The following is a 72,089-nucleotide window of genomic DNA, read 5'->3' as shown; positions in this document are numbered from 1 at the left end:
TATATATATATATATATATATATATATATATATGTCATTAGTAATCTATTCCGTTAATGAAATAATTATAATTCAGTTTCCATCAGTGCATATCTGTAAACTGGTAAATAATTCTCCAGCAATAATTTTGAAAAACCACTACATAAACAAAATTGTTTGTGTGACCTCTAACAGGTGTGTAAATATAGAGTTGTTCAGGACTTCCAATGCGTGAGCAACCGACATATAACTGACCATGAGAAAAGCAAGGTCTGAAGATTAAGTTCAACAACTTTTAGTCTTTGTCCTTGAGCTTTATTTAGAGCCATGACAAAACTAATTTTTCATTGGGAATTGTAAACGCTTGAAGTAATATGGTATGTCATGAGGAATCAAAGGAATCGGAGGAATTAATAATTTTACCCTTAAAATTTCCAGTTATTATAATGGCTTCCAGGAGATTAGTTTTCAAAGATAAACCAGTGACATTGCACAATTTACGTGAACCAATATTTCTTAATAATATAACTGGGATCCCTTCCTTTAATATCAGGTTATGATGTGGCATTCCAGGCGGCTTTAGTGAATTTAGAATAGTATCGATGCTGGGGCGGGGATGAACGAAAAAATTATAAATAAAATTTCATTTTTGAGGAACATCAAATTTTATTTAATTTCGTTTAAAATATAATGTGAAAGAAAATGTATGTTTATATTTGAATGATTGCTTTCGTGTCAACCTTACATATGTTGAAATAGTCTCGTAGCGGCGTTTTGATTAAAATAAGTGGCAGACGACAATTTGACTATTTTGGCGGATTTTCATCTTTAATCATTTAATCAGCTATATTCTTATAAATTATTTTGAAATTCATTAATGTCCACGTATATTCTCTTTTTCTGCAATGGCCATCAGTTTTAACATAAAAATTATAGTTTAATTTTCAAAATCTACTTATTTCCGGAAAATTAAAATATTTAATATATATATAATAATCGTGTTCTGCATGCCAGAAAACCAGTGAATATCGCCATTTAAAAGGAAAATCTTAATGTGGAAACCAAGGAAACCAATTTACCGCTAAAAAATATAAAAAAGTTCAGTAGTTATGTATTTTATGCCGTGCTGAAATAATGTTATTGTTTCGAAAACAATTCTTACCATGGGGAGTTGAGACTTTTTTTGTAAGTAGTCTCTGCATCTACCTAACAATTTAATAAAAACAAAGATATTGTCAAATTTCAATTTCACCTGAAAAATGTTTTTTTAAATAATGCAATACCAAATATACATAAGCACTAAACTTCTAGTTTATTTGATAAAAATTAAAAATAAAACATATAAAAAAAAGTTCTATTTATATTGTTTAAAATAAAAATAAAAATTATATTGGTTAAAATAAAAAGAAACAGATTTATAAATAAATAAAAAAGTGTTTATTTATTTAGTTTTTAAGGTGTTTTCATATTGATTATTTCTTTAAGAAGTTCTGCTTACTTAAAACTCAACTCCTGGAAAACCGATATAATTGTCATATATTGTAACACTTTATAGTAACATAACGGTGATTAGGGAGTTTGGTTCATTTTATTTGACAGAGGATTATAGAATATTTTGCCACCTAAACGCCCGTCTTGGCAAAATTTTTGGTACTTGTGCAGTGTGCGAACTATGCTGAAATTATGACGTTATTATTTAGAACGCCATTCATAACATGGAAATGGGGTTGTTAATTACTTTGCACTTTCATTAGCAGTTTAATGAGAAAAGATATACTATTTCAAGAAGAAAGAAGCTATGCAAATTAAGGATATCATTTGGAGAAAAGAAACTTCTGTCAAGGAAACAGCTGTATTAATTTAAAGAGAAAGTAATGTCGATTGGCACTTGTATCGATGCGTGGGCAGGGATGAACGAAACTTTATAAATAAAATGTCATTTTTAGAGCAACATCAAAGTTTATTTAATTTCGTTTCAAAAATAATGAGAAAGAAAACGTCTGTTTATATTTGAATGATTGCTTTCGTGTCAACCGTACATATGTTGAAATATTCTCGTAGCGGCGTTTTTATTAAAATAAGTGGCAGACGACAATCTGACTATTTTGGCGGATTTTCATCAATCGAGGATTCGAACGTGAATACATGTGCTGTTTTTGTTTTTGTTATGAAAACCATATTCATGAAAATTATTATTTTACTGTAAACGAAGTAAGTGTCGAAGAGAACCAAGTGCATGTATTTTTATGATAAATGGAAAATATATCATGTTATTTAAAATATTTTAAATAACATATTATAATATTAAATTTAAAAAACAGATATTTATTAAAAACTTTTCTATGACTATGTTTTTTCGGGGGTTTGAATAAGCGTGTAAGTTTTTTGATAAATAAATGAATAACTAAATAAATAAATGAGAAATAAACAAATAAATCGGAAAAAACAAAAAGCGAAAACTAGGGAGAAAATGTACGCGTTTTGTAAAACGAAAACAGAGGAAATAAAGGGCATAAATAAACAGTAGAATATTAACGTTACAATGCCATTCTTGCTTTTGCAGACAACTTCCAAACGAAAGAAAGCGAAAGGAAAAAAAACGAAACGAAAAATGGCATAACTAAGCAGTAGAAAATGAAGGCGATAATGGCAATCCTGTTTTTTGTGTCAACTTCCAAACGAACTAAAGTTAAAGAAAAAGGAAAGAAAGCGAAAAGCGGGGAAAAAACAAAAAACAAAAAACAAAAATGACATAAATAAACCAATGGTGCGTTTCAGCCATTAGGATATGAACGTTATAATGCCAATTTTTTTTAGTCCACGACAAAACGAAAAAAGCTAAAAGAAGAAAATTGGCATAAATAACCCTTCGCATGGGGTAAGTATAATGGTTCGTTTCACCCAGCAGAAAACATAGAACGTACAGCAACGTTGTAATAACATTCCAGTTCTTTTTAAGCCACCGGTGTTTCTTTGTACTGTTCCTTGTGAACGATCAACCAGCGGTTTAAATGGGGAGCCGTGGTAGGATTAATTTAGTAGAGAGAAAAGGTTTGACAATCGCCATTGGTTCTAACCGATTTTCGCAGTGAACTCTCACCAGAAAAATATATAGGAGTGTACACTTATCGATGAAGTTTAGAAATAATAGGCCTATAGAACACCTCAGATAATGTACTCCAGTTTGTGCTTACTACATTTGAATGAAATGTATTTACTTTAATCCTATTAAGGTTAAAAGCACACGGGAAAAATGAGTTCATTTTATTTATATAGAGAAGAGAAAATAGAATAATATAGAATAGAAGATAGAATATACAGAATAGATAGAACATTTAGATAGAAGAAGAAGATGGAAGAAAAAGAAGAAAAAGAAGAGAAGATACCATTTCAAATATTAAAAAAAAACAGGGGTCACTAAAATATTTGGGAAAGGTTTTTATCACTCAATTTTTCAGTAAGATGAGTATAATCGCTAGAATAAAGTATATGAGATATTTTTTTAGAAATAAACCTGTATTTTGTGTTGGCACAATGTTATGTGTAAAAAACGCTCAACAGAAAACTAAAAATTCGGAAAAATATGTGTATATATATATATATATATATATATATATATATATATATATATATATATATATATGTTTCGTAAATACCATGTAACGTCTTAAAAAAAAAAAGAAAAATGCATGGATTCGAAACGTAAGAATTTTGGGGACTCTTGCATAATTTTACCCGGATTTTCGGGAATCCCTTCAAGCATGGGTCGGGTGAGACAGCAATCATCGGTTTCAGCCGACCGTTTTTCAAATGTTGAAACACTAAATTTACTTTTTTATGTTATGTGTTTAGTATTGTTTCGGTGAAAATAAGGAGGGTTTCTGATTATTAATTTATTTGTATTCATTGCCTGGGCGCGTAATAAAAAAGAAAAATACGATAAAAATGTAAATTAATTTTTAAATCCTATCTGAAATGTAACACGGTACGTACACTGTAAAAACACCGAATATTTCTTTGTAATTAATAATTGGTTATCTAATTGGTCATATAATAAACATATATAGATTTTTTTTTGTATTAGAAAATTCAAAACTGCGAGTGAAATTTCATTATTTTTATTAATACAATCAAAATATGTTGCGTTCTAGCCTAATGCTGTTTTAAGTGCGCGCATGCGAAAAAATGTCGTCGAGTGGGTAATGTATTTTACACGTAAAGTTGCCGATGTCTGTACGCGTTATACAGGTATGTAAACAAAGATATTACTCGCCATAAAGCTTCCTTCATGAATATTATTTCCTGACAATTTCAGTGTTATATGACCAGTACTTTCAGAGCTTACCTGTTTGATATTTACACACACACACGTCTGCTGTTTTATTTATATAGATGACAGCGTCTCGATCATATGTCTCGGAATGATTCTACATAATATCTTCTGCTGAATCAACTCCGATAAAAGAATTCAGTAAATGCTGGCAAGAACACCAATCTATTGCACGTGCAATTTTAAGTAAACCCGGAAGCAGTCAATTAGATCTACCAGCAAAAGAGTCAATATAGTCAACAATTGCAAGAGTCAGAAAAGCAAGCATCGAAACCCAGGCAATGTAGCTTGCAATGACAAAATACCTGTTGAAATTTAAAAGGCTTGCAAGCAACGCACATTTAAAGCTGTTCATGATTTACTACAAAGTATTTGGGAAGGGGGGGGGGAATATGCCAGCCGACTTTCGAGATCCCTTGATCATTTACTTGCATAACAATTAGTGTAGGAATTCCTGCTAGGGAAACTACATACAGGTATGCCACTTCTTTAAATCGCCGGCAAAATATTCGCCAGACTCATTCTCAATCGACTCGTTACAGTTTCTGAAAAAAACACACACAGTACGGTGTTAGACCAGATAAAAGCACCATAGATATGACGTTGTCCATGAGACAACTTCCAGCGAAATGTCATGAACAAAGCATGCTTCTGTACTATAATAAACTAATTGATTACGAAGTTATATATGTAGTTATAATTTTAACATTAATTTATTAATTGTATTCAATTATTATCCCTTTTAATGTAAATATAAAATAAATAAAACATGTGTCAACTAAAAACTCTCTACTACCCTCAATCACTCTTTCTCCCTCTTTATATATATATATATATATATATATATATATATATATATATATATATATAGTAGCTGTACCCTGCCACGCATTGCTGTGGCTCAATTTGGTGTAAAAGAGAAAATGCATGTTTAATATTGTTAGTACATCAATGCACTCAAAAAATGTAAAAAAAAAAAAAAAAATGGAAAAAAAACGGTACTCTTGCAGAATTTGAGCAGGATCAATCAGGCTTGGGCTCGACGGCAGTCAATGGAATAAGCCGAACGTTGCTAAAATGTTCGAATGGTTAATCGTTTTTTTTGTGTTTTTTGTAATCAAAATCGTATTTTTCAATTAATATTTTCGTGAGGGGGGCACTATACACAGATTCGAAAAGTTGTGCAAAAACAAATAAATATACGCAAATAAATGTAAACGAAGGTAAGATAAGTTACATTTCTACATAACTGGATATTTTTTTTTGTTTTCATTTAATGCAAAAGGTTTAATCAGCTCGGAAAACACACAGTGTTTATCAATGTATTTGAAAAAGACAAATGGCCGTGGACTCTATTGAATATGTTAAGTTTGGGAAAATAAGTAAAACAACTAAAAAAGAACTATGCATATCAGTGTAAGAAACCCACCAAACATGTAGCCGTGACATAGGCTGAGATATTTGGTGGATTTTGAGAGCATAGTTTATTAGTTTTAACCTATTTTCCAAAACAACGTAATCAACAGTGTCCGCCACTATTTTTTATTTTTCAAATACACTGATAAACACTGGGTTTCGACTATAATAAACGTACATTAAATACAACGGGTGTTTATTACTGAACACAACCGAAAAAGGTGTCGAAAAATAAATATATAACAAATACTATCTGAGGCAAGATAAGTTACTTTTCTACCTAACTGGATTAGCTAGTTTGGTAGAAAAGTAACTTATTTTTCCTTTGATAATATTTGTTATACATTTGTTTTTTGGCAACTTTTTCGAATCTATGTGTACAGTAATACAAACAAAAAACACACACAAAAAATATCCAGTTAGGTAGAAAAGTAACTTTCCTACCTTTGAGGTCCACCTAAACAATTTGTTTTAAAATTACTACTTTTAAACGTTTTCGACGATGCTGAATAGGAAAATCTTATTTACAGTTTGCAGAGGAAAGTAGTTTTCGAGATATAAAGACCTGTGGTATGCATTATAATTCACTGGCGGCTATGAATAAACACCCACACTCTCCTAATAAGAACGGATTTCAGAATAAATAAAGCCTACCCACCCATGTTAAAAATTGTGGAGGTGGACCTACAGTAAAAATTACCATTATTTAAATAAATTGTTAGTTTAAAGCACAACGCTATTGTGTACAACGGTTATAATAAAGGAAAAAACATTCATAGTTTCTAATATAAATCAACTCCGAAAAAAAAAGCGTACTTTAAAGTTTGTTAGAATACGGTCTATCGAAAAACACAAAAACAAACTTTTTTTACTCATGCTTTATTTCTTAAATATAACAATTCCTGTTTTACGCTTTTAACGAACGTAAATCTCACGGTGTCTGTATTTTTTTTTGTATTTTGTTACATTAGGTCCCCCTCCACGATTTGTTTTGAAATTACTACTCCTAAAGGTATTAGACGATGCTGAATAATAAATACATATTTACAATTTGCAGAGGCAAGTAGTTTTCGAGATATAAAGACCTGTGCTATGCACTATAATTCACTGGCGGATATGAATAAACACCCCAACCTCCCTATAGTAAGAACGGCTTTTGGAATGTAATACCGACAATTTCCCCATGTTAAGCACAACTTTAGGAATAAACACTAACAATATTCCCATGTTAAGAATGGCTTTCAGAATAAACACCCCGCACCTCCCGGTTTTTCGAATAAATACCTCCATCCTCCCCATGTTAAGAACGGCTTGCAGAATAAACAACGCCTACCCACCCATGTTGAAAATTGCGGAGGTTGCGCTAAAGTTTAAATTTATTTATTTTTAAAATAAATTGTTAGTTTAAAGCACAAGCTACCACGGTTTAAATAAAGGAAAATCATTCATGGTTTTTTATATAAAATCAATTCGGGGAAAAAGCGTACTTTCTAGTTTGTTAGAATAAGGAGTCTGTATTACTGTAAACATAGGTTCAAAAAAGTTGTCAGAAAACAAATATATAACAAATAAATGTTATCAAAGGCAAGATAAGTTTATTTTCAACCTAACTGGATTGTTTGTGTGTTTTTATTTAATGTAAAATGTTTATTCAGCTCGACAAACATCCAGTGTTTACAGATGCGTTGGAACATTCAAAATGGAGCCGAACTCCCGGCTAAACACGGTAAGTTTGTGAAAATGAGTTAAAAATAAAAAAAACTATACAATATACTCTGAAAAACACACTGAATATATGTCAGCGTATGTCACGGTAATATATATTGCACTAATTTCCAACAGTATTCTGTATATATATTTTTTATTTTTACCTCATTTTCGCAAACGTTCTGTGTTCAGGAGAGAGTTCGGTGCCATTTTTAATATTCCAACATATCAGTAAACACTTATGTTTGTCGAACTGAATAAACCTGTTAAATTAAATAAAAACACTCAAAATTATCCAGTTGGGTAGAAAAGTAACTCATCTTGACTTTGATAGCATTTAGTTGCTATATATTTGTTTTTGACAACGTTTTCAAATCTATGTGTACAGTAAAACAAACCCAAAATAAGTTTTATAAAAATAAAATACTCATGTTTTATTTCTTAAATGTAACAACAATCGTTAGTTTAATGCACAACGTTTATGTGCACCACTGTTTTAATAAAAGAAAAAGCATTCATAAAACATCTCCGAAAAAAGTGTACTTAGAAGTTTGTTAAAATAAGTTGTATCTGTGAAATAGATAATGAAATATTGTAATTCGGAAGTCATCAACACGTGGACCGCTCATTTCTACCGTAAATAAAATGGCGAAAGAATTTCCGCATTACGAAAAATATTTTTATTTTATTTAATATTCATTTCTGTGGCACTATTTTGACGATTTAAAGAATATGTTAAAGTAAAAATCGTATTAAATATCAATTTCTGTGTAACTATTTTAACCCCGACGAATATGTTTTTAATAGGGTAATATTTACTTTTTAATATTTCAAAACACATTTAGATGATAAAGATTCGCTGTTATCAAATTTCACAGAAAACGGGATAGTAAATTTCTAGTTATCGATTTTGAATAAACCAGACGTTCCATATATATATATATATATATATATATATATATATATATATATATATATATATATATATATATATATATATATATATATATATATATATATATACTAGCTGTACCCTGCTACGCGTTGCTGTGGCTTAATTTCGTGTAATGGGAAATTCTAATGAAAAGAGAAAATGCGTGTTTCTTATATTCTTAGTACAGCAATCCACTCCAAAAAGAAAAAAACAGTCGAAAATGAAAAAAAAAAATGGTACTCTTGCAGAATTGGATCCGGATCCTCGAGAGTTACCATCAATCATGGCTTGGGCTCGACCAACATTCAGTGGATTAAGCCGAAAGTTGCTTAACCATTGAAACGCTAAATAGTTTTCTTTTTATTGTATTAAAAAATGTGAGCTTTTAATTAATATTTTGGTAAAGTGGGGGTTACTATACACAGATTCGAAAAAGTTGTCCAAAAACGAATAGATGAAAGCAAACGTAAGGTAAATTATGTTTCCGTCTAACTGGATAATTTTTTCGTGTTTTTATTTAATGTAAAATGTATAATCGGCTAAAAAAAATCAGTGTTTATCTATGTATTCGAAAAAAAGACGAATGGTAACGAACTCTGTTGAATACGTTAAGTTTGGGAAAATCAGTAAAAAGCTATACTAAACAGTGTCAGACACCTACTGATTATATTTTATTGTGACATAGACGGATATATTCGGTGGGTTTCTGATAGTATTTTGTATAGTTTTTTAGTTTTACATCATTTTCTCAAACTTAACATCATCAAGAGTGTCCGTCACCGTTTGTATTTTTCAAATACACTGATAAACACTGTTTTTCGAGCCGACTAAACGTTATAGTAAATAAAACGGGGTTGTATTACTAAACACAGAAACGAAACAGTTGTTGAAAAATAAATATAACAAATAAATGTTATCAAAGCAAGATAAGTTACATTTCTACCTAACTGGAGGAAGTTTTTGTGTTTTTATTTAGTGTAAAATTTTTAATCGGGTCGAAAACATGTAGTGTTTATCTATATATTTGAAAAATACAAATGGCGACAGACTGTTGAACACGTTAAGTTTGGGAAAATGAGTTAAAACTAAAAAAAAACTATGCAAAATACTGTCAGGAATTCACTTAATATATGTTACCGTTACATAGACAGACACTATTCGGTGGTTTTTACAGTGTTTTGTATAGTTTTTTTAGTGTGAACTCATTTGCCCAAAGCTAATGTGTTTAACACAGTCTGTCGCCATTTGTAATATTCAATTATAGTAGTAAACGCTTTTGAGCCGAATAAACATTTTTCACTTAAAAAAAAAAAAAAATATCCATTTTGGTAACAAAGTAATATATCTTGTCTTTGATAATATTTGTTATACATTTATTTTTTGACAACTTTTTCGAATCTATATGTACAGTAGTACAAACCTAATAAAAACACTAAAAGTAATCCAATTAGGGAGAAAAGTACCCTATCTTGCCTTTGAAAATATTTACTCATTATATATTTGTTTTTGTTGACAATTTTTTCAATTATTTGTGCAAGTACAAACCCAAAGGTGTATTTTTCTGTCTAATTTTATTTTAAGTACCGCGCTTAAATTTCAATTTCACGATGTCTTTTTTAGGGGGAGGGCATTTTTTTTACATACGGTCCACCTCCACAATTTTCCACTATGCTGAATAAGAAAATGTCATTTAAAATTTGCATAGGCAATTAGTTTTCGAGATATAAAGACTTGTACTATGCAGTATAATTCACTGATTGCCATAAATAAACACACCAAACCTCCCCATATTAAGAACGGCTTTCGGAATAAACAACACCCATGCCTAACGACGTGTTTTAACCTTTTACCTGTCTTTCGTCTTTTAAAAACAGCTTTTGGAATAAATACCACCATTTTCCCCATGTTAACAACGGCTTTCAGAATAAACACAACCAACCTACGCATGTTAAAAATTGTGGATGTGGACCTAATGTGAAAATTTACATTTTGTTATTTAATAAATTGCTAGTTAAAAGCACAGAATAGTGACTAAACACGATCCCTTCCCCTTTGTAAGAATAGCAACACAAAATAATTATTTTCTTTGTAGAAACTTTTCAGTATTTCACCTAACAATTTATGGTGCTAATGAACTTACTGATCCGCGCTATTTTTTAAATCGTATTTCCAAGTGTACTTAAAGTTTTATGATATGTTTTTTTATTCAATTGTAAGGTTAAAGTACAGAATAGATACAAAACACCCTCCCCTCCCCATGTTAAGGATGACTTTTTAAATAACGTTATTATTTCAGCACGGACCACTCTCTACATGAGTACCTAATATTTTTATTCAGCCATTCTTACCATAGAGAGGGGATGGTGTTTTGTAACTATTCTGTGCTTTTTTAACTTACAATTTATTATTAAAACAAGATATTGTGATATTATAAAAAAAATAAAAAGATATTGTGAAAGTTGAATTTAACTTGAAAAAAATAAACAATGTAAACGGCGCGTTCAACATTGTAGCCGGACCTTATTTGGCAATAACGTCACGTTAGTCGATTAATGGGTGCTAATGCACTTACTGGTCCACGTTATTTTTTAAAATCGTATTTCCAAGTTTAATTAAAGTTTTATGTTTTTTTGGTATTTGTTTAGAGTAGGTCCACCTCCACAATGTTCTTTATAATGACGACTTTTAAAAGTTTCCGACTATGCTGAATACAAAAAACGCATTGAAATTTTGCAGAAATAAGTAGTTTTCGAGAGATAAATATTTTTTTTATGCATTTTATTCTTTTGTGACCATCTTTGTTACGCGCCTAGATTGTTTATGACGCGCGCAAGCGTGTAAAAAGATGGCTGCCAGAGAAACCAATGCATTATACAAATTTTGAATATCTCGATAACTACTTATTTCTGCAAAATTTCAATGCGATTTCCGTATTCAGCATAGTCGAAAACCTACAAAAGTCGTCTTTTAAAAGAAAATTGTGGAGGTGGACCTAATCTAAACATATTCCGTTTTTTTTATTCAATTGTAAGGTTAAAGTACAGAATAGGAACAAAACACCCTCTTTTTCCCATGTTAAGAATGGCTTTTAAAAAAATAACGTTATTATTTCAGCACGGATCAATAAGTGCACGAGTATCCAATTTCTTTAAAAGTATTCATATTTTCTTATATAAAAACATCTTCTGTAAAAAAAAAAGAAAAAACGTGCACTTTCAATTTTTATTAAACAAAGTTTTCTTAAAAAAAACAAAAAATACGGTAAAAAAGCAAAGAACAAAGAGTAATCGGTATTAATGCAGATAGTGATCCGTGATGAAATAATAACGTTATTTTTTAAAAAGCCATTCAAAACATGGGGAGGAGGTTTTGTACCTATTCTGTATTGTAACCTTACAATTGAATAAAAAACATAGCATACAATTTTAATTAAACGTGGAAATACGATTTAAAAAATAGCGCGGATCACTCTCTGCATTAGCACCGAAAGTACAGAATAGTTAGAAAACATCCTCCCTCCCCATGTTAAGAATGGCTTTCTAAATAATGTTAATGCTCCAGTACTGTTCACTGTCTGCTTAAGTTTATTTATTTTTATTAAATTGTTAGGTGAAAGTCCAGAATAGTTACAAAACACCCCTATTCCCCTGTTAAGAATGGCTTTCTAAATAATAACGTCATTATTTCAGCAGGATAGCTTCTTTGCATTAGTACCATGTTTTGTTTTTAAATTGTTAGGTGAAAGGGCAGACTAGTTACACAATACCATCCCCATGTTAAGAATGTTTTTTTCTAAATAACATTATTTCAGTACGGTATTTTCTATATTATTAGATTAGATATTATTTATACTATCTATTTTTGTTTATTTAACAGTTAGATGAAAGTATAGAATATAAACTCCCTCCCCATGTTAAGAATAGCTTTCTAAATAACGGTAGTTCTATCTTTTGTTTATTAAATTGATAGGTGAAACTATAACATAGTTACAGAACACTATCCCTTTCCCATGTTAAGAATGGCTTTCTTAATAGTATTTTTTCAAAACGGTACCTTCTCTGTATAAGTACCATCTTTTGTTTATTAAATTGTTAGGTGAAAGTATAGAATAGTTACAAAACACCCTCCCCATGTTAAGAATGGCTTTCTAAATAACGTTATTATTTTAGCACGGTACTTTCTCTGCATAAGTACCATGTTGTGTTTATTAAATTGTTACGTGGCAGTACGGTACTCATGCAGGGAGTCATCCGTGCTGAAATACAAACGTTATTATTTAAAAAAAAAACATTCTTAACATGGGGAGGGGATGATGTTTTGTACTTAATCTGTATTTTAACCTTAAAATTGAATTAAAAAAAAACACATAATAAAACTTTAATTAAACCTGGAAATACGATTTAAAAAATAGCGCGGGCCAGTAGACGACACTCTGCATTGGCACCAAATATTATTTAAGCAAGTTAGCAATCCGTAAAATTTATTCGAAAAAAGCTGTACTTTTACCAATAATAATAATAATAATAAAAAAGTTCATATTTCTTATATCGAAAAAAAAAAAAATAAAACAAAAACAAAACGACTTCGACTCAAAAAGCAAGCGACAAACTTTGTTTTTGCCTGATATAATAATGAAAAAAAGTTTAAATAAAAAAATTGGAAGATAAACAAATGAATTATGTTTTTTTTTTTTTACTTATCGAGTAAACAGAAAATGAAATCGTCAATTCGTGGTTGTGAAATTAATCGAACCGGAAGTTAAGTTCTATCAACAAAACAGGTTCGCAGTAATGGCTTATGAAAATATATTTATTTTATTTAATATTTTAATAATTGGCGATGTAAATTTATTTTAATGACATAAAAATATCCTTCGACTCTAAAGATTGGTTGTCTGAAAATTTAAAATAAATTGGTAATTTAGAAATATTGTTGTATAAATTCGAACGAACCAAGAATTACATATATATATATATATATATATATATATATATATATATATATATATATAGAGAGAGAGAGAGAGAGAGAGAGAGAGAGAGAGATAAGAACAAATTGAAAATAAAAATTGTTAAAAAAACCCTTTGAAAAACAGTTAAAAACACATTTAATTTTAACAAGAAAACACTAAGTGGATAGCTCTTAATCCTCGCCCTTTCGAAGAAGTACTTTCTTTCGCATTAGATGGTAGGAGTTAGCAAAATGCGGGATCGGATTTTTCTTGCAAATGTATTAAATGGAACTACAAGTAGGTCATAGATCTTATTGATAACAAAAAATGAAGCAGAGGGGATAGGGTAGATAAAAAGTGATTTCACGTGAATGGATAGTCTGGTGAAGGGTAAAATATCCAATGACGATGAAATCCAGTAGATATATCATTGCTGATGCAATTCTCTATCTATATAAGAGCCAGGTACGTCCAAGGATAGAGTAATGTTGCCACATTTTGGCAGGATCTCCTTAGAAGGGCTTATCCTGCATTGATAGAGTTCAGAATAGACTTCGTAGCCTCGTAGGGGATGCCCTTTCTCTTCCCTGAAACCTCTTTCTCACAGAAGATATGTTGCGAGTTTGTCTCTGCTTTATCTTTATTTATCCGGCGTGTGCCTGACTGAGCTTCAATCTCTGGTCCCCTCCCCTCAGCCAACTTTCCCAAGAAACATCCATCTAGCAGAAAACAATATCACTAATTTCACACACTCTTTTTCTGTGTCTAAACCTAAACGTCGATTCCATGAGCAAACCTTCTTTCCGAGAACTGCACGCTTATTGAATTGTCTTCCGTTTTCCTGCTTTCCAGCTGACTACAATATATAATTTTGTATTACATTTTCACCCCAAACAAGGCACATTGCCAATTTAGTGTAGGGGGCTACTATCAGGGGCAACAACTACTGACGTACTATGTAAGGATTTGGGCAGCAAGATATTGGTTCACCTTGCACTTGAACTTCTGCACGTCAGTACAGTTGGGGAATCAGTGACCTGGAATGGAATTCCAAAGTCTAGCGGTTCCGGGGAAGAAACTACTGGAGTAGAAAAATATTTTACATCTAGGGATCTCTACAGTGTGGGAGTGGGATTTTGCAGCCTGTCGAGTCTGTCGAAAGTGTTCACGTCGTGGGGGCAAAAGTGCTTGCAGTTCATCAGAGCATTCACCATTAAAATACTTGTAGAACAGGCAAAGGGATGCAACGTTTCGTGTATGGGACAGAGCCTGAAGCTTTAGGGCCTATCAGATGTGCGACTCTCTTTTGAACCTTGTCAAGGAGCGAAGAGACTAGTAGCCGATCCACCAGACCAAATATGACATAAATACTTCATACATGGGACAATGGTTGCCTTATAGAGGTACAGGATACTTTCGGGCGTTAGTAGTTTTCTAGCACGGTAGAGAAAGCCCACCTTCCTTGCAGCGGCCCAGGCAATGCCCTCGATGTAATTGTTCCAACTCATGTTTCCTGTGAAAGTTAGGCTAAGGAGCTTGAAAGATAAAGAGTTGTTGGTCATTGCAATAGGTTATCGAGAAGTTTTTTTGTAGTTATTGAATGAAACTAGTTTAGTCTTAGCGGCGTTGAACATACCATCCATTTTTGTCCTCATTCCACTACTGATTAGAGGTCATCCTCTTATGTTTCTGCCATTTCTTTAGATGTATGTTCATTTGTTTTGATGGCGTGCCTTTTATAGAGTATTATATCATCAGCATATATACCCATCTCAGAGGAAATTTTGTCGGGGAGGTCAGTTATGAATATTAGGAACAGTAGAGGTCCAAGGATAGACACCTTGGGCACTCTCAAATTTATATCATATTGTTCAGATGTACGACCGTCGAGGACAACCTTGATTTTTCTCTTATCTAAGGAGGATTTAATTATGTTTAGTATTCTACCAATGATACCGTATGATCTAATCTTCCTGAGGAGACCCTCATGCCATATCCTGTCAAAAGCCTTAGATATATCTAGAGCTACCGCTCTGCCCTCCCCCGATTTGTCCAGTGAATGGTATATACGTTCAGAGATTACAGTTGGGATGTCTGCTGTGGAATGGGGGTGTCTAAATCCATATTGTTTGTCAGTCAGAAGTGTAGCATTTCTAACGTATTGGTTAATTAAGGTCTAAAATATTTTGGCAAAAAGTGGGAGTAGGCTAATGGGGCTGTAATTTAATGGGTCAGTTCTTTCGCCAGAATTCTTGAATACTGGTACCACAAAAGCAGGTTTCCAACAGCCGGAAAATCCAGATTCATTAAGGCATTTGTTGTAGAGTTTGGAGAGAGCTGGAGCTACTTCGGGGGAGCATTTTTTAATAGCACAGCTGGGATGAAATCGGGTCCACATGCATTTGAAGTGTCAAGGTTTTTTATAATAGCATGCACCTGAGCAGGGGGGGATATTAAGATCCTATATCCGTATAGGAAATTCAGGTAGGGGGTGGTTGGAACGGTCCAGTGTGGAGTTTGAGGCAAACCGACTGGCAAGCATGTTAGCCTTTTCGGTTGCTGAGCAAACAACCTCGTGATTATTGGTTAGTGGGTGAATTGTTGATTGCCCATTATTTACGACACTGTTGTTGATTTTCCAGAAGTAACGCGTTTCTAGTTTTTGTGCTTCGATGCGTTTTTAGTGGTTTCCGTAAATTCTCTCTTAGCTGTCTTCCGTAAATTCTCTGTTAGTTGTCTTCAAGTAGAACGTAAAAATTTTTTGATGAGCCGTTTCAGATCAGTTAATAAATTAACTATTATGCCCAATTTCTACTGTACACTCTTTTACACTTATCTTCGAGTGGGTTCTTAGCATTGATAAATGATGATACCTATGTTAAAACAATATGTATAATCAATTATATTCTAAATATTATATATATATATATATATATATATATATATATATATATATAATTTTAATAACCACTTCTACGAGGCCTTACGATGCTGTTGGACCGTAAACATGGTCCAACATCTGAAACATATGTAGCCAAACAGATAAAACAGTAATAAAAATTAAAACACATATTTGCTCTGCAATAGTATTGAACATTCTTTCCAAGTGTTTACTAATTTCTAGTTTTGCCTTATATATATATATATATATATATATATATACATATATATATACATATATATATATGTCAACACTATATACATATATATATATATACATCTTTCTCTCTCTCTCTCTCTCTCTGTATATATATATATATATATATATATATATATATATATATATATATATATATATATATATATAGGGTGCGTCACGGGAAGCGGATGTTTTGTAAACGCGACTTTCCTTTCTTGAGTAAGAGATAGAAAGTGAGGAAGGTAGACTTTAAGCCAGCGTAAGATGTCGATTTATTTATTGTTATTGTTTATTTTATGGTGAAGTTAAAGTTTGTTTCAGTAAGTTATGATTTTAAAAGCATCCGTGTTCTGTGACTCACCATCTATATATATAAAAGCGAAAATGTGTGTATGTATGTATGTATCAATGTATGTATGTTTGTATGTGGGTTTGTGTGTCCGCTACAAACTTTCGACAGACACAACGAAAATTCACAAACTCGGTATCATATTAAAACCCCTACTTCGCCCGAAATATATCGAAAAATTGGCCAAAAACATTAATTTTTCCATCCCCAAAACGACAATTTTCGATAAGGGAGGGGGGTCAATAAAAACAGTCCACTTGTGACGACGACCGGTTCTACGAACCCGTCAGATGACGTCATGACCTGATTTACTTTAAATAGTTCAAGAACTGACTAAACTTCATGTACTTCGTGTTAGATCAGTTGGTTAGTGCCTTGGTTCATTATCTAAACGTTTTGGGTTCGAATCGTGGTGTGGGATGGCTTTTTTTTCGATTTTTTTTAATTTTAATATCGAACCAGTGTTATTTAAGCCATTTTTTACGTAATATTCGTTTTTCTTTTTTTTTTTTTTTTTTACTTCGTTTATCCACCTTCGACCACACACCCAAAAACACCCGGGCACCCACCGATTTTTTCAAACTTTTAATATCGAAAAAGGCATATTTTAACCATTTTTCACGTGTTCGTTTTTCTGTTAATGTTTTGTGTTTTGTTTCGATGTTTTGATTACCCCCCTCCGCTTAACTTTTAACGTTCGATTTTATGTTTTCTTTTTTACTTCGCTTATAAAAAACAAACCTGGTCATTGACCTCATTTGCTTAATAGCTATTACGTCGTCGTCGTCGTCGTAATCGTCGTCGTCGTCGTAACGCTCTACGACTTCCGTGCGTGCACCTGCCAATTTGGTTCTTACTTAAATAAATTCAAACATCTTTCAGTAACTCATTCTGGCTGGCCGAACGGTTCATGTTTTTTTTCACATTTTTTTTTTCAAACTTCGCCTCAGGGCTTCGTGTTCGATCCTACCCCCCGGTTTATTTTGTAGTTAACAGCACACACACCTCCAAACACCCGGGCAAGGCTGGTACCCCCGCTAGTGTATAATAAATCAAACACCATCTATTGTCCACTATATAGAAGTGATGACAGAACTATTTGTCAGTAACGAGGCAATCCGTTAAGAGAAAAATGCTTAACGATAGTAAATATATATTTTAGATAGAAGGCATTGTAATGGTTTGTAGCTGAGTGTAATCTGATCATATTATTTTTTCGTAATTTTTTATGCATAGCAGATATTAGTAACTCCAAAGAAATGGTGCCTGTATGAGTGTACCTTATTGCAGCGGGCTTGAATAAAAGCGTGATAAGTCTTGCTGGATAGTGTGTAAGATATTAGTATGTGTATTTTTTTCAGTAAATCTTGATTATTTTTTTGTGTTAGTGTGATGACACAGATTTGCAATGTTTAAACAGTTTTCTTTATTTATGGGTTCCTCTAGAAATTGGTACGTATGAATCCATCTTCCGCGATGTTAAGATTGAAACGGAACGGTGAAAGTTAGAGAGAAGCGTAAGGATTATACTCTAACTATTATTGATCTTTGATAAAAGTGTTAAAAATGTAAGTAACCTAATTTCTAAAGAACGTAATGATAAGGAAATCGTCTGTATGCGTTGTAGATATCGATATAAGAGTAGAAGGTTATATGAGCTCGCTATTCAATTCATCTATGTAGGTAATAACTATAACAAGAAATCTGAAGCCAATAACTAGACTTGTAATTGTACGCGTGTGTCTCTTTAAAGATAACATAAGTAGGGCCCACGATTATATTTAAAAGTTGGGTAAAGTCTGCAAATTTTATTCGAGAATTGATACGGTCTGTGAAAAAATATGACGACACTGATGATGTGGATAGCTAGATATTTGTGTATGAATGTGTATGAATATATAGGGAGAAATGACGACAAGGTTTAAAATGTATTGTTTATTCTGTTTACTTGCTTAGTAACAAATTAGACAAAAATATCAGTGCTGAAGAATTACTTCTCCATTAACCTGGATCATAAAAATGAAGTGACAAATGTGAAGTGCAGCATTAGAACAGATGATATTTATTTACTTCTCCGCGAAAGCAATAAAGACACAAGGTCGATCTTTTTTAATGTGGGGAGACACCAGCTCCCCCCAAAAGGAGGCAACCTGGCAATGTCAAAATAAATAGTAATTTTCTCGGAATGAAGGGTTTCGCCTACATTGTCTAAGGCCAATTTAAATTAAATAGTAAGTATCCCAGAATAGAAGGCTCTCCCCTATATTGATCAAGGACGGATTACTTAAGCGAAGTATAGGGGCAGGTGCTACACTTTCATCCTGGCCCGAAGGTCAAGGACCCTTTTTTTGCTTACCTGCATCCCCACGAGACCAGAATTTGACAGAAGGTCTCTTTTCAATGCGGAGGGAAATCAGCTTACCAAAAAGTGACACAATGGTTAGAAACAAAAATAAAACACGGATCAGTTATGAAGAACAACATATTTTTATGTTTAATAGCTTCATTCTGGTTATGGCGATTAGGCAGGTAGCTGATATCGTTTTTTGAATTGTGAGTTTAGTAAGGAACTCTTGTATAGATACTCTGAAATATTAGATACTATGGGACTAAACAGCCTGTCCTTCTCTCAATCTCTGCATATATATATATATATATATATATATATATACATATATATATATACTAGCATGGGAGTCCAGCGTTGTCCGGGTTTTTGGAGATTTGTGTTGAGCAAAGAAAAAAAGTGGTAGTAGAAAGGCAGGCTCGAACCCGTACCGCGAAGGAGGAAACAATGGGAAAAACGTGACGATTTTGCTGTTACGACCACCACCAAACCGGAAGTGACGTAGGTTTTAATTAAGGCTAGACAATCGAAAGGAGAGGGTTGCTTTCGAAAATATCGGCGAAAAAAGCGACCCCCCAGTAGAAAAGTGTCCAGTTAAAGGTGAAGATATTAATGTTTTAGCCACTTTTTCAATATCTTTCGTCTAAAAGGCCAACCTTCCAAACGATATTGATTTTCTAAAGATCCGTCGTCTCTGTCGAAAGTGTTAGGAAAACATGCAACCCTTTTTTAAATTACATTTTCACCTCAAACAAGGCACATTGCCACTTTGATGTAGGGGGCTACTATTACGGGCACAGTCTACATGGGTACTAGGGTAGGAGTTGGGCAGCAAGATGTCATTTCACGTTACACTTGAACTTCTGCATGTCAGTATAGTTGGGGAAGCAGGGACCTGAAAGAGAATTCCAAATTCTAGCGGTTCTGGGGAAGAAACTACTGGAGTAGAAGGCTCTCTTACATCTACGGATCTCTACTGTGAAGGGGTGGGATTTTGCTGTTTGTCGGGGGTGTTTACGTAGAGGGGGCACACGTGATTGCAGTTCGTCTTAACATTCACCGTTAAAGTACTTGTAGAAGAGGCAGAGGGATGCTACATTACGTCGGTGTGCCAGAGCCTGAAGCTTGTATGACTGTTCAGGACATATTAGGTTGGTAACTCTCTTTTGAACCGTGTCTAGAGTGAGAGACTAGTAGAAGATGCACCGGCCCAAATATGGCACCAATACTCCATACATGGGCGAATGGATGCCTTATAGAAGTACAGGATACTCTCGGGCGTTAGTAGCTTTCTAGCACGGTAGAGAGGACCTTCCCTTTTCTGCAGTGGTCCTGGCAATGTAATTGTTCCAACTCATGTTTCCTGTGAACGTTAAGTCGAGGAGTTTAAAAATGTGCTTTCAGATAAAGAGTCTTTGCTCATTCCTATTGGTGGTAGAGAAGGTTTCTTGTAGTTATTCAAGGAAGCAAGTTTTATATGGGCAGCATTGCATATAGCCATCCATTTTTGTCCCCATTCTACTACAGTTTGTAGGTCATTCTTTAGTATTTTTACCCTTTCTTTAGATATGTGTTCATTTGTTTCCCTGTCGTGTCTGTTATAGAGCGTTGTGTCATTATCATATATACCCATCTCACAAACAATTTTGTCAGGGAGGTCATTTATGAATATTAGGAATATTATGAGGTCCAAGGATAGACCCCAGGGGCACTCCCGCATTTATATCATATTGTTTAGATGTACGGTCACAGAGGACAACCTGGATTTTCCTCTTACCTAAGAAGGATTTAATTATGTTAAGTATTCTTCCAGTGATACCGTATGATCTGATATTCCTGAGAAGACGCTCATGCCATACCCTGTCAAAAGCCTTAGATATATCTTAAGCTACAGTGCTATCCTCTCCTGCTTTGTCAAGTGAATGGTATATAAGCTCAGAAATTAGAGTTAGAATGTCTGCTATGGAACGGGCTCTCCTAAACCCGTATTGTTGGTCGGTAAGAAGTTTAACATCCGTACGGTGATGGACTAGAACTTGGTTAATTATGGACTCAAACATTTTGGCAAAAAGTGGGAGGAGGCTAATGCGGTGGTAACTTACTGGGTCAGTACTTTCGTCAGAATTCTTGAAAACTGGTATTATAGAAGCAGTTTTCTAGCAGGCAGAAAAGTTAGATTCATTGAGGCTTTTTGTTGTAAAGTTTGGAGAGGATTGGAGCTATTTCGGGGGTGCACTTTTTAAACTTTTAACTTCAAATATCACAGCCGGGATGAGATAATGTCCACATACTTTTGAAGTGTCAATATTTTTTAATGATAGCGTGCACCTGAGACGGGGTGATTTTCAGAATGTCTAGTATGGCGTCTGTCTACAAAGGAAAGTCCGGGACAAAAGGGTTAGCAGGATACAGTGTGGAGTTGGAGGCAAACCGACTGGCAAGTATGTTAGCCTTCTCGGTTGCTGAGCAAACAACGTCGTGATTGTTGGTTAGTTGGGGAAATGTTGATTCCCCATTATTTACTACACTGTTGTTGATTTTCCAGAAGTCACGAGTTCCTAAATACTGTGCTTCGATGCGTTTTTTGGTGGTTTCAGTTAATTCTCTCTTTGCTGTCTCTATTTCTTTCTTACACTTACTTCTGGCTTCTATATACTTCAGACTGTTTGAACTGGACTTATGTCGGGTAAATCTGCGGTACGCGTGCTGCCTTTGCGCGAGGACAGCTGCACATGTGGAAGTAAACCATTGTGCGGATAATACTATAATGCTATTAAATTTCCGCGTGGGAACATGCGCTTCAATTGTTGTTTTGAACCATTCAGTGGGCTCATTTGCGCCATGTTCAGCAGGAAGTGAAAAGACATTTCGCCGTGGGGCGTTCTGATGTGATCCCTGATGGCTTCTCAGACAGCCTTTTTATAATATCTCGTTGTTTTGAGCAATGAATCTTCCATTTTGACTCTAGAGTGTAGGGCGATTTCAACTATTATCACTACATGATCAGCATTCCCAAGTTGGTTGTGGGTGTTCGTAACACAATCATCAGGAACTGTCGTCAGAAACAGATCTAAAAGTGATGCGTACTGTTCTTGCTGGTCAGGGAAACGGGTTGGGAACGTAACTATCTCTGCTAGTGAATGAGTTATAGAGAAGCTATGCAGTGTGCTACCAGCTGCGTATATTGGTAACTCAAATTTTTGACGTGTTACTGACGTTACCCTGGAATCTATCTATCCTCAGATGCTAGATTATTTAATTCTGTGCTGCTTTCGATTGTTGGTTGCGAAAGACACGAAGTTAATGTAAGATACATTGAGAGTAAGAGCTAAGCAGTTTAAAAAATATACAAACATGCATGTCAGTGGATGTTAGGCATCGCAGCATTTATTTTTTTGTAACTGAATTGCATTCATAAACAGACGTAATAAAATAGATCCGTAAAACTTAAATTATGATCCAGAAAGTAGCATTGAAACGAAATCTTGAACATGTGTATTGTTCTATTTTCTTTCGTTATGTGTCCGCATATCAGATGCTGATAATATTCCATTATTCGCGAATGTCCTTATGTAGGCGTTAATCAGTGCGTAAACATGCAAATCTCATTTAAAAATATTCAGCCTAACGCAGGAGTGTATTTACTGCTGTGCTATGAATTACACGAGAGCCGCTTGAAAAGTAAAAGCTTTTCCTTATTTTATTCCCGCGGAATGTAACAAGAGCGTCTTGCAAATTGTATTGCTATGATGAGTGAACATGCATTCATAACTGTAAATTATCATCTATCTCTTGCAGATTTTCAATGTACGAAACTAAGAAAGCAGATCTCTTTCACAGACGAGCGTCAGAAATAGAGATGAGGTATTAACTTCTTTGCAAAAAATCGTTGCTGCGACTAAAAACTTAATTAAGTTGTGGATCATAAAAGTCGCTCGTTATGATATTATTCACACGTCTTTCAGTTCCTTAAGTTAAAAATAGGAGGCTTTTATTTTGAAACGATTCTCGTGACATTTTTATTAAACCCAATACGTATTCTTTCGTATGAGAATAAATATATTTTTTCTAGATTTCTTTATTAATGGAAAATGTTATTCTCTCATTCTGTTATTTTAAAAATACAATCAGGAAAATAATTACTAGAAGTGACGTGACTTAATGTTTACATTAAAATATCGTAGAGGCGACGAACAATAGCACAACAGAAGATATCTCTACTATAATGTAAAATAAACTACATATACGTGTGTGCGGGTGTGTTCGTACTCTATGGACTAGGGAACGGTTGGGCGGATTTCCTTGGAATTTCACACGAAGGTACTTGATGTATCTGGTAGTGTTCTTGGTTAGAGTGTGTATGCGTCTAGTTTCGAGTATTACAATATCCAGTTTAAGATAGATGTCTGATTTTTTACCAAACTTATCACTTTTATACAACCTAACATTAAAACTGCATTTGAAAAGTTTTACTGGAGCAAAAGCAAAAAGATCCGTCAAATAAAATAAAAAGTAGATCTATTTCGAAATGAGTGTTTCTTTTTATAACACAATCGCACAATAATACTTGATGTTTTAATTTTAAACTTTAAGTGAAGACATTATTTCCAGATATTTTTATAAAATCAGCATAGTGCCTTTACATTGCAATGTGGACTGTAATTTATTGTGGACTAAGTAAAGGCGTTAAAGCATCTATAGCGTCGTCCTCCAGGCAGAATGCCATCTTGTGAATCCCTAAGGCGTAGAATCAATCGAATTGGTTAAAAATATGCGCGATTTAACCGATTTCGATGACAATTAATATATGTGATGTTGGAACATTTGTTGATCCTCATCCAATCCAGTACAACTTTGGTTCTGCTTGTTAGTAAAATAATTTGGCAAAAATATTATCCAATTATAGACACTTTCTAATAACAAGTAACCTATATCTCTATAAAAGTGAACGTGTGTAGCTGTGTGGGTGTCTGTCTGTGTATATTTCCGGACATAATAACTCTGTCAATTTTCAGTCTACAACACAGTATTTGATATACAGGGTACTGAGATTTGGGAAAAACTTTGAAATCTGCTTTCAGCCAAAAATTTGGCTGTTAACGGGTCAAAGTTCAACGATTAAAAATTGGGGAACTCTTCCAATCTGCTCCGAAAAAAATTGGGTCTAAACACCTGAAATTTTAGATATAGGTTCCTTGGACATGGATCTAAATTAATAACTTGATTAGATCCCAAAACAATAAATGTTAAGGGATCATAATTGGAGTCAAAGTTTTTAAAAAAATTGACTGCTGCGGTATCTACCAAATTATTCCTGGTTTCGCAATGGTCGTAACAGCAAAGACGTCACGTTTTTCCCGTTCTTTTCCTCCTTCACGGTACACGTTCGAGCCTGCCTTCCTACTACCACTTTTTTTGTTCACACACACCTCCAAACACCCGGGCAACGCAGGGCACGCATGCTATTGCTTACATAAATATTAGTTCTATTTATTGCAACCAATTTTGTAAACAATTATTTGGATGGAGCAGTTCCCCATAAATAAAAGTATAAAATGTTCGAAAGTGAAAAAAACAAAGTAATCATTTCTAGAAAATGGCCTTAAGTATTACAATGAGTAGCTGAGGAACAGACTAATTTGTGAAAAATTTAGTTTTGAAACGATAATTGTTTAGGAATTGGTAAATTATATAATTATTTCATTATATAAATTTATATACAAACCGACTCATGTATAATTAGAGTAAGAGAGATAAAGAAAGAGAGGTAGAGCGAGAAAAGGGAGAGAAAGAAGAAGGGTAAAGAATGATGATGGCGATGCGATACAAAGAAAGTATTGGGGTGATAATTGCATTGAAATGCGGCGAGGACGAGGACGACAGAAATCAGATTGAGAGATATAACGAAGCGTATAGAGATGGTGATGATATATATATATATATATATATATATATATATATATACATATATATATATGCCCTATGTATAATGAGGAAAAATTAAATGAATAAACAAATACACTTTAATACAAACGACGTATTTAAATAAAAACACACTTAACACGATCTCAATCAATATGTTCTCATTATATATAGCTAGTTCTGTAAACTAATAATTTATAAGCTGTTATATACATGCATCCTAACATTGGATCTCCGCAATTGAACTCATTGAAGTTATTACCGACAATAAAAAAATAATGTTTTGAAAACTTAATCTCATGAATTGGTAACACACACACACACATAGATACACGCACACACACACACATATATATATATATATATACATATATATATAATATATACATATATATATATATATATATATATATATATATATATATATATATATATATATATATACTCGTGATCCAAAATTTAAACCAAATCATAAATCATTACAAATGAAACTTTTATAAGCTTAGATTTTAAGCTGCTTTCACCATTTTTTTTTACCAATACTATATCTCAGAGCCGTGAAAAAAAAACTGTATTCCAAACATTTAATTCATAATTTTACATATTTCTAAATAAGACATATTACACGATCAAAATAATAAAACTGAGGTTATAAACTGATTTTTTTTAGTTCTGATGCTAGATGTCCATAAACAAAGTTGATCACAAGGGATGATCGCCTTTAAGTTTAATTGCCGTAAAACTATGATTTGAACATTTCTAAAGAGTACTTAGAATAATGGAAAAGCAAAATCACATTCTACTGCATTTTGGTGAATAAGACGGGTAGTTGAGAAGACATGCGGTTTTATTTTAGTCAAATTATTTAAGTCAAAGTTGCTTATTGCAGTTCAGTTATCATCAGGTGACACTTAAATAAAATGCCATGTTAAATAAAAAACGTAAAAAAAATACTCGGGTTCTTCCACGCTTCAAGCTGGACCGCTTAAACTTTAGTTGTGAATACCAAAGAACGGGTATTAAGAAGTGGAATAAGGTCCTGTTTTCTGATGAGGAGAAAATCAATCTAGATCGTTCTGATGGCTTTCAACGGTATGAGAATAATGACAACATGATTTATGAAGGTTTCTGCAGACGTCATAGTGGTGAAGGGTCTTGTATGGTATGAAGTGCTTTTTTTTCTGACAGAGGAACGATAAAGCTCCAGGGTGCACAGGCTCGTAAAACAGCAGTTTTTATGCCAGAATGCCACATAAAAAATTGTTGATGACGGAGAGCAATTGTTTGTGTTGGGTTGGTTGGAATTCCAACAGGATAATCCCAAGTAAAAATGTTTGGCGATTTATGGCATGAGATGTTTAGCAGAATAACAAACAATATTCATCAAGAAGGTAACTTTGGGAAGCCATCTTCGGCGGCTGAGGCAATATTCTCGCACTTCTATGGAAACGTTTGGTTATAGCACGCCTCAAACAATATAGAAATCATCAATACCAATGGAATTCGTTATAGAGTTGGTTGTTTTATGTTTTTATACACGTCTCGAACAATTTTGTAGAATGTATACCTCCAGTCTTAAAATTTTAATCAAGGGATAAACTCATTTTATAAAAATGTAAATTTCTGAAGTAAATATTTAGAATAAATTGTCAAATGTTTAGAATGTAACTTTTCTGTCATGACCTATAAAGTTGTAGTCTTTTGTATTGGGGGGGGGCGACCAAAACAACAGTAGGCAAGATGGGGTAGAGAGGTGTTTAATTTCAGAACTTTTTGAAATATAAAAACATGTAAACTTGCGTTTGTACTGTAATTGCTTCAGGTATTACCGTCTGTGAATTTTCGATTTTAAGAAAATAATTATTTTATACCAAACACTAAGTTAAAAACAAACTTAGTTAAAAAGTGTTATTATTCTAAAGCGATTTGTGAAATTCAAATATTTTTTTTTGACGAAGAAATCATCTTTGTATGATTTACGATTTTTTTCTATGATCAATTATAAAGTTTAATTAAAGTACCGTAATATTCCAGCTTTATGTTGCAAAAACATTAGATATTCTTTAAATATGCAGACGCACGTAAATTGCCTAATCTTTAAACAAACTTATTTCCATGTAACGAAAAAAAAAGAAAGAAATTCACATGGCGGGTTTGAAGCTTCAGACCATGTCATGCATAAAACATTATCACTGTACCCATAGTCGAATTTTCAGGACCCGTTGTTCTATCAGTGTTACTAAGCGACGACATGGAAAAATGGCTTTAGCGATGAAAGATAAATTAAAATAACAATTTCGATTAGTGATTCGTAGTAATTATCGGGAGTATTCTGAGGGAAAACGTAACTAAGATTACTCTCAGACTTATACCTCAATGTTCTCTAAATTATAAAGAAAACCTATTCAGCCGTTTCTGGGTCTGTGAGGAACGAACTCACACAGAGACAAAGTTGCATTTCTATAATTGTAGAAAAAACAGACAGAAAGAGATGTATAATAACCGAGAGAGAATAAGAGAGAAAAAAAGACACAAAGACACAGAGAGATGCAGAGACGTGAAGTTATCAACGCTTGTAAGAATAGCTGGAAAGATTATAATTTCATTTAAAATTTGGCAAAAAAAGGAAACCCGATTTAAATAAAGAAATATGCGACAAAATGCATTGGTGTAAACGGGAGTATGTAAGCACAATGTGTTCGATTGAAAACAAGCGAAATTGAACATTAAAAGTCAATGAAGAGAAAAAGAAAAACAGTTTATAAAAAGATTCACATAGTCTTTAATTCACTGTATAATTCAAAACACGTAAATCCCTCACTAAGCATAAGCAAATCGCATAAAAACTAAAAATATAACCAATTGTTGTGTTATATTTCTGCCATTATTTAAGAGAAAAGTTTTTGAAAGTCGGATTTTGTTTTCTTGAACACCTTTCCCCTTCCAGTCTCACCTACTTACACTATAAGAAATAATAAATAAAACATCAGTGATAAAAATAAGTCAACTTCTTGCACGCCTACACACACACACACACACACACACACACACATTCTCTCACACACAAACAAACAAACACGCATATATATTTGTATGCATATAAATAAATATGTATATATATGTATGTATATATAAATTTGTATGTATATATAAATATATATATGTGTGTGTATATATATATTTGTATATATATATATATTTGTATGTATATATATATATATTTGCATGTATATATATACACATTTATATATATATATATATTTGTATGTATATATATGTATTTGTGTTCATATATATATATATTTGTATGCATATATATAAATATATATATATGTATATATATATGTATATATTTATATATATTTATGTATATATACATATATACGTATATATATGTATATATATGTATATATATAGAGAGAGAGGTATGTATGAATATATATATATATATATATATATATATATATATATATATATATATATATATATATATCCTAGATCGCGCATATTTACGTACAAAAATCGGGCTAACCCATTTTGCCCGATCCAACCTCTGCATAGCTACGTAGACACGGGGTGGTAGTCAAAACGAAAGTAAATAGTAAAAGTTTAAATAAAGAATAACTAACAAAAATAAAACGAACTTGAAAAAAAAATGTCTTCTTAAAATAAATGAGAATCGAAAGAGTCAAGGAGTGGGGTAGGCGTCAAAATAAAACATTTCCAGAATAACAACAAAAAAGAATGAAGATAAATAAATGATTTTTCGTGTATTTACCGACTTTTTGTAGGCGCATTGTTTTAATAACAGTTCGATATTTTTTGTGTGTGTTGTTTTGTGCTTTCTGTTGCTTGAAAATATTGAGTTGCAATTATTTACGATGCTGTAGCATCGGAGTGGACAGAAGATTCTTGGCCGCTCGCTTTTTCCATAAATCATCCCAAACAGGAAATAGCGACACTTGAAAAAATTTATGAACATTCAACATTGACGTCTTTTGTTATTTCTCGGTAACTTTTTTTTCCCCAATATATTTCTGGCTTTTTTGTCTCCAGTTTCATCTTTTAATTTTGTATTTTCTCATTTTTCAAATCTCAAACAACTTCTGACCCGGCATAACATTTCTGTTGCTGAGACTTGATTTGTCAGAGAATAGAAGAGCGTTCAGCTTTCCAAGGTAAGATGAGCGTAGTTTGTCAAACGTTTACCGCTTGGTTGCATTTGTATTAAATTACGATTTCATGAACACCGAGGTGTGTGTTTATTTTTAATGCTGCTTGCTTCGTTATTGTGTGCATCGTCGATCAAATAATTGACAGTAAATAACATTGCTAAATACTAAAAGCAATAATCGTCTTTAACAAGTTCATCATCAAGATCGTTTTGCTCTGGTGAAATTGATACTCTGCGAGCTGTCGAATCCGATATGTATTAATACATTGATGTCATACTATTTATATTAAGCTAGATTGTTTCTTTGATTTGTCTTTATTTTGTCTGTTTTTTCTACTAAAGCCGTTTATCCCTGATTTCAGTCGTATTTCCTTTACTCGCGTGTCAGCAATTTGTTGTATTTTAATTTTGTCCGAATAAGACACAATGCTTTGTTAGGCCGTTGCTCATGTTGTTGTGACGTGAAACGCAGAAGAAACAATTTTGCAGCGTAAATGTTTTATATATAAATCCAGAAATTAAGGAAACTACAATGTTTTCTTTTTTTTCTTTTTTTTTTTAATATGTAAACACCAGTGTAGTGTTTCTTTAAGTGCGATAAGCACTGTTTAGTTTAACGGAAAGAGACAAGAGTCACAAAAAATAATATATGTATGTGTTTTAACTTATGTCGCTAAACTTGATGCCGTCTTAGGGGATTGGTCATTCTGCTATCCTGATTGCATCCCCATATTTAGTTACTGTTAAACTTGCATTTATATACTTTCTCGATTTCTGCTCTTAGCTTCTCTATCTGTGCTTATGTGCAATTCTCTAATTAAACACAAGGTAACGTACTCACCTTTAACAGTAATTTGATGAGGAAAATACGGTTGAGTAGGATTTAACAACGCATTTGCACGGAATTGTTTATAATAGAGAGTGAACTGTCATAAAACATTAGTAAGTTTGTGTAAAATTCCGTGAAGGCGAGGATGAAGACACAAGTTGTATAAAACAATTCAGCGTACACCGATCGAGGGTGGAATGTTTTTAAAAACAGAAAATATTACTTACAATGCTAGAATTTTTATTTCCGTTCCTTGAAGGCAAAGACAAAGTTGAGTGTGTTTTAATCGGAATAGTTTTATATGTAAGGAGCTGGAACCATACATACCATATCATGATACTGAGTGCTTTTTGTTAATCGTCTTTACACCGAGTTTGGATTTTCTTTTCTTTCTATCATACTAACATATAATAGCGAGTTAAAGAAAATGCGACAATAAAATAAATATACACTGAATAAATAAACATGTTGATTTTATCCCCAATGTTCTCTAAACTATAAAGAAAATCTATTCAGCTGTTTCTGGGTCTATGAGGAAGGAACTCACACACAGAGAAAAAGTTGCATTTCTATAATTGTAGAAAAACACAGAGAGAGGAGAGAGAGAGAGAGAGAGATAATAACCGAGAGAGAATAAGAGAGATATAACTACGCAAAGACAATGTTAAAATTAAAGTGTGTTTGGATGTGTTTTATAGAAATTACCATTAATATTGTAAAGTGGCCGGTTAACTCTAAGCGACATTACGATTTCGTTTGATAAATACGCCTTATTCAATCCCTACTAAAAGGAGAATGTCGGTTCAATCACGTCTATGGTTAAGCATAACAATTTCATGTTCATTATTCGAACAGTAAAGACAATAAGAACTGAATGATTAACTTTATCTGTCCCCAGGACAATAAGAAATGATCAATTAGCTTTATCTGTCCCCAGGACGTGTAACTATCCCTTAAACTCATAGTCTCAAAACAATTTACGTGTGTCTGAAAAGATATAGGTAAAAATAATCCTCTAATACATCGATGTGGAGAGAAATAGTAGTACTCGGTTTCAAGTTATAGATACAATATTTATCTTATATACATAGCATATTTCTAATACGAATTATAACGAAATCAATAAATCCTTGATCGTAGATTCGACAAGAGATAATAAAAAGTATTTTATATAAGATCTGTGCATTAAATTCCATCTAAAAACGTACTACGATTATATGGTTACGGGTTTAAGAGTGTAATTTTTGTTTGAGACAAACACCGGCGTCATGCACTAGTTAAAGAAAAATAAACATGTTTTAATTAATTGTTTTCTTTTCAATATATTCCTTGATTTATAGTTTTTCGATATTTCAAAAAGGCAAAACATTGGGTTATATATATTTTTAGATGTTCTGCATTGTATAACACTTTAGAAGCAAGTGGAACATACACAGGTTTTACGATCTAACATAAAATGTTATTGTTTCGGAAAAGTATTAATATTTTAAGTAGCTTAATGAATACGAAACATAGCGCCCGTCCATATTAAAACATGTCTTGGTTCAAAGATATTATGCACATAAATGTTTTGATATCATTTTGACTTTGATTTTTTTGTTTTGTTTTGAAATACGATTTAAGAGTTTTCCTCTGACAGATCGAATAATAAGAATGTATAAGATATAGAATAGACACTCACGTTATTCCTTTAATGTACTGAGTCCACTACATTTAAACTATCGAACTGAATAATTTAATAAAAATTCATATATATATACATATATATATATATATACATATATATATATATATATAAGAGAAAATGTGTGTATGTATGTATGTATGTATGTATGTGTGTGTTCGCATTTTCTGTATGTCTACAAAATACTTTTTTGGCCGTCATTCTCGGTTGGCCCGCTCCTTCTTAAAACCTTTTATATGCTGTCTAAATAATAATATCTACGACTGAGATATTTTGTGATCGCCGCGTAGCGGGGTAAGGGGTAAGCAGAAACTGGTTTCCAGCGCAAAACTAGGTCAAACATCGGGCGAATTTCTCGCATCTGCTAATTTTACTTTATAAACGTCAATTTAACACACTTATCAATTCGGCTGTTCCAGTGGTCTAGATGATAAGGTCGCAGTGTTTTTTTTTTCCAATTCCTTTCCACCTCCGCGTCAAAGGTTCAGGGTTCAAACCTACCTCTCTACTAAAACTTTTTTTCTTTTACACCTCCAAACACCCGGCCAACGATTTTTTTTCTTTTTAACATGGTTGTTTTGATCTACCCCCTCTACCACCAAAAAACACCTTCAAACACCCGGGCAACGTCGAGCACCCCCCTAGTATTTATATAAAACCTAAATATTCACTTATGCTTCAATCGCCGTATTGCACACACGTTTTTAAATATGTCATACGTATATAGGCGCGTACGTAAAGTACTGAATTAATATCTATTTTTTATAAAACATATATATCTCTGTTCCGTCTGCCTGCTTCCCAACGGACTACAACTTGGATGTCTTCAAGTCCAATGTTAACAAATTCCTCATGAACCTCCCCCTTAAGTAAACTCTTCATAAAATCTCCACACTAACGTAATGTACTTGCAATAACCCTTATCCCTGAGTGGATTCCGGGCCTTGATAAGTGGTGATCACTGTGTAAATATATATATATATATATATATATATATATACATACATATATATATATATACATATATATATATATAGAGAGAGAGAGAGATATTAGTTCAGCATGCATACATAATGATTTAATCCCCTTTGCTATAGCGAAGTAGACCAAAAATTAAGGTATGTGAAATTAACAGCGAAAAAATCGTAGGATCTAACATTTGTTCGATGAGTGAACTTAAGGGTCTATTTTAATATAATGGTGTATAACTTTACATCAATGATGGTTACATCCTTTTATAATTTTTTGGTCGCTTGAGCTTCGCACATACAATAAGTGAGACCCTAAAATTGATGGCAGCTTTGCAAATACTAAATCTATGTTCGGATAGAATCATTATAGTTAATACCAGTTGTAATGAAAGGATCATATCAAGGGGTTGTGTGAAGAATAACTCTATGGTAGAATATGTTCTGTTTCTGTGCAAATCGGGTAATCTTACGGTGAAGTTAAATGAGCTTGTTTTATTTGGATAAAATATTGTCTCACGGGCGGAGACGAGATGGAAGGATTTGATTGTTTTTTTGACAAACGTATTTCTGCCCATACACTCCTAGTTAATTTCGTATAAATGCGCGACATAGCCAAAAAATCGCAAGAGCAGAAGAGAGGAGGAGGAGTGAGCCAGCGAGTAAGCCAGAATCTTGAGGCGTCTAATTGGAACCCGCCTCCCGATAGATACGCAGTACGCGAAGAAAGTCTGGTCGAGGAAATACTCTAAACCGAATTAGTGATTTGTGTACCAAAATGAAATATTTCTCATTCCAATATCTTTTTTCTTTAAAAAAAAAGAACATACAGAGGATAAGCTGGCCGCAGAAACTTTAACTTACATGTGACGAGGCAAACATAACTGCACATGATTATTAGTCTTACTTTATTGTTTATCTCCCCGTCATCCCTAATAGCGATTGCTACAGAAAAAAAGCGCACGAGAAAGTTGACATAGCCAATAAAACAAATACAAATAATATACGGATTCTTGTGTACGAATTCGATAATTATACCCGAATATTTTTTTTTTAATTATCTTCGTGTAAAATTAATAAAAAAGTCCAATAGGTTCATGTATTTTGCATACATTGATCGTTTGTTGTGTTTTACAACGTTTGATAGGAATGTTTATTTTATAGCGACAGACCCGAACTGACCAACTCTAAAACTCTTCTTTTTTTTTGTTTATATATATATATATATATATATATATATATATATATATATATATACACACACACATATATATATATATATATATATATATAAAACACACTTACACACATATATATTCATATATATAATGTATATATATATATATATATATATATATGAATATATGTATATATATATATATTTATATCTCCATTTACACATCTATGTGTACACAGACTCACTGGCATATAAAAATAAATACATCGGATATATATGGGCAATCAATAATTGAAACAATATGATCAATTAAAATGAAAGTGTGCATTTGTGTCCTGTTTATTATTTATCCTTTTCCTTATGAAAACGTTCCTGTTGCTATTCTCTTTTACTGTTTCTTTTTACGATTAAGCGTACTTTTAAAGTCTGTGTGTTCTTTCATATATGTTCTAACTGATTTGGGTGTGGGTGTGCTCTATCCTTACACTGTTTCTTGTCTTGAAGGGTCTCGACGTGTATGCGAGAATAATATCATGCGTACATATCTGCTTGCCTTGTCCAGCGGATGATATCTTCTTGTCGCTAGGCTGCCATCTCATGGGGAGTGCTCACTGCTGCAGATGCATCGATAACACGAGATGGATTTGAAGTTTCAATTTTTTTTTTATTAAAGGCAAGCCTATCGTGGACCCTGGTTGCTGCGAAGAGACCCTAATCTCCTGTTCGTTCCATCGTAATGCCAAACTAACTCTTAAATATGGTCGCCAACCGGAAAGCTACGACCCCTATTCCCGTTACCCCTAATTTCCGGTGCACGTCATCCCTAATTTCCGGTGCATCTTACTAGGTTGACAAAAGGTGACTTGACTTTGTCGGATATAAAATCTAACCATAGGTAACCCCGCTAACTCGCTGAGGGGAATAGAAAATATACTTACATAACTTACTATTTCTACAAACTACCTAGATATCATTTAAGCTGGGATTTCCAATACTACATAACTAATTATATAAAAGTAACTATCAGTGTATTAATTAGATAGAAGCGATTTTCTGTTTAGAGCACAATTGAACGAGGATATTTATTGTTATATTTTTTAATATTTATTTAGCCATTTTTAAAAATAATTTTTAACAAAAACAGAAGAATATATAGAGTGCTATATGGAACAGAAGGCATTGTTGATCAAAACAATGCGGGTCAACATGTGATGTTTTCTTCCTGTACATAACGGAGGTGTGCTCCTCTAGACCAGGCACTCAATTGATTTAATTAAAAATGGATATTTCACCTATTTCAATGGCAATAGATATATGAAACAGTAGAGCATTTGTTGATCCTATTTCATTCCCGAACAATGTAGGGCCTCCTTATTGGTATATATATATATATATATATATATATATATATATATATATATATATATATATATATATATATATATATATATATGTGTGTGTGTGTGTGGGGGGATGATCAGTAAGAAAAAAGAACAAACAAGAGACATGGAAGATCAGATAATAAATATAAGATCAAAGAATCCAACCTTGATCGCCATTCAGGGCCCGTAGCGTAGTTGAGAGAGAGGTTTAATCTCTACGGTTCCAGATGAGCATTGTCTGAAGATAACGGTTTCAATCCTACCCAAATATAGCCAGAGGCTTACTTGGCCAACCCCCCCAACGTGGTGAGACGACAACAACTACGGATGGCAGTGATTGTTGAAAATGCAGTTAGAAGATTCGAAGTTCCTATCCGTCGCGGTTACCACCTGACGAAAGCCAGAGGAATAGTTGGCCGAAACTCGTAAAACAACAACTAAGAAAGATGAGAATAATAGTCCGCAATAAATAAAAAAAATAATATCAATAATACCCATCTCAATAATGAATTCCAATTAAAATAATATATGACAAGAGACAGTCTGAAATAGTAAACGAACAAGAGTAGAATAAAAAGACAGCACACGAAAAAAACTGCATATACAGAATGTTGGAATTATATAGAAGAAATGTTATAGTTTTAATGATAGAGAAATATTTAAGATGTTTTTCGACATCTAATTACATTGATTCGTAAGATCAAGACTTAAGCAAACACAGGGTCAAAGATTTTTTTTCGACCGACTGACTCTCGTAAACTAATTTCCATGAGTTATCTTTAAAGAGGAAGATGTTGCAAAAAACCGTTGTACGTAAAAGAATGAGCTAAACACATTGAACAAAACAAATGACATGAAAATTGTGCTTGAATAAAGTTAGATTAATCACGACTTGGTTTATAATCTCGATCAATTTAATTTTCTCTCTCGTGGAATTCGTTATTCATGTCATGTATGCATGTAAGGTGAAAATGATATACTGATAATGTGCGCAATATCTAAACGCATTCATACTAACCAGCGTAAGAAAATTCAAGTTATGATTTGAAATGCTATGTATATGCACACACACACACACACACACACACACACACATGTATATATATATATATATATATATATATATATATATATATATATATATATATATATATATATGGGGGGTTATGTATGCCAATTAAAATTGTAAGATGATATAAGGAAATTTCGGTTAGATAATACTGTGCCCCTATACAAAGACAGAGTTTGTAAAAACATGTTACCGCGAAATTGCTTTACATCAACTAAATGGCGTCGGTATAAAATAAGAGGAAATTATGGGAGTTATAAACCAGTAGTTTCCAGTTTCAATTTTATACTGCAGATCAGAGCTAGTAAAGTGCCCTTATATATATATATATATATATATATATATATATATATATATATAAGAAAAAGTAAATTAAAACTATAAATAGAAATATCCAATCAAAATTAATTGTTCGACTTAATACTCTAAAAATCAATTTACGAATTAATTATTCCGCGAAGTTTCACAAAATGCACATGTTGCTATTCTTCTGATTAGAGGACAGAACAATCAGCAAATTACATTTGTTGCAATGTCAAAACTTGCTGGTGATGGAATTAAGTGAAAATGCAATTTATTATATACATAATTTGCAAAGATGTAGGTGTCCTTTAAAACCAGCAAGTGAAAAAAAATGTTGGAAATTTAAAAAATAATACGAGGGGTGTGCAATAATTAATGCCTCGGCCCCACTTCCAGTTGTCTGATCTAGCTGAAAGTTTGCATGTGCAATTATTTATAGCTCTAAGGGTTATGAGTTAATTATAACTCTGAACTTACTGTGGTTTCTGTTTTACAGGCGTTTGAACTGAGTAAGGTGTGAAATGGAGCATGTTGAACGTCGAGCAGTTATCCGGTTTTTGTATTTGAAAGGACGCACACAAGAGGAGACTTATGATGAAATAGTAGAAACTTACGGTGACAATGCCCCATCAAATGACCTTGTAAAACGCTGGCATCATGAATTCAAACATGGCCAGAAGTCTGTGCAAAACGGCTCCCAGACCAGGTCGCCCCCTTCTGCCATTGATGATGAATCTGTCCGTCAAGTTGAGGCTGCCGTTCTGGAAGATCTGCGCATTACTATTCGCCAAATAGTCCAAGATGTAAAGATCAGTACAGGGTCTGGGGAAACTATCATTCATGACCATTTGCCTATGCATAAGGTGCCTGCCAGATGGATTCCCAGGTTGCTCACACCATTCCAGAAACGAGAACGCGTCGAGTGCTCGAGGATGAATTTGGAGATGTTCCAAGAAGATGAGCCAAAATTTTTCACAAGACTGATCCCAAAGGATAAAACCTGCGCCCATCACTATTATCCGGAGACCAAACCCCAGGCAATGCAGTGGAAGCACTTTGCCTCACCACCTCCAAAGAAGGCAAGGGTGCAGCCCTCCGCTGGCAAGGTCATGCTCAGAGTCTTCTGGGACCAGGACGGAGTAGTGAGCACAGATTTCTTGACAAAGGGTACCACAATTACCGGAGTATATTAGTCTTCACTTTTGAGGAAATTAAGGGAAGTTATCAAAATCCAGACGCCGAGGAAGACTAGCAAAGGTACCATCCTCCTGCAGGACAACGCTCCGGTCCACAACTCGCATGTCGTCAGATCAGAAGCACGGGCGTGTAGTTATGAAATCCTTCCCCCATCCTCCCTATTCTCCTGACCTTGAACCCTCCGATCTTCACCTCTTCCCAGCCATGATGTTGTTTTGGAAAAGGAAAGCGTTTCCTAGATGATGCAGCCTTAATTTCTGAAGCAACGTTGTGGTTGGAGGACCAACCTGGGGTGTTTTACAAAAACGATCTCCATAGCTGCATCAAACCATGGAGAAATGCATAAGTCTGGGTGGTTTCTATGTAGAGAAAGACTAATAGCTGTGCCAAGTTTCGATGCTCTACTCCTATGGTAAGTGGGTCATGAGCATTACTGATTGCACGCCCCTCGTAAAAAGAACAAATTGCGCGTATCTTTTTCAGCTTGGATAAAAATTATCTCAAGGTAATTCGAAAAAGATATGCAATGCTTTAGAGGGAATGATATCTAAAATTAAATCCAGTGAAATCTAAATAGTTTGGTTGGAAAGTTTATAAAGCAGCTGAAATAATGGAATTATTAAATATATATATATATATATATAAATATATATATATTCATATATATATATATATATATATATATATATTTTTTTTTTTTTTTTTACAAAGGCATCACCACATTATCAAGGCCCAGAGGCCACTCAAGGATAAGGGTTAAAGAGTGTACAGTAGAAGTTGGTCAATATAGTAATCATTAGTAATGAAAATTTGGTAAATTTAATAACTTATATGGAACGGCTCATCAAGAACTTATTTACCTTAGACTTGAACACAACCATATTGTAGTCAGCCGGAAAGCAGGAAAACGGAAGACAATTCCACAGGCGTGCAGTTCTAAGAAAGAAGCTTTGTTCATGGAATCTATGTTTAGGTTTAGGCACAGATAAAGAGTGGGGGAAATTATTGATAGTGTTTACAGCTAGACGAGTGTTTCTTGTGAAAGTTTGGCGATACAGTGTCGACCAAGAGTTATGGAACGGTCGATCATCTTTTTGAATGGCTTCTAACTTCATCCATGAAAAAGAAGGAACATGCTTTTGTGAATTTTCCAATAATGGTAGTTTTATAAAAAAACTTGTTTTCATTTTTGGTTTTGTAATACACGGTAGGTCTCTATTTACAAATAAATAAATGTAATAAAATTACTAGCATCCAAAAGTTTAGGAACGTAGATAATTAATACAAACTTCAGCGATTTAATAACAACTTAAGTAAATTTCGATATTCAATATTCGAAAACAGGAATCTATACATAAATACAGCTTATTTGAGACAATTATGATAAAAAAAAGTCCATAGATTAAATGGATAAAATATTGAGACGTCTAAAAGCGTGTTTTTTTCGGCATATTGAAAATAGGAAAAAAGGTTTATCATTGACTCAAAAGAAACAATCGTACCGGCCCTGAATAACAACTAAGAGGGCGGATAGAAAATTATTCAATCATCGCGTTCTGGTCGATTTAAACCTGCATCTTGGATATCCTGAGATTTTACATCCGAAACTCGACAAAAAATTCTCCAACAAACGAAGATTAAACGAGGTTGGATTATGTCCAAGAAGTCCATGCTCAAAGCCATTTATTTCTATACAAATAAGAAAGCCAGTTTTTTTTGCACCGAGAAACATTTATTTTGTGAAGAAGAAAACATGGATAAATTGTTTATTTTAGTGAGAAATCTAAATTTATTTTTTTCGGATTAGACAAAACACCACATGTCAGAAGAAAAAATGGGAGAAAACTGTCCCTAGGAGCGTTAAAAGTACAGTAAGATTTATTGCGTGCAGTATAGTTGTATTGGGCATGATGTCTTCGAAACGAACTGGCTCGTTGTGAGGGTTCATGGAAGGGTTACTGTCCGAATGTACAGAGAACTGATTCGACGTTCTTTAACAGTAGGACGCTACTGTATATTTCAACCATAGAACTATTGACGAATTCTGTTTGTAGACACAGGTCTCATTTATAATATAGTATACTAGCAGGGGTACCCGGCGTTGCTCGGATGTTTCGAGGTGTGTGCGGTTTTGAGTAAATCAAAACAAAAGAATAAAAAAAATCGTTGCCCGGGTGTTTGTTTCCGGGGTGGGGATTGTTTAAAAAAAATGTGATGTTAGGTAAGTAGGAAGGATCAAACCCGGAGTATTGGGGCGAAGTTGGAAAATTAAGTGTGAAAAAAAAAATGCAATGTTAACAACTCGGCTACCAAGAAAATCCATTTTAGGTGTTTATGAAAAAAAAAAAGACTACGGTAGGTCAGCGCGAATGTGAAAATATAATGTGAATTGTCCGGCATGCTAACCACTATGCCACGGAGCACTGCAACTGAGTTTAGTGATTTTAAGTAACTTAACATGAAAGAAGTGAACGGTTGTATTAAATTAAATTTTGAATAGAAAAAGGTACACATTCTATAATGAAAAAGATTAGAAACTTCCCATAAGAATTTCCTATCAGAGTTTTAAAACATTGACCTGACAGGAATATGGGTGGAGTGTGGACAATACTTATGAGACTGCCATGCTGATAATTCACAGCAAAAAATAACTATAAATAATAATAGAAGGGAGAATTGACTTTCCTATTTGTATAAAGCTCTTGGATACACAATGTTTGATGTTCTACCCTCTGGTGCTAATATATATAGATTGTGTGGGGAACCTACCCGTGAACATCCTACATAAAACTGTCCGTGACTAAAGCAAGAAGAAGCTAAGTTCAGACCAACCACTGCCAAGGTTTGTCCTTGCAACTTATTTATTGTCATGGCAAAACATAATTTTATTGGGAACTGAAGCCTTTTAAATGGAATTGTTGAATCTGATAGAATAATTGGTATTCTACGAAGAAATGTCAATTCGCCTGTAGCTACACCAGTCAATATGACTGCTTCTATCACATGAGGTTGCATTCGTATTACACATAATCTTGTTCCATTGCATAGTCGTGGAGCATCAAGGTTTCTGAGTAACACAATTGGACATCCAGATTTCAGTTTTAATTTGTGTGGTGGCATACCAGGTAATTGCAAGGAATTTAAAAATTCTGTAGGGTACTGTACAGCATGGTCATTATCTATAGTAGAATCTAGAGAAGTGTAAATTTGTTCCTCACCTGGAATTTCATCAAGCAGTTGGTCATTGATGATGTGTACCATATCATTTTTTGGAGCTAAAATTGCTCTTTCTGTTAGCCATTGAGGATTAGTATAATTTGCAGCTATATTTGGGTAAACTTTGTTACAACGTTCTGCGAGTGAGGAAACAATTGATCCAATACTTGAAGTAATTACAATTTTACCATGTATGTTGGAATTTTGCCATCTCCAATTTGTAGAAGTATGGAAGCAAATTTATCAGCCAATGGGTCACTATTAAGATGGACACACATGTTTGTAGATAAGGTTACAGTCTTGATGTACTTCCACAAATATGACAATTTAATGCAAGCATCGAGCTCATCAGCAGGACTTCCACGTGGAACAATAGGAAGTCACCAGATAATAAAAGTGTGATGCCACCCATGACAACATCACGTGACTTGAGATCACGCAATGTTTTATCTAGAGCTTCAAATGCTTTTTTATGTGCCATTGTACATTCATCCCATATGATCAAGGAACAATTCTGTAAAATTTTAGCTGAATCTGATCCTCGTTCTATATAGCAAATTGGAATAGAATCTTTTATTAATGATAATGACAATTTGAATGTGGAGTGAGCTGTTCTACCACCAGGAAGAAGGGTTGCTGCAATACCTGATGATGCCACAGCTACAGTTATTTTTCCTTCTGACCTTACTTTTGCAAGAATTAACTTGGTAACAAATGTCTTTCCTGTTCCTCCTGGTGCATCAAGGAATATAAGGCCACCTTGCTGATCTTCAACAGTATTAACTACAGTTCTAAAAACATGAATTTGCTCATTATTTAGTTTTGCAATACCGTACCGAACAATTGATGCTTGCTCATGTGGTTGATAGCTAATTTCACGTGTCCAAGCAGTAACAATAGGATGTGTATTAGATCTATCAGGTGAGGTAAGACCCAAATCTGTCAGTGTTTTACCATTCATCTTATATGTAATATCTTCAATATGAACCAGAGCAGTATTGAAGATTTTGTCTGTAAAAGTTATACCAGCCCCAGGATGTTGATTGCGTTCGCTAAGGAAATCTTCACTTAATGCTTCTTTGTGTGTATGCCAAAGTCGTGTTGGATAAGATACTGCACAGGTAGTTAACATGATAGCAAACAAATGTCTCAAATTATGTGCCAAGACAGATGTAGATGCTTCCTGTAATGTAGCATCCCAGTGGTTATCATCATCAAGCAGTCCATGCGCAGCACATGCATCTCTGAATGTATTCATAATTTGACCATTAATATTTTTTAGATCATTAAAGTTCTGTGGACCTCTAACATGATGTAGAAGCAGTCTCAAACAGAAGCATTCAAAATGATTTGGATGCACGGTGTATACCCTGCCCAAAACTTCAGTTTTTTAACACACGGGTAGCCTTGAACTGACCTACCCTGTAAGCGTCGCTTGAATATTTTATTATGAGTGCCCCATGTATAATAAGCGGAAATTTCAGCATACAGAAGTGTACGTGCGAAAGCGTCTGTTTTACACAAATTGAAAAACGGTGTTAAAGTAGTTGGAGGTGGATTTGCAACTCTATCAGCTGCGTTATTTTCAGTGAAGTAAACCCGCTGTCCATTTTCTAGATGCACTGCGAGGTGAATAAGTGTGGGATGATGCGCATGTATGTGGAAGTTAAGTTTTCTCCAAATGGCTTCATTAGTGGAAATATAACGGCCGGTTTCATATCTCTTAACTTCATCATGAGCATTATTTTCCAATGTGAAGACAGCTTGATCACTGCCTTTATTTACATATTTACAAATGTACTTAATTGATTTTACACTATTACAATATTCGACATTGATATGTGCATTAAAAATCTTACAAAGGGGTTTATTGTGTGGTACAACCCATCGGTTGTCTACATGAAACGTTGCATTCCAAGCGAGGGTAACTGTTGTTTCAAAGCCTCCAGCATCAGTAGGCAATCGTCGATATAATGGGTAACCATTTTGATCTGACCGAGTTTCATTTAAAAATTTATTTGGATATCTCTTAGAGCAGTTTCCTTCTTTGAGACATGGTGCAGAGCTGTTTAATGTTCCACATGGTCCATGAATCATGCTGTGTCTAATGATATCATGTAAAACTGGATCTGTAACAGGATCAGGAATTTCTGCACTGATAACAGAGTCTATGTCAGAGGATCTCAATTTTTGCTGAAGCCAAACCAGACAATGAGCATGTGGCAATCCTCTTTTCTGCCACTTAACAGTGTACATATATGCTACAACCACTCCGAAAATGTTTCCTTTTGTAAGTAAATCCATAAGGACACGTAGCTTTAGATGAAAAACTCTTGCTATGAGTTCATGCCGATCATGTGGTTGTTGATATGGAAGGAGTTCATTCACAATCTCTGGCCATTTGGGATTGCAGGTAAAAGTTATAAATAAATCAGCAGTTCCATGTTTTCTCACATAGACCAATGCATCTTGTGTGCGTTCATGCATATATCGTGGTCCCCCAGTAAATGTTGCTGGTAGTATGGTCAAACAGCCCACATTTTCAATGTTGCCATCAATATTTACAGAATCTCTTAAGTGAATGTAATCAGCAACTCATAGCTCCCTCTGATGAGTTTTAATGTAGATAAGCCTCTCATGCTCTATTTTAGCATACATGTCAACTATGTATTGTTGGAATAGGTTCCTACATTTAATCAGAATATTAAAACTGTCGTCAGGGACCATAATTCGGAATGCGTAGAAAGCATTAGCTGATATTTTTTTTCCTATTACTAACTCTTTATTTTGAGGATTTGTCTGCCATACAAAAAAATTATAACCGTCTTGACCTGTCCAATGAATGATTGGGTACTGTAAAGCATCATATGCCCAATGTGTTACAGCAATACGCTGTAGTTGATGGTTTCTGCGATGCAAGATGATATCTCGCTGATGAAATTCTTGACCGACTATTACAACAGCAACCTCAGGTGCATCTGGAACATTGAAACAACGTTTATGTTCTTGTCTTGGAGTTTTATCAGCATGTATAACTACTTTGAAATCATCACATGGAGCATGCTTCATAGCCATCTTGAAGTTTTTGATAAAGTTATTTTCTCGGTGAAGCATATTTTGCAAATCAAGAACAATGTCAAACTTTGTTTTGGGAGCATAATTACATCTTGTCGTAGCTTCTTGCTGATCATCATCCATGAAATATATTTGAAGATACTGTGGATTTCCAGTATCAATGGGAAGCAAAGAACCAAGTCTATGAGAAATCTGCCCACAAACTTTAAATGTCGGCATGTAGGCTCCTTCACGTATTTGTTCAGCACCGAAGCTTGTCATACTGAAGCAGTTATTGTAACTCCGGATGTTGTTCAGGAAATGTGTTGAGTTAATTGAATTGTTATCAATAAGTGAGCGTAATGGTGCAGGAGGTATACCTAAATCTGGAAGAATAACTTTTCCACCAGAACAACAGATACCTGGTGATTCCCGATTCCATTTCTTTGCTTTGCATTGTCTGGAAGGTGTCTCATTACTCAATGTGCCGATTTGAACATCTGAGCGTAATTGATAAGTACGTGTAGCCTCATATGTACGTCCTCTGTGCAACCAGAAAGATGATTTAGGAGCTGTTGTGCGTAATGTGTGTCTCTGCATTGCTTCTAATATAGCCTGTCTGTTTTGCGCAACCCTAAGTTCCACATATGTGTTTATATCCGTAGGTTGTGACTGGTCCGCCTCATATAAGTCTGGATCAAAAGTAACTTGATGTGACCCATAGTCCTGATTTGCATTTTCGTTCAAGGAAGTACCAGACGTGTCTTCCTGAGACTGTTCATAATGTTCCCATTGTCGACTTCTTTTTCTGGTTGCAACTGCTGTTGTATTACGACTAAGGGAAGTCTTTTTTGGTGGCATATTTTATAAAAGATTGTATTGTGTAAAAAGTGAAAAATTGTTATATACTCAACTAATGAGCTCTATGGTCTTGATGTTTGACTTTTGATATTTGATTGCCTTTTCAACTGAAAAAGAAAAAACTGACAGAATTAAGTTTATGTTTTTATTGCCCCCCTCTTCTACCGACGAAAGAAATAAATCCAACGTTTCCATTAATGAACGAAATGTATGAGTCTACCACATTATGAATCGATGTAGATAATATATGAGGGGAGTAAAGTTTATGTAAATGCAAACATCGGACTGTATTTTGCAAACGAAATAAACCGGTAATGATGTATATTTATTTGTTATTTATTGCGGACAAAAAGTGGAAATAATCATAGTTCTTGTAGTGGCCAATTTTTGTGAAAAAAAAAACATTGCTGTGGATGTTTCCAATACCCCGGTGTTGGGGAAGTTATAATCGGCCCCCCCGGCAAACTGAAGGACCCAAATATGTAAACTGTGCCAAACTGGGCGGGCAAAAATGAGGGACTTTGTTGTGCAAGCCGATTTATCCTAAATTTTTTGTTGGTTTCCTATGAGTTTTCTATTGTATTCGAAAGAGTAAGGAGTAAACTTAATGTGCCAAAGGGGAAAAAAGTATTTGTACACTCGGAAAATAAAGTTTTCTGGGTCTATTTCCGAGTTAATTAGTAAACTGAAGTGCTATGACATTGTAAAAAAAACACCTTGTTAGTACAAAACATGAATGAATTAGAGCCAAACCGAATGATATTGGCGTTCGCAAAAAACAACAAAGTAAAATTTCGTACATGACGCAATGGAAAATGTGTGTTAAAATTATTGGTAGATGCCCCCCCCCCCAAAAAAAAAGGAAGTAAATAAAGAACGAAATAAAAAGTGGAGAAAGAGAGGTTCTACTGCAAACCGGAAAGAATAAAAATGCAACAGTATTGAATAACCCCAAGAATCGTACGCTGAAAAATGTAAGTATGCGTATTTCATGTTAGTATTAATTTTTTTAGTATTTATTTATGTAGTTTGGTAGGGTAAAGTAATTACCCAGATATAGTTTTTGTATTATCTCCTGGTATTATTGTTATTATTATTATTATTATTATTATTATTATTATTATTATTATTATTATTATTATTATTATTATTATTTTCTTAAGTAATTGTGTATTTGTTTTGGTTTATTGGTTGTTGTTGCTGTTTTATTATTTTGGTATATTTTACTTTGTGTAAGCGATCCGTTGTAGACGATGTGTTTTTGAAGTAAACCTGTTTGTCTGCATTGTGGTCGTAGTCGTAGTCGTAGTCGCAGTCGGTTTCTTCCCATTCGAATGTCGTCTGCTGACATTCAGATAGGCTTTGTATCAATGGTTTAATGAAACTTCCACCAAGGGAAAAAAGTAATAAATTGCAAAAAAAATAATAAATAAATAACCACTGATGTAATAAGTCACCCGTCCCCTGAGTATGAATTCCGAAATTAGTTGAAACATAGCATAATATAAAAGTAAAAAATAAAAAAAAGAAGTCGTATTATCGTCTGACAGCGATCGCCCGATCCATGGCGAACGTGTAGTAACGTAAACTGGCCCCAAGAAAAAGAACAAAAAGAGAAGTCCATGTACGTGAATATCGCCGCATATAAAACTCTATTTACCTGAATGTCGTCTGGTAAGCGGTACGGTGAAAAAGTAAAGGAACGTGGCACAAATAGAGTTGGATACACAAGTAAGAGTCGTAGAGTGATAGAGTGTAAGTAAAACCTGGAATATCAGGTTGTTTCGTTTCGTTTTAACAATGGAACGAGCAGAAAAAGGAAAGAAAAGAAAGAAAGAAGGAAAGATCGAAAGGAAAGATTATAAAGGAAGTTTGGTAAGAAATAGCTTTACAAAAATGAAATATCGTGTAGACTGAAAACATAGGAAAAGTAGCCTCCCCACCATCAGCACAACAAAAGAAAATGAAAATGAAAATGTAACGATGTTAAACATGCCGTCCCGTAAATCGCAGTTCTGAGTTTTAGAAACCCTACCAACGCGAGTCTAAAGTAAATGTAAGTCGAGTAATCGAAATAATGTGTTCGGTAATGCAATTCAAGATAACGTATAGCGTTTAGTTTGTGTTTATGTGTATGGAAAGAAAGAGAAACATAGGGAAGTATCCCCACCACCATCGAAAAAGACAACGAAAGGTAAGAAAGAAAGAAAGAAAAAAAGAACGAAAGGAAAGAGCAAAACGGAAGTTGTGTTTGTGAAAGTAAGTTTGGTGCGTTTCACGTAAATGTCAATTCAGGTTTTCATAAAACTCTAACCACGCGGGTTATAACGAAATCGAAGAAATGTAATTGTGAATTCAATTCCAGGTAACGGATTGTGTTTTGTTTTAATCTAATTTTATTATAATAAATGCTTTATAAATTGTGTTTATGTTTTATGCTAACCAATTGCAAAGTAAGCGTGGTTCATTTCAGCGTAAGTCCAGTCCAGTTTTTAGATAAATTCTAACCGGTGGTCGGTTTTAAATGGCTCCTGTGAACGGTCTGGAACGGTGTAAGTGAGTGGCGGTGGAAGGATGAATTTAGTAGAGAGAGTATACTTTACTACTTCCATTAAATGTAACCGATTTTTACAGTGGACTCTCACCAGACAGAATATAGGAAACTCTGATCAGCGAGATACTGGATATGTAATAAGCCTATAACATACGGCAGATGTCGTGATTCAGTTTGTGAATGATACGGCTGCACCAAATGTATACAGGTGCAGTCCTATAAAGGTCAAAGTCGGAGGGGAAAAATGAGTTCATTTTATTTATATAGAGATAAATGTAAATCCTAGATAATAATAGAAGCGGAACATGCGTTAGAGTCACTGCTATTAGATTTTAAGATTGACTGAACGGCCATATGACATTTTTTAAACTTCAAGCGTTAATAATAATAATAATAATAATAATAATAATAATAATAATAATAATAATAATAATAATAAAACATAGTTATCAAATTGATGAAAGAATTAAGAATGAATAAAATTTAAAAAATGAAATGTTCTATATTAAGAATTACTAGAAAATACTTTTGAAATAAGTCTACCAGCATTGGCAATCTCTAATCATTAAATATAATAATAAATAAAAAGCCCTTTAACAAAAAATAGGAAGTAATTCAAAACTGGTTACATAGATCTTATGTCTTGTCGCGACTAAAACCTGATTAGAAGCATGCATTATGGAAAGAATAAATATAACTACCAAAGTAATATAGCTCTAAAGAGATGAATATACTAAGATATAAAGTTAGAAAATAAGTTAAAATATACATGAAATCCTAAATAACGATAAACAAAAAAATAAACCGAATGTAATTATATATTTCTAGAAAATATTAGCATCATATATATATATATATATATATATATATATATATATATATATATATATATATATGTATATATATACATATATCTATTTATCTATCTATCTATCTATCTATCTATCAATCTCTCTCTGTATATATATATATATATATATATATATATATATATATATATCATCAAAAATGAACAAAAACAGGTCTAATATTTAAAGCAATAAAAACTTGTATAACATTTGACTTCGTAGCCAATCTGAATACGACTGACTGTTGTGATTTTTTCTTCGGAGTTTGATCCTTTTTTACGGTTAATCTATGCTGATTACAGGTTAAACTAAGAAACGCGTGTCCACGGATGATTTTTTTCGCGTATAGTAAATAAATTAAAATATAAATAATTAAAAATATGTCCTTAACAATATAAGGGTTTTCAATAAAATATAAATTAGGATAGTTCTTTCACTTCGTTGCTTAGAAACCTATAATTGAATAGTGTCGTAATTTTTATTTACCGGAACTCGATGTGGAGGGGCGAAGCAATTTAATTCTGTGTGGCAGTTGTTCAAGCAAAAGGTGTGAAAGTGCTTGGTTCACTGCTTTTATAATAATGTTTGTTTTTTGTCCACTCACGTGAATCGGACTTAATCCTTGCATAGAATAGACCAGCGGGTATAAAAATACCCCATATCGGTGATATTCTTGGTTGGTCTTACAAAGACGATCTGTCGTTGTAAGCAATGAGTCAATTCGTTGCAACTCCTGCTGAACAAGAAAAGGCGTGAAGGGTTCACCACGTAAGGTAAGAGTTTAATTGTATTTTCCTATTACGTCGAGTTCTGGTTTAACCCGTTGAGTTGCAGAAACGCCTCCCCCTCCCCCTTTTAGTCGGTTAAAATTCGACACTTTGCAACGAATCGCAAAAAAATAATGAACGAACCTGTTACTCGAAGGGAACTAGAGAGAAGGCTGGACCTTCTTCAAAGAAAATTAAGGATGATTGTGATCGGGATGGAAGAGGAACCTCTGTCCTTGAATGTGTTTTTATTCTTTGAAAAGGAAATAGAAGGATGGCTAGAGGAGCTAGAGGGGGTGCCTTGGAGTATGGAGAACAACTTGCTGCTGAAGAGGAAGCTGAATCACTTGCCGGACTATTTCAGGCTTCTTTTAACTTTAAGAGAGAGGTGCGACACGGACTGGGGGTTGTTATCGGCACTCAGTGAAGGAAATACTTCAGAGGTCCCTATAGAAGATAGGATGTCCCCCCAACGTAGAACTAACCTTCAACCCTCATAGTCAGGAAGCTACTAGTATCCCAGACCCAAACCAAGTCCTTCAACCCAACCGCACATTCTTCCTTTTCAGTAGAACCTTTTAAAATCAAACTGAAAGGGCAACATTTCAGTGAAAGGGATTTTGAAAAAATAGAAGTTTTAAGGACTTTCTCACCAAGTTTGAGAATTGTGCGATGTCAATACCATCGGCAACAGGAAGGCTGTATTTTTTAGGTGTTCTCTTGAGGGTAGAGTCCTTCAAATTATTGACCACCTTTCAGTTTCCGAAGACAGTTATCCAGTGGCTACAAAATTGTTGAAGGAACAATACTTGGATGAGGAAGAAATACGCAATGAAATAATCCAAGGTATATTAGATTTTCACTTGGAGAATCCTAAAGAATTGGTAGGATTGAAGGACCTCATGATAAAAACGCAGGCGGATGTATGGGAACTTAGAGCATCGTACAGCTGTGATTTATATGATGGCATGTCGGCAGGTGCAATAATAATTTCTAAGGTATCGTTTGCAAAATTACCACCCAACATAAAAAATGAACTGATCAGGATTGCTGGAAATACGTACCCAACCTTGTCAGTAATCCTGTTAAAGACACCAGAAATTATTAAGCGGTTTTTGATTGTTAAGAAACCTGAACAGCACCCTGTGGCTAAGCTGATGCCCGCAGCAAGACTTAGGAAATAAAAGGAAGATGCATTCCATTCCTCCCTGAAGGCTTTCAACACCAAAGTGGAATCCAACCCACAAAAAATGTGAGTTTTGCAGGAAGCATATACATCCTTCAGAAGGTTTTCCCTACTACATCTCCCATGAAGCCCGGATATCAAAGTGCAAGGAATTTTGGCTGTGTTTTAGATGCCTAAAAAAGACACATATGAGAGCAATGTGCCGTTTGAGAACAGCTATAAATAGTAGCTGTAGCAACTGCACTGTTAAGGGCCACATGGCAGCAATGCGCCCAGACAAGAGAGGCAAGGTGCGTGTGGGCATCTGTTTACATACGAATGATTACCTCTACGGTTTCATGTTGCCAGTAACAAGTATAGTGGTAAGAAAGGGAAATAGTCAGTTGGAATTAAATTGTCTCCTGGATACCGGAAGCCAAAGGACCTACTTGGATACATATGTGCTGGAAAACCGGAACTGCCTTTCTACAGCTAAAGAAAGTAGGCTATAAGTTAAAACCTGTTTGGGCTCAAAAACTAGACCTTTTAAGAAGGCCTCCGTGGAGTTAAGACTTATCCCTGAGAAAGTTCACATTCTTCAAATTCTTTCCTGCGAATTGAATCTTTCACATGAGTTACTGGAGCTAGTTAAAAACTTCAAACGACATCGATTGGCAATTAAGTATAGTCCAAGAGACAATTATATTAAAATTGATGGGCTATTGGGAATTGGCGCTATTCAATTCATAGAACAATTTCAAACCGTCCCCTGCATGGATGGAGCCGCTTTTTCCACTTCGAAACGACTTGTACCCTTTGGCAACTGCCATTGCTTCATGTATGAGAATCAACTAAAACCAAGGCACAAAGTAGAAAGAGGGGCAAAAATTAATTATACCTCTTTGTTGGAAAAACACCTCCAGTTTCAGAGTACAAAATTAATTTTTTGCTGAACCCATTGGAGAAATACCTAGACCCGTTAAAAGCTTGGTTTGAAGAAGGAAACGTCCAGAGAGGACTGGAATGTATGTTTAGCATGGAGTCACTAGGGTTAGCTGTCACAAATGGAATTCTCCACTGTGGATGAAGAGATGGTACAGAAGTTTAGGAACACTATATCCTACAGAGATGACCGATACCATGTACAACTGCCATGGTATGAAGACAAAATGAAGTCTGTACCTTCTAACCACAATGCCGCTCTTAGAATACTAGAAAGAGTAGTTAAAGACCTGGAGAAGAAAGATCTCTATGATCAATACTTGGCTGTCTTTAAACAACAGGAAGACGAAGGAATTATAACGGGGACTCCAGAAGACTCAAAATTATATATGGATTCCGTACAGACCAGTACTCAAACCGGCTGATCAGACGACCATGAAGCTTAGACCTGTATTCAATTGTTCCTACAAGGGGGGAAATCATATATCTGAATGAGGCAGCCTATCCAGGAATCAACCTAATGAGAGGCATGTTGGAACTGTTGATTCGCTTTAGGGCCAACAAGTGTTATTGGCTGACATAAGGAAAGCATTCCTTATGGCTCCTCTAAAGCTGGAAAAAGACCGCAATCGTTTTTGTTTCTTTTAAAAGAAAGGTGGCAACTTGCATTGTTACAGATAATCTACCATCTTATTCGACTTCAATTCAAGCCTCTTATATTAAATTATGTTTTGAAATATCATGCAGAAAAATTTCTATCACATGAATGTTCGCAGGTACTCAGGCCGAACTTTTATGTGGACAATTTGGTGAAATAAGGAAATGACGTAAATACTCTATATACGTTGTACACAACAGTGAAGCAGCGGCTGCAAGAAGGTAACTTTGCGATACAATCCTGTAACTCCAACAGTGCAATCTTACGAAAAAAGGTGAGGGTAGATAGAACTCTGTCAAGATGTGATTCTGGTGTAGAGAATGTTTTAGGGTATTTGTACAGCCCCCAACATGATACTTCGAGGATATGTACACATCAATGCGATGTAACCGCATCAACAAAAAAGAAAATTATGTCTGAAGCTTCAAAAATATTTCATCCCTTGTCCCCTTGCCTTCCAGTAACAGTGAGGAGCAGAATTCTGATAGGAGAACTTTGGAGGCAAAAATTGGGTTGGGATGATGAAGTTCCAGAGGAGTAAAAAAAAAACATGGAAAGCTCTGGCGAAGGATTAACAGAATTGCGGCCTATATCATTTCCAAGGAGAGTCTTAGATGTAAATAAGTCACTAAAATTGTTCTTATTTTGTGATGCCTCCAAAAATGCATACGGTTTTTCAGCATATGCCGTACAAGATCGCCAGTCCGCACTGGTGTTTGCTAAAGCCAAAGTAGCACCCTTAAAAGATAAATCTCTCCCCACTTTGGAGCTTTTATCAGTATTCCTGGCATTGAAATGTTTTCCCTTTATAAAGGAAGCCTTAACGAACTCCCTGATAGAAATGTGTATGTTCTAACGGACGCTCAAGTGGTATTGAATTGGATACTAGCCAAGTCGATAACCTGAAGTGAATAGTATCAGTAAGTAAAGAATTGCCTTTTAGAAAGGTTTTATTAACTGTAAAATACACGTACGCTCTTGAAAGGATCGAGCGGGAAAATGAAACAGAGGGCGCTTTTATTATGACTGTCAATCCAAAGGGGGATAACTCTTAACAACAAATTAAATCATAACATTTTCCCCGTCCTAAAGTATTCAAGTAAGACAATTTTTTTTTTTTTATAGACAATTTTTTTTTTTTTTTTTTTTTTTACAATCACATAATAATCATTTTATTTACAAACAACATATGAACCCAAACTGCAGTTTTTTCAGTATTTAGCCACAAAATCCTTATATTTACTAGGGAATTGTCGAACTCGGGACGACCTCCGCACAGATTGGCAGGAATGCTGATTTTCAGTATTATTTTTTAGTGAAATCTGATTTTCTTCAAGATCAGACGATTGATTTTTGTCTTCCTCATGACCAATGTTTTCATTAGTAGAAGGTTCAAATAAAGTCTCGGAAGTAGTAGGATTATTATTAGAGTTTTCTTCATTTGATGAGTTTGGAGCTAAGTCTCGAACGTTGACAGTGGTTTCAGTACCAGAAGGTAGTTGAACATAAGCGTAGTGGGGGTTGACATCTATTAGGGTGGCAGGCGTTACAGGAGGGTCATGTTTACTTGTTTTAGTGTGGTTTCTAATATATATTGGGCCTGGTTTAACCCAAGAAGGAATTGCAATTCCGGAAGCAGATTTACGACTATATTTAAATAGTCTATCATGGGGAGTCATATTAGTGGCAGTACAAAGTAATGATCTAATTGAATGAAGTGCGTCCGGTACTATGCCTTCCCAATAAGGTAGTTTCATTTGATTAGAATGTAATGTTGTTTGAATGGCCTTCCATAAGGTACCGTTGAGTTTTTCAATCTGTCCATTACCTTCAGGATGATATCTACTTGTTTTAGAAGTAGCAATTCCTTTTTTGTGTAAAAAATCCTTTATTTCTCTTGCTAAGAAATCAGAAGCACGGTCAGTATGTATCATGTCAGGCAAACCAAAAATTGAAAAGAGTTTGTTTAGACAGTGGATAACGGTTTTGCTTGTCATATCTCTGCAAGGAAAAGCGAAAGGAAAACGGGAATACTCATCAATTAGAGTAAGTAGATATTTGTTGCCATGTATAGAAGTAGGAAGAGGGCCTTTAAAATCAAGATTTAATCGTTGAAAAGGTAATATGGCTTGAATGAGAGTCCCTCCATTGGTATTGGCGAATTTGGGTTTCAGTAATTGACAGGATGAGCAAGAGTCAGTAATATTCTTAATTTGATCCAAAGTAAAAGGGAGGTTCCTCGTTCTTATAAAATGGCTTAATCTTGAAACACCAGGATGACATAATTGTTTATGTAAATCACGAAGATCTTGTAGATTGTAAGTAAGAGCAGAGATGCGAGAGAATGTGTCAGCAGCAATATTTTCAGGTCCAGGTCGATAAACTATAGGGAAATTGTATTGGGATAATTCTATATGCCAACGACATATTTTGTCATTCTTAATTTTTGATTTTCTTTTATTGTCGAATATGAAGCTGATGCTCTTCTGATCTGTGATGACTTTAAAGTGCCTGCCGAGTAGAAAATGTCGCCACTTACGGAGAGCTTCTACAATAGCGGCTGCCTCTTTTTCTACTGCATGGTGCTTAATTTCGTTAGTATTGAGAGTTCTTGAAAAAAATGCAATAGGACGACATTCTTGATTTAGTGTTGCAGCAATGCAATAGTTACTAGCGTCCGTTTCTACTTCAAAATCTTTATTTGGATCTACCGTTATTAAAGTGGCGTCTTTTAGATCATTTTTCAATGTTTTAAAAGATTTTAATACAGATGGAGGTAGTGGAAATTCTTTGTTTTGATTTAGTAATAAAATTTTATCAGAAAATTTTTTAATGAATTTGCAGTAATAGGAAAACATTCCAACTATTCTTTTTTGAGATTTAAGATTCAGCGGAGGTGGCATTTCGAGTAATGGTTTTAGTCTTTGATAATCGGGAGCTATTTGATTATTTTCTATGGTGTAGCCGAGTAGAGTAATAGAACTAGAAGAAATTATGCTTTTATTTTCATTTAAAGTGATGTTATATTGTTTAGCAATTTTGTAGAATTTTTGAAGATTGTAATCGTGTTCTTCTTGATTTTTCCCACATATAGTTACGTTATACACATACACAAAGGTATCGGTTAGATTTTCTTTTTCTATAATATAGTCTATGCTCCTCTGGAAAGCACTTACTCCATTGGTGACGCCAAAAGGAAGACGAGTAAATTGAAAAAGTTTGCCACTTACTTCAAACGCAGTGAATTTACGATCAGCATGATTTATAGGTATTTGGTGATAAGCAGATTTTAGGTCGAGAGTAGAGAAGATGTTATATTGAGCGATGTCGTCTACCATCTTATTGATATTAGGCATTGGGTAAGCGTCTAGTTCCGTGAATCTATTGATGGTATCGCTGTAGTCGACTACCATTCTTTTCTTATGATTCTCATTCGAAGTTACAAGAACTTGCGCTCGCCACGGAGATATCGAAGGTTCAATTATGCCTTCTTTCAACATTCTAGCAGTCTCTTCTTTTATGAATTTGTTGGCGGCAAAAGTGTAACGTCGGGATTTTGTCGCAATAGGAGTAGTATGAGGAGAAAGATTAGAAAAGAGAGGAGGGGGTGGAACGTTTATGGTAGGAAAAAAATTATTCGTGTTTGTAGCTCCAATTATAAGTTTGTCTCTAGGACCGTCGAATTTAAGTGTTACTTTTTTATATTTTTTTAAAAAATATCTTTTCCGATTATTAAATCAATGAAAAGGTTTTCAATGATTTCAATTGTTATTCCAGAATGGGTTTTATCTTTCAGTATTAAATCCACGACAGCTTCGCCAGTTATTTTAGCATGTTGATCGGAAGCAGCCAGAGCTATAGTTTTGTTTTTAGGTATTGTGAAGAGTTTAAGTTTTTTTAGCAGTATTTTCATTAATGAATGTTTTTACACTGCCGGAGTCCACCATAGCGTTCACGAAGTGCCCGTTAATTTGGCATTGAGTTAATGTGACATCTTTGGAGTTAGTTCCTAGTCAGGATAGAGAAGGTGAGGGGTAGTCAGAGTCGTAATAAAGAACAGATGTATGAGTGTTAGAAATAGAAGATTTACACACTTTAGCCCAATTACCATTTTTTTTGCATTTTTTACATTCGGTGTTTCGTGCAGGACATAAATATCGAGGATGACGTGATTTTCCACAGAAAAAACAAACCCTTTTTGGATGCATATTTTCTTTAGTCACAGCTATACGATTGTAGCCCGAAGGATTATTTGTAGCTGCTACAGTAAAGTTATTTGCGTAGCTTATCGAATGCTTTTCTGCTTGTTCAAGAGATCTGGCCGTGGCATATGTGTCTTGTAAAGTCAGGATGGGGTTTTCTAACAGTCGTTGTCGGATGGACGAAGAAGAAATTCCGCCGATGAAAGCTTCCCGAATGTATTGATTTTTGTTTTCTTCAGCAGAAACCGCTTCGAAGTTACATGTTTTGGCAAGCATTTCCAATTGTAGTATGAAGGCATCTATATTTTGTGTTGTTTGTTGCTTCGTCGTCATCAATCGATATCTATTATAAACAATATTTTCAGGTTTTAAATAAGCGGCGTCCAATGTTCTTAATGCACTATCGTAGGCGGTTTTATCGCTTATTAAATCGAAAACAGAGGCTGAAATACAATTGATCAAGGCAAAGAAATTATCTGAAGTGTTTTCGATTAATCCGTTATTATGTGAGCGGATATAATTCTGGAGGGTTAATTTCCAATGCCTATAGGATTTTTCGGAATTAGGGCATGTAGGTTCCACCTCGAATCTGTCGGGGCGTAAGATTCGATCCATTATTTTTTATTTTTTATTTTTTTTTTACAGTTAATAAAATTGAAGTGAATAGTATCAGTAAGTAAAGAATTGCCCTTTAGAAAGGTTTTATTAACTGTAAAATACACGTACGCTCTTGAAAGGATCGAGCGGGAAAATGAAACAGAGGGCGCTTTTATTATGACTGTCAATCCCAAGGGGGATAACTCTTAACAACAAATTAAATCATAACATAACCACAAAAAAAACACATCTTTGCGCGCAACAGACTGCAAGATATAATGCAAATGTCTGCAACAATCAGGTCGGAGATGAAGTTGGAGTTGAGTTTCCAATACGTGCCAACTAAAGAAAACCCAGCCGACTACATCACAAGAGGACAAACCTTTAAAAAATTTAAGGAACATCTTATCTATTGGTATGAATAGTCTGCGTGGATAAAGCAGGAAAAAATTCAGTGGAACGGGGTCGAGTTAGGTTGCCTCTCCGAATAACAAAAGGAGTGCGTTCATCCTGCAATGAATTTGTTTATAAGACATAAAAACAGAAGTCACCCTATAGTCTCTGTAGAAAGATTTTCCAACTTCAACAGAGTAGTTAATGTAATGACTTTGGTGTTCAAGTTTATCAACAAAACGTTGAACGATCACCTTCTGGCAAAAATTTATTTGCTAAAATTAATGCAAACGGAATCTTTTGCCTCAGATTTAGATTTTTGTTGTATCCTGAAACTAGTGAAAAACTTAAACCTATACCTGGATCCCTCAAATATCATTCGTTTAAGGGGAAGGATAGGTAGGTCAGAATGGCGTACGTGTGAGGTGAGAATCCAAATTTTGGGGGTAAAAACACCATTTAACAGGATTAATTATGAAGGGTACTCATTAGAGAAACCAACATTTGGGTTTGGCAACAACCTTACATGAAATAAGGTTACAGGGGTTTTGGATACCACAGGCCAGACAGGTTGTAAAAAAAAATTGTGAGTACATGTGCCAAGTGCAAAAGATACAATGCCACTGCCTTCTTGACACCGAATGCAACAGACCTTCCTAGCTCTAGAGTAAATTTAGTAAGACCATATCTCCATACCGGTGCGGATTACACCAGTCACATCTGGGTTAAAGGAGAAGTGAAGGAATATAAAATGTATATCCCCATCGTTACCTGAATGTCTATCAGAGCTGTTCACATGGAACTAGTCCCAGATATGAGTGTATCTTCATTCTTACAGGCCTTTGTTCGTTTCACAAATGCGAATGGAATGGCTCTCTCATCTCTACTCGGACAATGCAAGGACTTTTATTTCTGCAGCCAAAATAATTGATAAGGGGTTCATCACTGATGACTTCAGGGAGAAGTTTGGTTCTTACCACCTAAAACATTGTACCATTCCACTTTATTCAGCTTGGTATGGAGGTAAATGGGAAAGGACGATCAAGACAGTTTAATCCTGTCCATACAAAACTATAGGAAAGGGAAAGATTGACTATTTTTGTCTATTAACCATGTAATCTGATATCCAGCGTGCCATTAATAGTGAGCCTCTGACTTATAGAAGCTCTAATGAAATGGATTGCCTAACTCCGAACTCTCTCAGAATCCAAATGTGTGTCAAGGTTACATGATAAGGTTGGACAATGAAGAACTGGGTCTAACGGAGCCAGTTAGCTGGATCGATTTAAAGAGAGCTCTCCATCTTCGCGAAGAAAATTTAGAAAAATTTAGAAAGATATGGCACGAAGATTACCTGTTGAGCCTTAGAGAAAGAACTCCGGAGTTGTGTGACCCTTCCTTTAATAATGCCATCGAAACGGGTGTTATAGTGTTAATTAAGGACCCCTTAAAACTAGAGCATTTTGGTCTATAGGTAAAGTCCTGGAATTGATTGAAGGAAAGGATGGGAAAGGTATATTGACCGATTCCATCAATCATTTATTTCCTCTAGACATGAATTCTCTTTCGGAAAATGTGGAGGAAATTCTTCATGAACCAGAGCATGTGACAGACCAAAATATATCTTCCCGACCTGATAAGAGTGTTAGAATCTGGAGTTGCCCTGCACCTAATATACCGGAAGATTTCAGACCAATGGTGGCTTGTGACCAGTGTAATGACTAATTCAATTTTGGTTGTGTAGTCCTAGTAGATGCGTCCCCAGAAGAAGAATGGTATTGTCCAACGTGCAGGCCAAGGCGTCAGGGTAGACCCAGTTTGTTAGGGGTCTAAAAGTAACCAAACATTTCTGGTGCCGGTCTCAGGACAGACCTTAAAACTGCGACTAAAAAATGAATTCCCTTCTCTTTCCACAAATCTCAGCTCCTGTAAAAGTCTTTTTTTTCTTTTTTTCGTTTTTCTTTTTTTTTTGATATGGGAATGTGTGGAAATTTTAACTAACCGGAACTCGATGTGGAGGGGTGGAGCAATGGAATTCCGTGTGACAGTCGTTCAAGCAAAAGGTTTTAAAGTGCTTGTCGACTGCTTTTATAATAATGTTTGTTTTTGTCCACGCACGTGGATCGGACTTAACATTTGCATAGAATCGACTAGTGGGTATAAAAACACCCCCTATCGATGATATTGTCGGTTGGTCTTTTTGTTTTCGTCCAGCAGTCCGTTTCATAGTTACTGTTACAAAGACGATTTGTCGTTGTAAGCAACAACGCATTTCGTTGCAACTCCTGTTGACCAAGAAAAGGCGTGAAAGGTTCACCACGTAAGGTGAGAGTTTCATTGTTTTTTTCTTCTACGTCGAATTCTGGTTTAACCCGTCGAGTTGCAGAAACGCCTCCCCTCCCCCTTTTTGTCGGTTTAAATCCGACAATAGAAAACATAAACAATGGTAAAAAAAACTATTTAAATATTGCGAAAAATAAAAACAATATATACATATATATATATATATATATATATATATATATATATATATATATATATATATATATATATATATATGGTTACACACACGCATAGATAAATATATATACAGCCATAGTCCAAATCAATAATGTGTTTCAAATTTATAAATTTCACTGTTAGGAATAGTGGATAAACATGTATAAATATATTTTAAACACCATCAATAGTTAACATGATATTTTTTTGCTTTTAGAATATTTTTGTTCTGTTGCAAGTTATTGACTAAAGTGATGAAGGTGATAAGATATATCTATTTCCATTCTTCACAAAGATGTCCTCCTATTTTCTTTATGAAAATTTGTACATTCTCACACGTTTGCCTATTTTGGGTCACTAATTTTCAATGGTATTTAATTCTGCGATTGAGGGGCAATTTCCTCACGGTAATCCCTTTCTTCACCAACCAACCACTTGGAACTTTTGATGTACGGCATGAAAAATATCCTGTTGGAAGATTACATCACTTGGAATGTAGTTATAATATGTTTTAGTTAATGAGTTTGGGTAAACCTTTTCTAGATGTTAATATACATTGTGCTGTTTATTCTGCCGTCACAGGTGTATAAAAGTCCAGTATCTGAAGAAGCTATGGAGCTCAAAATCTTTACGCTTCCTCCTACACATTTGGCAGTTTGAATTACATAATCAAAATGAAATATCTCGCCTATCCTGTGGCCAACATAAACCACCTCAAGGATGCACAAAATTCTAATGAGAAAAACGGAGAATTTTCGACAATTTTTCATTTGATATCATGGCTGTGTATTCACATAAAGCTTTTTATAATTGTTCTTTCCAATCGTTTAGAAAATAGAAACTGTTTATTTACCTCAACTGTTCTTTCGTCGGAACAAACAATTTTGTTACAAATCATCAGGTGTCCAATTTTCATGCTATTTTTTGCATAACCCTGTCGTTCTGGCTTGTTGATCAGAGACAAGTATTGCTACTTCCCTGTTTGTATTATTTTAATTTCACTTCTAGCTAATCTGTACGCTCTAAAGAACTTTTATTGCTTATCTGTAAGGTATGTTATTTGTCAATATTTGTATTCCATGTCGGTATAGCTTTTTGCAAGTCGCTCGGTGTATTTTTAATAAAATATACTATGAAAGAACTGTCAGTGATAAAAAAAAACTTCCCTAAAAAATAATGAACTACTTTTATTATGACAGTAAAAAAATAAATATTGGATGGAATTAAGTATAAAACTCAGCTAAAACTGTTTTAAAAGGTTTTAAATCAAATAAATACTACAATGCACTGTTAAATATTTTAAAATTTATCTCAGTTGCTCATTCGTAACGTAAAAAAAACACGTCAATGTTGAGAGAATATATTTTTCTGGAGGCTTAAAACAAGAGACTTTTGATGAAATGAAAGAAACTTATGAAGATAGTGCCCTATCATATAAGCTTGTAAAACGCTGGCGTCCTGGATTCAAACATGCCTGGAAGTCTGTGGAAATAGCTCCAAGATCTGGTCGCCCTCTTCTGTCATTGATGATGCATCTGCCAGTCAAATTGAGGCTGCCGTTTTGGAAGATCTGCGCATTACTATTCGCCAAATAGCCCAATATGTCAAGATTAGTACAGGGTCTGTGGAAACTATAATTTATGACCGTTTGCATAGGCATAAAATGTTAGCCAGATGGATTTCCAGGTTGCTCACACAATTCCAGAAACGAGAACGCGTCGAGTGCTCGAGGATGAATTTGGAGATGTACCAAGAAGATGAGCCAAAGTTTTTCACAAGACTGATTCCAAAGGATAAAACCGGGGCCCATCACTATGATCCGGAGACCAAAACGCAGCCAATGCAGTGGAAGCACTTTGACTCACCACCTCCAAAGAAGGCAAGGGTGCAGCCCTCCGCTGGCAAGGTCATGCCCAGAGTCTTCTGGGACCAGGACGGAGTAGTGATGACAGATTTCTTGACAAAGGGTACCTCAATTACCGAAGCCTAAACAAATACACACGTAGTGTGATTAGGCTATTTTCTTGATGCATATTCCCATTAGTTTGTGAAGGCGACAATTATTATGAGGTAAACATCAGAAATATTTGGTTTGCTCGAATATTGACAGTAAATGTAAAACAAAAAAAAGAAAGAAAAATAATAAATAAAGGCAATACAGCAAGGTGACGTAGTAACATACAACAAGACTATCCAAGGACCCTTCTACAACCTTCTCCAAGGATTCTTGTACAATCATTTGAAATTATTCTTGAAACCGTCTACAAAGATTCTTGACACCGTCTATGTGCATTCTCCTCACAACTGCTTATATTCACAATTCTATGCAGTCAAACAGCAAGATTTTTCACACGAGCACCGGGATTTTTCGTTGTATTGTGAACTCGCTTCTTTTATACAATTTTGAGCGTTGCCATCTTGATCATTTTTCCTTTTACAATTGCGTGATTCCACATGACGCACACAAATGCGAACGCTTTATCGGTAATCAATCCTTTTGGTTTCTGTAATTTTTCCTACACTCACCTCTGATTTCATGATTAGAGACAAGACAAAGAGTTGGCAATTGTCTCAGCAGAGCAGTTCCTCAAAGAGGAACGGCACAGTCTGCATTATTACGTGGGCTTTCTTCGGCAGTATGACGGTCGAGAATTACCGAATTTTCCAGGATGGTGCTTAATGAAACTGGCGTCATCCAGAAGGATGACGACTCACTGGTCTCAGAATTCGATTAATTTTTTTCAGCTAATGGTGGCTGCTATTGTGTTTCGGTCATTAGTCTTTAACGTGAAATGACTGGTTTCCTCAGTGATGCGTTTTATACCATATCTTGCTGTCTACACACCGCGCGTTTTTTTTTCATTCAAGCGTCTGGAAACTTCTTTCTGATCCCTTCCACATCGGGTAGTGGGTTGCCCTTCACTCTTCAATTCGTAATGTCCTTCACTCTTACATGGTACATATTCAATCCGTCGGTCGAGTATGTGAAATGTGTAACCCCATCTTCTGGGGTGACATTGTGTAAGTATACCTTCCCAAACAATGTACTGTCGTTCCTGACTGCGATAGTCTTGAGTGTTTAATGGTTTCGTTAAATAATCCTGTTTTCACTCGGCAAGCAGGCACATTGAAACTTCTTACTAGTAAATGCAGTGTCATTGTCAGTCAGTGTTTCTGTTTGTGGGCCTCACTCAAGGATGACACTCTCTAATTGTTGGATGATGGTGGTGTCATCTTGCTGACGCAGCGGCTGCCATGCTGTAAACCTAGATGGGTCGCAATCGATAAACGTAAGAAAAAGCTCACAATTGAGCGATATATCTTGGTCTTGCAAAAGACAGATGGAAATGGCCAAAGTGCTTCCTCCACAGAAATATGATAATATGCCGTCTGTAAATTCAGAAGTGATACATCAACTCCTTACTATCGCCATTTTTGTGTTTTTGTGTACATACTTCTGTGTTTGAAGCGGAGGAACCGACAGAGATATTGTAAGCCAACACTGCGTGCACATTCTGCTGATGCTCCTGTAGTAACGCCATTACAAATCAAGTCGTTAGGTTGCCCAAGTATTTACTGGCGATATGAAATCAAATATCTATTTGTGATCCGAAGTTCAGTCTCCTGCCTGTACACTCCTTAGACTTTATCGTAAAGTTTATGTATCAACTCCTTTTGGAACGATTTACACCTGGAGGTTCACACATTCTCGTCGAAGAATGAGAAGTCAAAATCAGAGCACACACATTCCTTTCAATTTCCACATAGCCACACACACATTCCTTTCAATTTTCACGTCTCCAGAGAGCAAGACGGTAACGTGTCCCAACGCTCGAATTGCGTCGATTCCAAACAGCTAGTATTAACCGAAGTGTTTCCTACGAGCCACCAGAATGTTAATTCTTGCATGTGCGGTATCGATTCGCAATAACTATTGACGTGGAACATCTGGTATCGACGATCACCAAGAACTGTACGCCTTTGACTTTCACGTAAACCACTAGGAACGTCGCCTCTATTGACAGACCTGGAGCAAGAATAGCAACGCTACCTTTTTCTCAAATTCGTTTCGCGAACAATCCTGCGCAGTATTACCTAGCTTGTTGCGAAGATAACAGCGGATTCGTCAGCCTACCCTTTAATCATTTGTGTCCCCTGTATTTCTCTGGCTTTAGAAATCCCTTAAGAAATAGTTGGGTCTACCGAATATGTAGTATCCTGAGTCATTCAAAATATTTCGGGCTCGAGATAATTATTCCTCTAATCTAAGTTCATTAAACGTCGAACACACTTAGCGCAGTCGACTGGTGTCTTCTGAAATACCCGTTTAAAAAGAAGCATACTAGTATGCAGTCGTTTGCTTCATCGAATGTACGGCCAGCTATCCCAAACCGGTCAGAAAAAACGCCTACTGTTTCGCCCTCTTTCAGCCGTTGTTCAGTAAATTGCGTCTATTTAATGAAAAGATCTATACCAAATGACCGCATATAGTGCCTGTCTGATTTTTTCATCTGCCAAGTGCTTGTACTCGTCGTAGACTCTTTTTGTGCGTCTCAGTTGAATGACTAGTAGGGGGTCTTTTATTTTGAAGTCTGCAAATGCGTAAAGACTTTTTTAAAACTATTCAGACGGGCAAGTGGAGTAGCTGTCAAATTCAGGGATCAAATTTCGGTCGAATGCTTCCATAACGCAAACTTAGCTTGTAACAGAAAAAAAAAGCAAAGTAACAAAGTAGCGCAGTAGCATGCAACATCTGTCTCCAAGAACTCTCTTTGTCATCTTCACTGATTCTCGTAACTTTCTTTCTGCGTTTTCTTCGCAGACCCTTTTTATGCAGTCAAGCAGCAAGGTTTTTCGTCATTTTGTGAGATCGCTTAACTATAAAAATTGGGGCGCCGCAATTTTTATTTTTTCTTCCCTCACCAAACAGCATAATACTACATGACGCACTCACGCGCTGATGCTTTTACGGTAAGCTATTTTTATTGGAGGCTATACTTTTCCATAGAGTTAAAGAAGACCATTAACCGTTAACGGTAAGGGAAATATATGTAATAGTTGTAATATAAGAATTCTTAAGAAGTTTTCTAAATTACTAATCTACAAATACAGGTGTTTATTGATATATCCCAGGGTATTTTCAGAAGTAAATTGAAAGGTTTTGAGGATAAACATAGCGACATTATTTCGGAAAATTGGAGAAAAGAGACATTTCTACGTTATCATATTAATGTGTATCAAGTTAGTAACTAAACGTGTTTGAAGAAGACAATTAAGAAATTATCTTTGTAATTCTGAAAAGAACCTGGAAATAAAGAACTATTAACAATAAGAGTTTGATCGTATAACTTATACACTGTTAACTTTAAACTAAGCATTTGTATGCAAAAAAAATAATAATAATAAGTTTGGTGATAATCTAGATTCGGTTCATTAGACTGATCAGAAACTGGGACCTAAAACTTGTCATACAATATAAAGGAATTTGCAAGGATAATAGCATAGAAATTAGCTATCAGAAGTCTTTCAACAGTGCTAGACCTGTACTGTCGTAACCGGAGGTGGAAACCGAAAAGAAAACATATACAGACACATTTCAGTATAAAAACTTCATAGAAATTTAATTTGAATTATCATATTAAGACACACTTTTTCAAAATGAGACGTGAATAAGAAATTTGACAAAACGAATATTTCTATTTAAAGCCAAAATAGGTCGGGTTTCGGCTCTTTATTATGCATCGATATCCTCTTATCTTTGACAGAGATCAACTAATATACGTTTATGAAAAGTATAAAATAGAGTATAAGCCGGAATATTGTTTATGAGTCATTCTCTCCAACTAGATATTACTTCAAATATATTTTATAGCATGAAACATGACATACTATTGTCGCAGATTAATTTGTAACAGCTAATATCGAAGTACGTAAAACCTTAGCCTTTAACTCGGTTTATGGACGGATAAAAAATAAAAACAATGCAATTTAAAGAAAAATAATTACAAATTTATTGAAGAAAAAAAAAGAAAATAAAAAGGAAAAGATTGGAATTTAAAGTTCAAGTTCACTTGGTAACATAGACTGTTCATGTGAACTTAAGACACACATAAATTTTGCTACAAAATATAGTCCTATGTTGTTAGCCCAAACGCAGGATTAACTTTGTCGGAAGAGTATGAGTCAGAATTTTAAAAAAAATAGAGAATAAAAGAATTTACTTGAAAAAGATATATTGATAGTTTAAAGAAGAGTGAGAAATTATATAAATGTTCTTTTTTCCTTCACTGCTGAATTGTCTCCCTTGAACCGTATTTCATTTTTTTTTTACACACAACGCATATATATTTTTTTGTTTTTAATCAGCTCCTCGTTAGGTATTTTTTTTTTGTAAACAGGGACTCGGGACCGCTTCCAGAGTCCTTGGTGTGCTCATCATATAGAAGAACAGTAACAGTATTCTGTTTTCTTAGAATACTAAGCTTGTAGAAAACGCTTCGTTCAAGTTCGTTTATATAACAGCTTTTCATTCCGAACGTTAGAAGTTTTTTTTCCCTGTGTTTAATCTGCTCGCAATATTCTCTTGATTTGTAGACTTTTCTGTCTCTGTGCACATTTATCCTTTAATGACTCACATGATCCTCTTTCCTTGCTTTCACTTGATTTTTAGGACTTATCTGTCCGAGTTCAGCTCAACAGTATATGTTTGGACCTCTCGAAATCTCAGCTGCAACTAAATTAATTTAGTTTGATTTGCAACCTTTTTTGGCGGAAAAATCCCTCGTCCAATGTACGCACAGAAAAACAGTCACGTGTCAGCAGCAACACCGCTTGCAACATCATAGAAGAAAGAACCCGGGAAGAAGAAGGAAAGAAAAGCGAAGAAAGAAATAGTATGAAATAAATCCTGACACTATCCCCGCATATATGTCTTACATATTAGCGAAATCAGACCATTTTCTAGTAAATTTTTACATTTTTCAGAAGATTACTATATAGTAGCTGTGCTGTGTGGCGTTATATCGCCGAGTACAGGAATTCAATGTTTATTATACCGAAAATATTGACTTTTTCTTTCTTTCGAAAACACACCTAAGTTATGAAACATGTTACATTATTTCTAATATTTCTGATAAAGGAATCAATAATAATACTAACAGCGCATAAAACTTATTGTCTGCAAAATCAAAATTTCACAACTACTTTATAATATCAGGTTTTATTTTAAGAATCTGAAATTTTGTTTTATCCATTTTACTTGGTAGCAAATTACATATTTCTACTATATTTACGTGAGCGGTTCCAAAAGTGGAGTCACCCATCTATTTTAATTTTTAAAAATATTGAAAAGCTACGAAAACACAAGTGCTCCCATGAAACGATAGAAACTTAGTGCTCAGAATTTATTTTTCTTCAAAGTAATCACCATGCGTAATCCATCTTTGCCAGGAACTAAACAACGCATTTTTATTCTGACGCACATCTCAGCGTCTTATATTCTCAATAGTTTCAATAGATAGATGATAATTTCAGCATGAATGCATAAGGTCAATCGTCATAATAATACACTTTGGAATTTTCTCTGATATATTTCTAAATCAAAAATCGGAGGAATTGCATTTTGAACATGCTTCGTACACAAGCCAATTTAAGATATCCGATATAAAAATACTGTTATTAGTTTATATACAGCATCTACTGGATGTTTATTAGAAAGCCTTGATCATTAGCTGAAGGCGTGTAATTCCTGTCATTGTTAGAACTCACATAATATCAAACTCGTAGATATCGATTCCCTCAGTTAACAAATACCTTTAGATATCGATTGTTTTCTTGCGCAAATTTATGTTCTCACATCTTCTCGGCGTTGACAGAGGTAATCTCGTACAATGTCTTATTACTTAAAAGCAGACGTTGTCGATTTCGTGCTTGATGTTTTTTTTGTATGAAAACATACTGTTTAATATTTACGTAAGTCAACTACAAAAAATTAGGGAAAGTAAATACGGAGAAAACGCCGTCAAATATTCGGCTTTTGTACCGTTTGGCCATTTAGATAACGTATTACATTTGTTATCAGAATCTCTGCATATTTACAAAGAAATGTTATCTTTCCGTAACAATATTTAGTTGTCTTATAGAACAAAAATCGGAGCAAATTTACAACGGTATCTATCTACATATCTTAGTCATAAAATGTATGCATTTTAGTTTCGCTATTATTATTATGAAAATCAATTCAAGGTGTATTTCTCCAATAAATACAACATATATTTATATTTTGATTTTTACGCCTATAATTGTTCGTTTTATTTTCACAAAGTTTCTTCCGATGTAATCTGCGACTATGAGATGAATGTCTAAAAGCATATCGAAATTAGCTAGATTATTTTAATGAATTCACTTCCACGATCCATACATAAAGAAGTTGGATTTTCATTTCAAATAAGCGAAAAACTGTTTTTTAATATAAATATGAATACACACAAAAATCATAGGACTATAAATAGTATGATTTCACTTGCCCTATTTTGTTATGTGTACTGTTAAATTAGTATTATTTTTAAAAATGTATTTTCTATAAGTGTCTGACGTATATCAAAGGCATCCACATCATGACGATAATATTGCATGTGGTTTCTCATTCTTAAAAGACAAACATTAATGAATTCGACAAAATATGTTTTATATTAACAGACACAATGATATAGATCAATGTGGAAAACGATGTTGCTGAAGAAAATTATACGACGAAACAAAGTTCCAATAAGTAGAAGGTTGTTTTTCAGATTTATATTTAACAAGTGCCAACTACTCAATACATTGTTTTTTTTTATGATGACGTTTAATAAACGTATGCTTCTGAACAAATTTGACTTTGGGAAAACATTGTTTTAAATGTCAGTACTGAAAACGCAGTTTGTTTGTTGTTTTTTTTTCTAAATAACACATTCTTAGTGAGGGGCACTTTATTCTCATACTAGTATTTAAAACAGTACTGTAGCATAAATTTACGATCCGTAACAAGTGCCTACTACTCAATACATTGTTTTTATATGATGGACTGAACATATGCTACTCCGAGAAAATTATTCCATATAATAAATGTTCTTAGGGTAATCGTTGTTTCTATCCATAAAAACACTATTTAATAGTTTAGTATGACTATAGTATTAATCACAGGCATGTTATGCTTTGAATAGCAAATCATTTCCTTAATCTTCGGAGCAGTTAATAATGCCCAATATAGTATTAGAGAGATAGGTCGAACGTATTTTCATTTAACTGTGTCAGCATGGTTTTAATCGTTTTCTTACAATAAGCAAAAAAATGTAAAGCATTTGACAGGATGGAAAATGCAGTACATCGAATTGTTTCAAGAATACACTGTATTTAGAATAACAATAAATATAACATTGTTAAGTACTAAAGTAGCATTTTTGCTTGTCAAAAAAAAATCGCCAGAATAAAAGAGAAAGCTACTTTAGGAAATTACAATTATGTTAACATTCTTTTATTGATAAGGAGCATAAAAAGTAGGCGATGAAGAAACCAGTCGAAAATTTAAGGAATATGTTGTAATGTCTAATACAACAAATATAAACTAAGAAATGCTAGTAAAGTATCAGAAAATTAAAATTAATATCGAACCATAAAATATAAACTATATTATACAACCGAAGGACATCGGAACTGCAATACACCTCACATATATACCTTTTTAAATAAAGATATACCTACACATGAAAAAAAAACACAATCGACTTGTACGCAAAGAAATTTTAAACTATGAACAAAAATAGCGAGAGCGGAAGCGACATTGATTGAAGCGTACGGAGAATACAAATGAGTGGGGATGTTTGATTAAAACCCAGATTTAGAGAAAACATGATCTTGTTACAAACGAGAAACAAATGGCAAACGGTTGTTGCTGTAAGGTTGCATGCTTGTAACGGTTAATAAAACAAGCAGAATCATTACAAATATAGTGAGAGTATTTTTACTAAGATTTAAGCAAACTCAATTGGTGGTTCTCAAAAAATAGAACGGATAATTGTATTGGGTAGACAATGACGCAGTGTTACAATATTCTGGGTAGTAGAAAAAACATACGAATATATCTCATAAATGTATAGAGATTTTTTAACAAAGATACATGCTCTACAAAGTGTTATGACCTAAATTGATATTAATCACTTTCGATGTTCTTATACGCATGTTAATTATTATGTCTTATCTGAATATACTGTATGAAACTTAACTTAAATGTGTATTATTTTTTCAGGATTTTATTACCTTGATTTAGATCTAATAATAAGTGAAATAGGATGACGGAAGTTTACCACGAATTAGATTTATTTCATTTAACATTTCAGGGTTGTTTTCTATTGTGCCATAGTCATGTAGTGTAAGTGTAATTAAATTATCTTAAAAAATGTGCGATATGTTGGTGACGATGGAAAACACGCTCGACTTTAAACTTTCCGATACCATATACTATATAAAATTAACTACAATAAACAAAAACGTTCCTTTAAACCTCAACATAATGTGAGAAAATTTCAAAACAATTATTGTGTTATCTCGTGTATAAAACGACGTTCATAAAGACACCAAACACGATTCTTCATTTTATACAGGAATTGGTTCTTCAGGACTAGTACAAGTTTCAATGGAGACATTTATATTCTAAATGTGTTAATACGAAAGGAATGCATGAAGTTAAAACTTACAAATCTTATGTAAAAGGTATTATAACTTGAATATGTTTCAATCTGAAGATGGAAATGAATAATATACGTATGGTGTAAATGTATAGTAATAAAAGTTTGCCAGCTGATAACAATATGAATTATAATTATAATACATGTGAAAAATGAAAAGTTTGATCGATACAGAAATTTTGAATTATTCAATAAAGACACAGACATTTTATAAGAAACTAAATGCAAATTTCATTCTTTACAGATTGAATTTTGTCGCATGATACAGATATGAGAGTTGATATGAAATAATTAGCAGATTTTGTTTCTTAATTAAAGATCTACACTGCTCGAGAGATGTAAAGCAACGACTATGGTACATTTGAACTCTGATTTTATTTATTTATCAAATGAATAATACTGTTGTAAATGCAATTCCTTCTAATGTTCCTATTTACTATGCCTCCCCACGGGACAGGGTTAGACACCAGGATCGTTTTTTTAACGTGGAGAAAAGGTACAAAAATAAGAATTGTCTCAGTCGTGAAGGATTTCTCCTCCACCGAAAGAGGACAAGAAATAGAAGTGCAGCATCTGAAAACAGATACTACACTTTGATCTTGACTAAATTCCTTCTAATGTTGATAATTACGCAGATGTACGCTATACGCATTTCCAAAATAGGCAAACATTGGCGAATGTAAAAACGTAATTTTTTTTTTATATATGACGAAAAACAAATATACAAATATCTTTTGTCAGTCTTTGCTTAGCGCATTGTTAGCTGATGAATAATAATTTTAGTACATTTTGTTTGCCATTTCGCTATTGGTGTTATTTGACCACTTCTTAATAGGGTGTGAAGATGTATTTTACAGAGTGCTACTTTCAGTAAAACGTTTGTATTTGTAGCTGCATACACTTCAAACAAAAATGTACTCAAGTAACAGTACTATGTACATTTATAAGATAAATATTTCCATCTTTAAAAAATATGAGAATATTAATTTCCTTAACATAACTATCATAATATATAGAAATGCATTCTATTGATAAACACAGCACGCTGTTGTTCTTTTTTTAATTAGCACGATGGAGATGGAATAGAATTAGCATATCTTTTACTAAATAATTTTGATGGCCCACGTAAAGTTACGTTGGAATTATATTTTTGCTTTAAGGATTTTTCACAATTCTTATCCGTTGGAAACTTTATATTATGAGCAATTGCCTAAAATATAAGAGGTGATTTAAAAATATTAAAACATGTTTTTCCTGGTTAAAAATATCAGTTTATTTTATTTTATTTTTTATACAATATATATACCTTATTTATCCCCATTATAAAATTTGTTTTAAAATAAATAAGGTATATATATATATATATATATATATATATATATATATATATATATATATTATATTATATTAACCAAATCTTTTTTACCCTTTTTTCTGTTTAATTATATTTTAGTTATCAACATAAGATTAATTACTTAATTTTCCTTTATTTTGTTTTAAATATTCTCCGGAATAAATGCCTTACTCGGGACAGAAATTCTAGTTTTATTTTGGTGTGTTTAACTTACCCCTTAATTTTTTTCTGATGATAAAACTATGTTTTAAAGGAACAAACCCTTTTTGTCAAGTTATTGCCAATACTCATTGTCAATTTAATCAAAATGAACATCGTTTCCGAAATGATCGTACACTCGAGTTGATTTTGTTTGTTTTCCCTTTGAACGATTTTAATTCACAATTATTAATCATTTT

The sequence above is a fragment of the Euprymna scolopes genome, chromosome 10, assembly GCF_053919585.1.
Source record: "Euprymna scolopes isolate OS-2025 chromosome 10, ASM5391958v1, whole genome shotgun sequence".
Lineage (NCBI taxonomy): Eukaryota > Metazoa > Mollusca > Cephalopoda > Sepiida > Sepiolidae > Euprymna > Euprymna scolopes.
The sequence above is the reverse complement of the archived record's forward strand: the minus strand, read 5'-3'. Positions refer to the sequence as shown.